A 72,089-nucleotide genomic window follows, 5' to 3' on the forward strand; every position below is an offset into this window, starting at 1 on the left:
TTAGAGACAATTATATATAGTAATCAAATGACGTTCATCAAATGTCGTCAATTCTATGATGTTGTACTAATAGTCAATGAGTATATTGACTTAGTAAATTCAAGAGGTGAAAAATGTACTTTTGTCAAGTTAGATCGAAAAAGCTTATGATCGTGTTAATTGGGAGTTTTTATTTGATGTAATGGACAAAATGGGAATGAGTGCGAAATGGATTGGTTTGATTAGATTTTGCCTCTTGACGGGTAAGTTTTCTATCTTTGTTAATGGAAGTTCTCAAGGATTTTTGAGAGCCTAGAGGGATCAGAAAGGGTGACCCACTCTTTTCTTTTTTATTCGTCATTGTTATGGAAACACTCTAAAAAATGATGACTTTCATAAAAAACTCGGGACTCATCCGTAAAGTGTGTTGTGGGTCAAGAAGATATCAGTTTGTCATATCACATTTGTTTTTGGTTGATGACACGCTCTAAATGGTTCATGCTATTTATAAAACTTTAAACACCTTTGAGATATTTTATGGTTATTTAGTGCATATTCCGGTCTTCGAGTTAATCTTAATAAATCAGACATTTTTTTTCAAATTCTGTTTCAAATAGAAAAAAGAAAAAGGTTGACAAATGTGTTGGGGTTCAGAATTGGTGATCTTCCGTCAACATGTCTTTGTATGCCATTATGTGCTAAATTGTGATCCAATGTCTCTTAGGATTTGAATGTCACTAAAATGAAATGTAAATTGTTTAAATGAAAAAGTAAAATAATCTCGGAATGGGGTCAACTAATCCTCATTAATAGTGTGTTGTCATCTATGCTTACATATATGATGTCGTTATTTATTCTCCCCAAGAGTGTGGCGGTGAAAATGGAAAAAATAATGTGTAAATTTTTATGGGTGTCTTCTAACTCATCGTTTTGTCATCTAGTTGTTGGGATAAGGTTAAATGTTTTAAAAATCAAGGAGATATAGATATTCGAGATCTTATTTCTTTTAATAAATCTCTTCTATCAAAATGGTGTAGTAGATTTGCAATGGAGTCGAATTATTTTTAAGTATCGATAATTAAATGTAAGTATGGTAATGATTGGTCTGGTTGTTCACCAAAATGTCTAATTATTCAGCAGGATGTAGCATTTGGAGGGGAATTTATCCAGTGTGAAAAAGTTTTCGTGAGCTGTCTAAATTCATTGTGAGGGATGATTATTCGATTAGATTTTGGAACAATATTTACGAGCTCGATAACTTTTATGTATTTTTTTTGTTATTTCTATGTAATGTTTTGTCGTTATGTTTAAACGATTTTGTTTTCATTTTTAATATATATGGACCTTTTTAATATATATAATCTTACTATTAAATTATAAAATAAATATATCAATTTTATACTATTTCTATGGAATTCAACTATGAAAATCATAAAAAAAAAATGTATAATAAACATTATTATAAATAATATATATAATTTTGGATAAAGATTTGGAGGAAAAAAACGTGGAATTTTTTAGTTATCTGATATGTATAATTTTTTTTTTTTTTTTATTTAGAGATTGGAGAATTAATTTGTGAATTTCATATAGATGTATAATTTGTTAGACAAAATATTTGTGTTATTATTATTATTTTTATATTTTATCATTTTTTAATGTCAAGCTTGTTTTAATTATTATTATTATTTATGAATAATAAATATTAAAATAAGATATAACATTAATATCACAAATCCAAAAATAATAATTAGAAAACTCGAAATTCTCAACAAAGTAAAAGTAATAAAATTAAAATGAGATAAATAAATAAATAAAATGATCTTTTAACACACATATTTCCACCCCCTCCCTCACTCCTCAATCAACTCTAAAATGACTTATTTATCCCTGCCACCTTTATATATTTACATTTCTTATTTTATTTATTTTACTTATTTTATTTTATTTAATTATTAAGTTTTTTTTATTAAATATAATTAATTAATTAATTTTTAATATTTTTTAACTTTATTTATTTAATTAAAAATACAAAATATTATCATTTTTATATTATAATTATTTTAAATATATTAAATATTAAAATGTGTACAAATTTAATAAAATATAAATATTTGATATTTTATTATATTAATTATATATATATTTTTTAAATACTTATAAAAATTAATTTTTTTTATAAATAAAATTATCTAACAAATAAATAAAAATAAATAAGATAAAGTCTTTAATATATTATATAGTAATAATTAGTGATAATGCAGGATATTTTTAAAAATATTTTTTATTAAAATATTTTATATTTAACTTTTTAAAATATTTATTTTATATAAAATTATTATTTTATTTTAATTAATTTATTATAATTTTATTATTAATATATAATATTTAAAATTAATTATATATCTTTTAAATTTTTTATCTTTTAATTTCTTAATATTAAGTATTTTAACCCGATTTAAAAAAAGTACACATGTCATAAAAAAATACATCTAAATAAAAATTTAAAAATATAAATTCTAATAAAAATACACCAAAGTAAATAAAAATATAAAAATAAAAATTCTAATCGATATTTCCTCCAAATTCAGCACCGCCGTTAGGTCATGTACCCGTTATTTCGTACCACAAATTAGCACGTGTTATATAACTAGTTGTGTTATATAACTAGTTGTGTTATATAACTAGTTGCCCATCCTTTAGCTTCGTCAGATGAATGATTACACCACCACATTGGAAAGGGTGGTACAGGATAATGAGGGTGTAAAAAAACTTGCACGAAGTGTTGGCCAACAAGGGCGATAGCTATTTCTCGGCGCTCTAGGTCTGGAACTGGAGGGGACCTTAATGGTAAGTGAGTAAAACAACTACAATTATTCTCACCAAATGTATGTAGTACAAGGTTGTACCTTTATGCGATGACAATTCCTAAAGTCATATAGTCCATCCAATGCCTCTCAGGTGTCGGTTGCTCGAAATATTTTAATAAAACTAATAGATTATTTTCCATTTCCCGATCTGGATAAAGTTGATCATATTGACGCTTATTTTGTTGAATCTCCTCCATAAGATCGTATCGTACTTGAATCCAACATTCTTCACCATACCCGATTAGTGCGGCTATCGCCATAAATCCACAGTGACCGTCAGGTTCAACGTCAACAATATGAGAAATATAAGGCTGCATAACCGTAGGTAATTTCTCAATGTAGGTATCACAGAATGGTGAAACGGGAGGGTGATCATGGGTCGACAGAGTATTGCGAACCCCTAACCCCCTCCCACGTCCTCTCTTTCAAGACGTTGCATTCGTTTGAGTGGCCCTAAAACTTGAAGTGGATATATCAACAAAAGAAGGTATGCGATGTTTGCTCTGCTCATCTTTTCCTGTAGGTCGACCTCTATGTTCTGTATTGTACGAAGGTGTTAGGTTTTGGGCTCATATTTAATTAGAGTTTATATATTGTAATTGGGCTTTAAGCTTTATTGGGCTTTAAGCTTTATTGGGCTTAGGAGTAGTAGTTTAGTCTTTTGGCTTTTGATGTACTCCTATAAATAGAGACATAACCTAGGGTTACTTGGACCATTATTCCATGGAATATCAATAGAATGGACGACTCCCCGAGGATGTAGGCATTGTTGGCCGAACCTCGTTATATCTTGTGTTCTTTATTATTCTTTACCATGTTATCTTTATATCTTCTTTTATCGTGTGTTTAGATTAGATCGTTTCTCAACAAGTGGTATCAGAGCATGTTTTGAGAATGTTTAACCTAATCTATTTATGAAGATATGATAGAAACCCTAACCACCATTGAAGAAGTTGTTGGATATTTGTGCTTTTGTTGAAGATGGTTATTTGAGAAAACGACATTGGTTGGAGAAGAATAGTGAAGATTGATGTGTGGCTCATAACTTTTTGATGGCGCGATATACGTAATAGTGGAGATTGTTATTCTTCTAAGGGCTCTTGAGTGGAGTGGAGGTGAAGATTGATGTGTACGGCTCGTGTATTTCCTAAGGGACGTGAAATTCGTCAAAGTGGAAATTTGTAATTTATTCATCACATCTCAATAAGCGCGGTATTCGCCCAAGGTGGAGATTGTTGGGTTTTGGGCTCATATTTAATTAGAGTTTATATATTGTAATTGGGCTTTAAGCCTTTATTGGGCTTAGGAGTAGTAATTTAGTCTTTTGGCTTTTGATGTACTCCTATAAATAGAGACATTGTAACCTAGGGTTACTTGGACCATTATTCCATGGAATATCAATAGAATGGACGACTCCCCGAGGATGTAGGCATTGTTGGCCGTACCTCGTTATATCTTGTGTTCTTTATTATTCTTTACCACTTTATCTTTATATCTTCTTTTATTGCGTGTTTAGATTAGATCGTTTCTCAACAAGTGGTATCAGAGCATGTTTTGAGAATGTTTAACCTAATCTATTTGTGAAGATATGATAGAAACCCTAACCACCATTGAAGAAGTTGTTGAATATTTGTGCTTTTGTTGAAGATGGTTATTTGAGAAAACGACATTGGTTGGAGAGAAGAAAAAGGAAAAATTATATATCTCCATATATATCTCCATATATATCTCTATATATTCCATATATATAGATATTATATTATGATATAATATAATATATAGAGAGGAGCCAAGAATCTTTGAAGCGGTCAACAACTAAGACTTTTTCAACTAAGACTTTTTATTTAAGTCTGATTTCATAAAATAGGTTTAAGACCTATTTGATTCCAATTTTCACAAGTAAGCCTTGTTTGATTTTAATCAAATTCTCAAAGTTTTGTATACTTTGATCTTGGATTTATATTGAGGCTTGTTTGACTTGAATTTCTCAAATATGGAGATTTGTGTTTATCTTCTAAGAGATTTGATATTCGTCAATATGGAGATTGAAAATTGAAGTTGAAAAAGAAGGTGGAGTACTTATTCGATGTTGCAGATTATAGAAGACAATTGATGCAACATGTAAAGGGTTTTCTGATTAAAGCAGGTGGCTTTAATGTTTGTTTGCAAGAGTGTATTTTTGATATGTGTGTTTAAGGGTCGGATTTGGATTTGCATCAACCTTATGAGTATGTTTTGATTGGCAATCCCGGTAAGTGTTGGTGCGAAGTTGTCAAGTGGGTGTTGATGTCTCAAAGGTTCTACCAAGAATGATAATTTCTAAGGTATGAGTTGAGGGTGCACTAATCATATATATGGTTTGTTAGATTCTTTCTATGCAGGATTTTGCTAGAAGAATGTGGAGAACAAACGATACATCTTCATGCTTATTGAAAATTAGTTGGAGGTTTTATTATAACCGATTGTTGTCTTGGCATACATGGGTGACATTATTTCACTATGGCGAGGGCTTTAACTTGAAGAAATTCTCGGCTGAAATAAGTTTGGAGAGATTTTTCTTTGGAAACCGGTTATTGAAGAAGTCAAATTAAAAGAGGGGTAGAGAGAAAAACTAGTAGTAGATTTTCGTCTACAGCCGCACGGGGTTCATCAAACTGACGATGGGAGATTCAAACAGAGTCCGATTGCGCTGAGATTTTGTCGAGAGGGTTGGTAACTCATTCCTCTACATTTTCAACGGTCGGATCAAGGTTTGGACGTCTCGAAGTTTGTTTTTCTGGGGCTTAAAGTGTCTGCCTAATTTTAATTTTATTTGACTTATTTGGGACCAAAAAGTTTGTATCTTTTTGGTTATGACCTTATCTTATTGGAAGAGCTAATCAAGATGAAGACTGTGGTGAGATTATGTGCTTTTACACTTGACAAAAACATGATCGAGTATGGAAAGTTGTTATTTATATGGTGTTTACCGATGATAACATTGTCGACATGTTAACAGTGCAATCCTTTAGGCCAAATTGCAAGATTACATTGAGTTGGTGGGTGATTAAGGATTGAAACAATTCCAGTTAACACATATTATCAATGAAAGACCAGGAAGAGGAAGACTAATGAAAGACACTTATAAGTTGAGGTGGAGACATCTTGAAAGCAACTCTCAAACGACCGAGAAGAAATCATTGCATTATCTTCTAATGTGAGAAGATAAATAAAATCTTGAGTGAGATTCCTAGTCATGAAAAAGGGGCTAGATGGGAGACTCGGTTAATTCGAAGGTGATGATTTTGTTACTTCTTTTGTTCTATCTTAATTGTCTATACATTGTGGATCATATATTAGATGAATGGGATGATTGAGACTTTGAATAGGGATTCCTAGTCATGAAAAAGGGGCTAGATGAGAGGTTCGATCAATTCAAATGGAATGATATTCGATTTCTTTCAGAGAAACTATAGATGATCATTTGAAGCATTGGTGAAGACAATTGAAGAGAGATAGTGAATCTTGAAATAATATTCTTGGATTGCTAGGCATTTTTGGATTCAAGAAACTAGCAGATTGCAAGCTAATTTGGTCAAGGAGAAGTATGAGGTTCAAGTTGATTGAGTATGCAACGTTTAAGGCAAGATGGGTGACAAATACTTTGTCAAATCTTGAGCTAAAGAAAAGAGATGTCGTGATAACCTAATTTATTTGTTATGAAGTAGACGATACAGGTTCGTCTTGGGTCTTCTCGTTTTTTATCAATATCTTATTTTGAGGAGTAGATGATGAAAGTTCGTTTTGGATGTCCTCAGTTTTGATAGATATCTGATTTTGAAAAAGTAGACGATGAAAGTTCGTCTTGGGTCTATTCAGTATTTTGGTTTCAGTCGATTGTTGGACTTGAAAAATAAGACACTCAGTTTGTGGCAAACAAAGGTAAAGATTATTTTGACATAATAAAGAATTGTTAATTCTAGTTTCCGCATATGTCAACGGGTATGAACAAAGATTGGGAAGAGTTGTTGAATGTATCTAGTCGCTGAAGTAGCGTAGTTGCCAAATTTACTTGTTGTTATAAACTCTATGATTTTATCTTCTAAGGGCATTTAAACGGAAGTGGAGGTATAATGATTTATCTCGTGAATGGCTCGAATAGTGAAGATTGATGTGTGGCTCATAACTTTTTGATGGCGCGATATACCTAATGGTGGAGATTGTTATTTTTCTAAGGGCTCTTGAGTGGAGTGGAGGTGAAGATTGATGGGTACGGCTCGTGTATTTCCTAAGGGACGTGAAATTCGTCAAGGTGGAGATTTGTAATTTATTCATCACATCTCAATAAGCGCGGTATTCGCCCAAGGTGGAGATTGTTAGGTTTTGGGCTCATATTTAATTAGAGTTTATATATTGTAATTGGGCTTTAAGCTTTATTGGGCTTAGGAGTAGTAGTTTAGTCTTTTGGCTTTTGATGTACTCCTATAAATAGAGACATAACCTAGGGTTACTTGGACCATTATTCCATGGAATATCAATAGAATGGACGACTCCCCGAGGATGTAGGCATTGTTGGCCGAACCTCGTTATATCTTGTGTTCTTTATTATTCTTTATCATGTTATCTTTATATCTTCTTTTATCGTGTGTTTAGATTAGATCGTTTCTCAACAGAAGGGGCTCGAACTGTACTTTGAGATGGATCCGCAATATTAAAAAACCGATCTATCATTTGCTCTCGCATTTGTGGATCCATCCCATATAATATCTCAATAACTTTAGATGTCCTGTTAGCTCGTGCTCTGTCGTCATGGTATTCATGACCGTTCATAGACAACCTCCTCCAATGAGCGTTGATACTCTGTATTGGAATTGGAATGGAAAGGAACCGATAATGTGCAAGATCATGCTTGCAAGGCAATCCGTATATTATTTTAATTGAACAGTTGCATTTGCCAGCTAGTTGGTGAGATGCTTCCTCGGCGCATTTCAGCTCAGCATTAATAAACTCCATTGCCTGTAGTGAAATTCGACACCTTACTTGATAAAAAAATGTTGTCATGTAAATGTGTATGGCGTGGAATGTTGAGAGATCTCTCGAACGACTTTTGAATTTCCCCAAACTGATTTGTTAACATCTTATGTATTTTTATAAAAGATGTTTCCAGGGATGACATGGTATCTCCCAAATACATTTTAAGTCTCGCATGTGCCCCTTCCGCCCTGCAATAGAAAAATGCATTGTGTTTTAATAATGGTTGGAATTTAAATAGTACAATATTTAAAGTTAAAAAGTAAATATACCTTTGACTTGAATTACTCCCGAGGTGCATACATGTATCAATCCATGCTGAAACAAATCGCTCTTTGTAAGAGTGTAACCATGTCTCCCAAAGGTAATTTAGGGCACCCTGGAATCGTCTGTACTCCTCGCGCATGACTTTCCACTTATGATGGTAAGACCACTGTGTGGATGAATTAATGAGCGAGTGTCATGACGCATTAAACTTGTTCCACGTTAGACCAAGCATAGGCCTACATTTTTTCATTACGCACTGGTTTATGTGCCAAATACAGAGGATGTGACGTGCCGTAGGAAAACATATTTCAATGGCATTAATAAGCGCCATATCTCGATCGGAAACAAACACTGATGGCAACGATGTCCCCTTTTCAAGCATCCACTTTTTTAAGGTACCTAATGCCCATGTTAGTTGTTCTTCCCTCTCATTGCTTAGATATGCGAGCATAAGCGAGTAAGTTCTCATTGTGGATGTGATACCCACAACCTCCAATAGTAGTGACCGATACTCATTGGTCTTATATGTGGCATCAATGATCAACACGGATGGACAGTTGACAAAAAGTAACAGACTTTTAGGGTGAACCCAAATAATATCCGTAATTTCATTGGTGTCTGAATTTGTACGGTAATCATGAAGGTAATTTTTTTAATTAACTGCTCCAAGACATACTGGACTTGATTTAGGCCGGCCCGTTTGGCGGATTTATTTGTGAAAATGGCATTGTAAATGGTTTTGATCCCTGTAGTGTTTGACGGGTCTCTTTGTTTCAATATATTAAGAACTTCACGAGATGCGGTGCTATTGGCCATGTCGAGCACAAACTGTAGCTCCATTGGTTTTAACCTAGACGGGTACTCATGACCATACATAGATTCTGCTAATTGATGGTTATGGAAACCACATACAACCCTTAAATGCCACATCACACCTTCTGGAGGTATTGGTACACCTCTAGCTCGAATGAGCATTCACATTTTTTTGTCCCTGTATTCCTTTTAAAGGATTGCCCATCAACAAAATACTGTGGTCTCGAATGGGCATTCACATTTTTTTGTCCCTGTATTCCTTTTAAAGGATTGCCCATCAACAAGCAGTTTGTATTTTCCTCCTCTTTCACACATTAAATAATGACACTTTGGTAACTTACGAATCACTACCACAATACCATTTTCCAAAACCGCTCTTTTCGCACAATTTATCATATCTTCTTTAATCTTTTCCAAAAATAAATAAGAAATATGCATAAAACAACGATAATAACTAACCTGGTCTGTGGTAAATTCGGGTGTATAATTATCTGAAAATGGATTGAAATTGTGGTTATTCATGTTAAAAGTATATTTGATTCTTTGATTTATCAACAAAAACAAATTTTGTTATTTAGATTTGATTTTGTTAATTTAGGGCAGTGGTGAAGCGACTTATTATTAAAAATATTATGTTTGACTAATTATTAATATATAATATTATTAAGACTTATTATTAAAATTATTATGTTTGAATAATTATTAATATATAATATTATTAAATAAAATATTATGATTATATTAATTATTATTTAATAGATAATTTTATTTATAAAATTATTAATAATTATTAATATTATGTTTGACTAATTATTAATATATAATATTATCAATTAAAATTAAAAATAATTATTAATATATAATATTATTAACTAAAATTAAAAATGTTATGTTTGAGTAATTATTAATATATAATATTATTAATTAAAATATTATGATTAGAATAATTATTAATTATTATTTGATAAATAATTTTTGTAAGTATTTTAATATATATATATATATATAATCAATATAATAAAATATTAAATATTTATATTTTATTAAATTATTATACAATTCAATATTTAATATATTTTAAATAATTATAATATAAAAATAATAATATTTTGAATTTTGAATTAAATAAATAAAGTTAAAAAAATATTAAAAATTAATTAATTATATTTAATAAAAACATTCAATAATTAAATAAAATAAAATAAATAAAATAAGAAATATATAAATATATAAAGATGGTAGAGATAAATAAGATATTTTGAAATTAATTAAGTAGTTAGGTGGGGGTGAGAATATGAGAAGGGGGTAGAAAAAGTAATTTGCTTTATTTTTTCAATCTTAAGCTAGAAATGACTCACAAATAATAATTTGATCTGAGCCCAAATAGGTGTGACCCAAATGTTGAGTCCATCTGCATCATCTTTCTTTTGGGTTCATTTTCAAAAGATTGTTTATTGAACTTGGATTAAAATAAAACTAAAATGTAAAAAATTAAAGCAAAACACATTTATAGTCACGTTTAAGTGAAAGTCTTGAATATTAGTTATATTTTATTATTATTATTATTATTATTATTATTATTATTTATATATATAATTAATTATTTTGAATCCAACTAATTTTAAAAAATATATATATATTTAAATTTTAAATATTAATAAATAAATAAATAACATTAAAAAAAAATTATATTTACAAAATTAATTATATTAATTAACTAATTTAAATAAATAATATAAAAAATAATTTATAAATATAAATGTATTTTTTAATGTAAAATAATATAAAATAATAAAATCAAAATTATTTAAAAACTATAGGAAATTTAAATTTTAAAAAATTTATATATTCAATTAAGATTTTGTTACTTCTATCCATCATGTGCACTTTTACAATTTTGATAAAAAAAAAATAAAGAATTTTTATAAAAATCAAAATATTTGCTAAAAAATGGTTTCTTTAATTTGAGTCTTTCTTCTATCATCTCATTTTTATTTAGTTTTCAGTTTTGTATGAAATGAGATTAATAATAAACAATACATAGTACAAATTTGACAATTGGTCTAAATAAATACTTATAAATTTAATTTAGATATCTAATAATAATTCAAATGATAAAAAAACTCAATAAACACCATTAACTTTTTTTTTATTTCATTAAGATTTACAATTACATTAATCAATCATACACACACAAAAACTTTTTTTTATAACAAAGAGTGTTTCTGATCATTTGAGTCCAGAGAAACACTGATCAATAATTGTCTTTAGCGGTATCCAAATGTTGATGGTCTTGGAGCATTCTCCTGCAATTCAAAGGAAAAGAAAGGATCAGCAAACAAGCCAGATAAGTAAGTCTGATCATGTTAATTTGTTTGATGTTTCAATTTGATCTACCTTAACAAAAGAAACCACGACAGTGATGTCATCAAGCTTGCCCCCAGAATAACGAAAACCAGCATTTTGGGCAGCTGTTGAGAATAGGGTTGATCTCATCTTATCATCTCCACTCTGTCTTGCAAACAGTCCATCACTGCCAACAATTATAACATCTCCCGGGATAACAGAAAACACCTGATGAAAATTCAAAATTATAGTTATTAACTTGTGATCTTGTTGCAATAGAGAAACAATTTCAGCAACCCATTAGCATCTCTTTCAATTTCTTGAACCAAAATCAAAGTAATTACAAAAACCCAAAACAGAGAAGAAGAAGAAGAGAGAACTAACCCAAAAGATCACAGGTAGGAAGATCATGTTTAGCAGGTATGGTTGGATCGACTTCTCTTGTTTGGAGGATAAAATCATTAAGCTTGGCGGATTTATCAAACAAACCCTTAGTTCTATATACTCCATCATAATCATAAACTTCATTATGAATCTTGTCATGAATTCCATGGCAACTGATTCATTGAAATTTTTAATAGAATGAAAACTATAGAACATATGGGAAGGTGACGCAGCCGCAAGGGGGAAAATGATAATTATAGAACATGGGTGTCTCTCGTTTTATACATGAATAATTAGGGCAACATAAGTAACAACGTTTTCATTGGGCCTGTCTTTTGGGCTTATTAGGGCAACGTCACTGTCGGGCAGCATCACTGTCTTAATTTTATCCTATTTAACCTTTAAAATTTTATTATTATCTTTAAATGTTATTTATATTATATGAAAATGAATTATTATTAATGTGTAAATCTTTATATAAATTAATAATAATTAACTGTTTATTAAAAAATTAACATTGAATTATTTTGTGATGTGACGCGGTCAATTTTATTAACTATTTTTTACAAATTAATTAAATTTAATTAAAAATTAATTAATTAAATAATTAATTATATAAACATAACTTTACATGATAGGAGTATTTCAAACACGTTTATCATGTATATAATATAGATATATAATTCTAAATTAAAAATAATAATAATAAGGAATCAAATTTAACCAACAATTCAAATAAATTTTAAATTACAGTTTTTTTAAAACAGATAAATAAATAAAAATATTAATAAATTTATAATAAAAAATTATTTATATTTTAACTTAAAATTTTATATTAAAAAAATAATTTATAATTAATATAAAATATTTAATTTTTATTCATATATAAAATCTTATTATTAAATTATAAAAATATATCAATTTATAATAATTTATAAAATACAATTGTTAAAATCACCAAAATTATTTTATTTACAAATAATATATATATATATATATTTTAAATTTTCGAGAATTAATTTATCAATTTTTAAGATATCTTAAGTAATTTCTTAGACAAAATATTTGTATTTTATTATTATTATTATTTTATTTTGTGATATTTTTTAATGTCTTGTCATGTATTTTTATCATTTTTGCAAAATTATGTATATTGTCATGTAATTAATTTTTGCAACTGATTCTTTGGGAAAAGAAGACGGTGCCGTAAATAGAGAAAAATTATAATTAGGGCGAAATACTGTTGGGCCTCTATCTTTTGGGCCTATCCCTTAATTAGGGTTAAAAATAATGAATTTTTATTTTTTAAATTTTATTTAAATATTAAATAAATTAAAAAATAATAAAAATAAATAACATTCTAGAAATTATATTTATAAAATTAATTAATTATATTTATTTATTTATTTGAATAAATAATAACACTTTTTATATAAATATAATATATTTTGTAATTAGGACGAAAACACTGTTAAGATTTCTTTGATTTGTCTTATTATAAATGAATAATCAAGACAACATCACTAACAAAGTGTTGTTTTGCCCGTGTGAGACAAAATATTGTATTATTATTATTATTATTATTATTATTATTATTATTATTATTATTATTATTATTATTATTATTATTATTATGTTTTGTGATATTTTTTTTAATGTAATACGTGCTTTTTATCATTTTTGTATTGCACATGAAATATTATAAATATATAATTTTTTTAAATAAAATATTTAAAAAATATGTCAACTCACATATTTATTTTCATGATAAATAATAAATATTTAAAATAAGATATAACATTAATATCAAACATCAAAAATATTAATTTGAAGACTCTAAATTCTAAACAGAGTAAAACAAATAAAATTTAAAATAAAATAAATAAATAAATAAATAAAAGATGATTTTGTAACTTATATATATATATATATTATATTTTTTTTATCTTATCCTTCATTCTTCAAACTTTATATTAATTATATTAATATATATATATATATATATATATATATATATATATATATATATATATATAAAAGGAATATTATTTTAAATTATTCACACCACAATTGCTAAACAAACTAGAACAATAGTTAAAAAAACTCACTAAAAGTTTATTTGAGTCAAATTACTTTTAATATTTGAAAGTAATAACAATAATATAATATATAACATGTACAACTTACAAGACATGTTTTATTTACTAAAAGTTTATTTGAGTCAAATTATTTTTAATATTTGAAAGTAATAATAATAATATAATATATAACATATACAACTTACAAGACATGCTTTATTTAATAAACAATTAAAAATATCCCAATTCAAAAGAGTTTAGAATTTTTTTTAAAAAGCACTTTTTTTTATTAGATTTTTTTCTTCAAGAATATTCCATATTGAGGAATTAAAGTTTGAAACTACTCTTATATATAATATTCATAAATTACATTACTCAATTAACATAAAAAAATTATATTAAAACCGGATATGCATCATGATAAAAATTAATATAACATATGAAAAAAAACTTTTACTCATAAATATAAAATCAATGTGTCATTTGGTCATGACTATTGAGCCAACGTATCATTTATTGTACATATAATAAAATTTGAATATATTTATTTTAAAATTTTTAATTTATACTTGATAATGAATTAGAAATAATATTTTTATTTTATTTTTAAATATAATTATTTTAAATTTTTTATTTTTAAAATAAAATATTTACATAATCTTTATGAATATGAACATACCTTTTTAAATTCAGTTTTTATCAGATAAAACTTGAGATTTATTTATCTTTTATTTCTTTAAAAAAAATATTAACAACTCCAATTTTTACTTTTATCTTAATTCTTTTTCAAAAGAGATCATAGACATTTCAAACTTGTGAACAAGTTTTTTTTCCTTTCATTAGTAAGTTAGAAATGGCTTGCATATAATTTTATCTGACTCCAAAATGTTTAGCCATCTCAATCTTCAATCTTTTGGTCCATTCTCAAGAAAGGATTGAACTTGAATTAGAGTTAGACTTTGAAGTATTAAAGGAAAAGCTCACTTTTGCATTAGTGACTAAGACCAGGTATACACAACAGTTTAAGGTTTATTGTGAAACTCAAAATCATAAAATTAAAAAATTTACATCACTACTAAAGTTTGATTTTAAGTTACTATATGTATTAACTTATCATTTAATCAACTAAATTATTTATTATTGTTAAAAATAATTCAAATTTATTATATTATTTAATAAAACACAATATAGTTACTAAACTACGAAATATATGAATATTTATTAATTTGCATAAGACTATCTCCAACTCACACGAATAATGGATTTTGCCTGTTTTTTTTCTCCAACCGTTCTAAGAAAAACAAACAAAAAATAGTTTATGTCATTCTCTCCTTCAGCCAAACCCATATATATATATAGATGCTGCATTTTTTTTTTTAAAAAATGGCCCTTAAAATATATATATATATATATATATAAAATATATATATATATATATATTTTATATATATATATATATATATATATATATATATATATATATATATATTTTAATAACTTTCAATTTCTTTATAAATAAATTAATCTTTCAACTTATATTTTTATTTTAAAAAGTTAAATTATTTTTATAATATATAATTAAATCATTAAATTTATTATACTTGAAATTTAATTTAATTTATTTTATATTTTATAATTTATTTTATATTTTTAACTTATATTTTATAATAGAGAAACTTAGGCTCAAACACTAAAACTAGGAGTGAGTCGGTATAGTATACCTTAATATTTTATCAATATTTTATACCTTATCAAAAATTTTGGTATGCAAAAAATGAATACGTTTACCTTACTTTAATTTCGATATATAAAAATTCATATCTTTACCTTACCTTGATTTCGGTATACCTTAATTTTGGTACGGTATCAGTATTATACATTTGATACCTAAAAAACATATTAACTTACAAAAAAATCAATCTCATCGGTAAGGTAAAGATTGCATATATTGAATAATATTTCAGCATAATTATATTTTGATATTATTCAAAAATTATATTTCTATAATTAAATTAATATCAAATATATTTAATTATTTCCTTATAAGTATTATATATATATATATATATATATATTTTAATTTATAAATACTATTTCGGTATATCTCAATATACCAAAATTTTAAAAATCTCATACCTTTACTTTATCAATAATTTCGGTATCGGTATCATACCTTACATTTTTTCGGTATACCTTAAAAATCGATATTTTTGATATATTGTGGTACGGTATTTTCGATATACCTTTAATATTGGTAATTTTTCACACCCCTAATTAAAACGCATGAACTTAGGCTCTAAATCACCCTTGGACTAACCTTTAGGTTTTTTTTACCAATATTTGTGTTACTCAAGTCAACATTCTCATTTTCGCTTCATCTACCAATGTTCGCGCCCACATATAATAATTACTTTTAAAGGGATCCGAACTTTGATTTTAAGTATGAAATGTTAACATTTTAACCGCTAGATAACTTATGATTGTTAAAATAATTTTATAATTTTATGTATGTATATATATTTTGTAAGTTACATTATGAATAACTATATATTATATAAAATTTTCATACTCATACCAAATAAATATAATAAAAATTATTATATCTCTTATCATAATATTAAGTTAGTGTATAAATTAAAATTTTGTACTTGTTATATTTTTAAATTATATCACTCATTATTTTTTTTTTGAGAAAACGATAGTGTCATTTCATTAGAAAGACCAAAAAAAGGGGGAAAAACCTACATGAGTTCATGAATTAGAGCAAAACAAATATTTACTCTATATTTTAAAAAACTGGAATAACAAACCAAATGAATAAACACAAATAAAACATTTAAATAAATGAATTACAACTTTTCAAACAAACAATAATAAGTTTATAATCTCGCCTTGAAGTTGTTAGATTGAGTGACTTCATCATAATCAATAACCCAATTTCGACATAAACACCAATTTTGCTCCCTTTTGGGAATTCGTCTACAAGTACGAACAAAGGAATTGCAATCAAACTTAATGCTCTTCCAAACTTCATCAACACCACATCTTACCCTCGTGAAGATTCTGGAGTTTTTTTCCATCCAAACATGATAAACTATAGAAGAAAAATCATATTTAAACATATTTGAATGAAATAGATTACCTTTAGCTTTCAAAATGGTCACCTCCTTGATAACAATCCAATCCGAGTGGAAGAAAGCTAACTTCATAGCTTTTATAAACCGCCTCCATAACTCGAATGTAAAGGGAAAACCACCAAATAAATGATCCATCGTCTCTTCATTGCCATCACAAAGTAGGCATTTAGAGTCCAAAATATCCATAAAATGCTTGAGACGATCCCTAGTTGAAAGTCTCTACCTAAATAACAACCACAACATGAATTGCTGCCTCAGAATGATTTTGGAGGACCATACAATATGAGACCAACCCACATCGTTCACTCCCAATCTAGGTTAGAATTGAGCTTTCCAAACCCGTGAGTAGATAGTGTCATTATAGTTCATCATTTGTATGAAGTTGAGAATCCTTACACCTTCCAGAATACGCCTTAGAAGTGCATTCCATTCTCCATCCCGAATATCATGAACCGAGGAATTAAGACAGTCCCTTCGTATACGCGCCCCAACAAATTCTACCTTAAGAACGATAAACATATTTTCAAACCATGGGTCATGCCAAAACAAGGTTCCCTGTCCATTCCTTAATCGGATATCAAACAAAGGTATAACGCTCTCCTTAAACTTGAGAATCTTCTTAAGAGACCAGGATATTTCCAGTTTAATCTTGGAAGTCCAAACTCTCACTTCATTCTTCATAAACCTTGAGTGTACCCACATTAACCACAATGAATCCTGTTTATTTTCTAACGCCAAAAGATGCCTTAATGTGAGAGACTTATTCCATTCGAGGCAATTTTTCAATCCGATTCCACCTCCTCTTTCGGGTTACACACATCAACCCACTTCACTTTTTTCTCACATTGTCCTTGATTTCCCCAAATAAAATTTGTCATAAGACAATCAAGATCCTTCATAACCTTCTTCAGGAGAATGATTTGTTGTCTCTAATATCCAATGATTCCCATTATAACCTTCATAACAAGCTCGATCCGACCCGCATATGATAATTATTTTGTTGTCCAACCATTCATCGAGTTTTTCACTTTCTCAATAAGCGGCCTACAATGTGAAATATGTAGATGCTTAGCCAATGTAATAAACCAGTAAAGTGCCCTCTTGAATCCCCATAATGTTAAATATACTCGCTTTTGTTTCCTCCTTCACATTATCGTAGAAAGCCAAACTTTTTCCTTCATTAATCCAAATTTATAAGACTAAAGAAAATTGTTAATGATTCCTCAATAGTGTTAATAGAGTTCACATTCGTGTGTGCCATAAAGAAAAGATCACCCGCAAAGTAAATATGTGTGATATCTTCCTCCCTACATCGTGGATGGTGGATGTATGAAAGATCGGAACATTTTTAAAATGCTCTCAAAGATCCCCATGATGAGAACAAAAAGGTAAGGAGAGAGATGATCTCCTTGTCTTACCCCATTTTCTCCTTTGTAAGCACTCAGAAAATCATGAATAATAGGCTATTTAATTGAGTTAAAGGCTTTCTAAATATCAACTTTAAAGGCCACCTGAGGAGAGATGAATTTCTTACCGTAGCTCTTTAAAAGCCCCTATATAAGAAGAATATTATGCGATATATTTCTACCCGATATAAAAGAAGATTGACCTAAACTAACTAGATTATGCATGACTATTTTAATTCGTTTAGAAATAATTTTTGAAATGATTTTTTAAATCACGTTACAACACGAAATAAGTCTAAAATCACAAATTTCCTTGGGTACAAAGCACTTCAGGATTAGATTGAGAACCGTAACATTCCATTGATTAAGCATCCTCCTATTCTGAAAAAACTCGATAACACCTTCGGTAACCTCATGCCCGGTCACACCCCAATTTTCCTTGAAAAACCTTACATTGAACCCATCAGTACCCGAACTCTTGTCCCCACTCATATCGAACAACGCCTCCTTAATTTCCTCCTTACTGACAACCTCAATCATCCGACGACTTTCCTCCATGGTAACTTTCTTAGTTAAAATCTGATGAAGAAGATGAATATGACTTGTGACTTCCCTTTTAGTTCCAATGAGATATCTATAGAACTGAATAGCCTCCTCATGCACTAGTTGTTGCTCTTGAACAATCACCCCACTTGTCTTGATTCTATGAACATGGCTTCTCAAGTTCCTTACAGAACACTTCTTGTAGAAAAATGAGTTATTGTTGTCTTCGAAAGATAACCAATTTTGTCTTGACTTCTGTTTTGCATAGCTCTCCTCATTAGAACTAATAGCAGGAAAATTAATCATCGTCTCTTTTCCTCTTGAAACAGCCTTTGTGAAACTTCATCACTGAGTATCCTTTTCTGTAAGTCCTCAAGAATCATTCTGGACTCAGAAACTCTAGTCTAGAATCTAGATATTGCTAAACTTTCTATTATCAAAACTCTGAAGTCGACTTTTAAGCGTTTTCAATTTATAACAGACTTGAAACATTATTGATCCACGAACTAGTTTAGATCACACCTCCTTCAGAATAACCTTGAATTCATCACTTACCATCTAGGAATTGAAAAACTTAAACGAACTCTTAATTCTCTCCTCCTTATCCCAATACAGCATGATAGAGCAATGATAAGAGATACCATGATTAAGAACATTAATTCGTCTTTTAGGAAACCTCAACACACAATTCTCGTTTATTAACACGTATCATTGTTTCCATGCATAGATGACCAAGTAAATGCATTGCATGAGTTGGTTGGTTCAATACATCCAATGTTTTTGATACAATCATTAAATTCAATCATAGCTTGTATAGAATTAGCCTCCGGACTTCTTTCATAACCAAATTTGACAACATTGTTGTCACCTAATATGGCCCATGAGTAAGAATCATCAATCCAACAACTTAATCCCTCCACAGCTGCTTTCTAATACTTTTAGAGTTGCTGTCATAAACTGTTATTACACAAATATTAACCAGCTTTCTAATACTTTTAGAGTTGCTGTCATAAACTGTTATTACACAAATATTAACCAATGTAACCTTACATGTAACATCATCATAATGACCTGTTCTCATGAAAACAACATTTTGATATCCACCAAATCGGTATTCCTGTCAACCCAAATTCTTTCGGTGTTTGTATTTGAATTATGAATGAGATCCCAATTTTCATAAAAAACAGAGCAATCTAATCCTATCCACGTTTCTCAATTTGACAATTGTTTTAAGAATTCCAACCATCATGATATTATGTTTTTGTATAATCCTTGACCTCCTTGCATTTTAGAGGATTATTGAGACCTATTAGGTTCCATGTTTTTAATAATCATGAATGTAAATAGGAATTAGGCACTTTGTTGTCTTCATCTCTAAGCCGAGCTCTTTTTTTCTTTCTTTTTTCTTTGCACTTGCTGATTTATGAATAGCAAACCATTTGCCTATTAACAACATGCTTGGATCCTTTCATTCTAAGTGCTGGAGATTGATGTTTTTCGTTTGAAATAATCTGTTTTATGGGATAGTAATTCCCGCCACTAGAAATATCTTCTCCTCATCCTAGTCATCATCTTGAATCTCATATATTATGTGTTTATATATATTAATATTATATATATATATATATTACTTTATATTTATGTTAATTTATTAATAAAAATAAACAAATAATTTATTTAAATATTAATTAATTATCATTTTAAAATTTGTTATATTCATTTAAATTTATTTGTTTCGTTTTTAACTATTTTTTTATATTATATTATTATTATTATTTTATTCTAATCTTATATTAAAAAATATAAAAATATTATTAGTTTTTCATTAGATACTTATCCTTTTAAAATTTATTATATTAATTTTAATATTTTTTTAATGATTAAAATTACACATTTAAAAATACTTAATATATTTTTTAATTATTATTAAATAATATGTCTAAAAGTTACTGTAATTAATATTTTATTTGACAAAAAATAATTAATATTATTTCTACTTAAAATTTATTTATATATACAAAATAATTATTAGAAATTTTTAGATTATGGGAATATATATATATATATATATATATATATATATATATATATATATATATATATATATATATATATATATATATATATATATATATATATATATATATATATATATTTACTAAATCTAAGTGAGTATTTTATTCTAATATTATATTTTAAATATTTCAACCAATAGTTAATGCACTTGATATAATTTATAATTATATTATTACTTTATTTTCTTATAAAAATATAGTGTAAAATATTGATTTAAACAGTTGTTATTGACTTTTTATATTAATTTTATTTTAAATAGTTATAGTTTATGAGTAAAATTATATGATTTTTTTTTATAATGAATAACACAATTATTAAAAATTACTTTAATAATTTTTTTTGATTCAAACACATTCATAAAAAAAAAGAACCCTTACATTTTGGTATGTTATGCAATTCTTTTTTATTAACCGGTAAGATAATAATTTTTTACTCTAATATTTATTTTTATAATTATGTAAATAATTCATATACTTTTAGTAAAAGATCATTTAATTATTATTACATAATAATATTTATATTCAATTAATAATTTTAAATTAAATTATATTTTTCACTAGGTTATATTTATATATATTTATATATAAGCTCTTTTAATTAAATTATTATATCAAGTGACATGATAATTTAAGTTATTCAAATAATAATTTTGATTTAAATATTTTAGAATTCATTTAGATATTTTTGTTATTATGTTATTTTGATCTTGTCTGTACTGGATGATAATGTGCCAAATTTTCATTAATGGAATCAAAACGTACATTTCATGAAATTTGAAATACTTTGGTAGGTGGCAGTCTACATTAAGTTTAGTTCAGTTGCTGTGATAGACTGCCAATTATAGAAGCTTCATACAAGTACCAGATGTGAACATAATACTAGACAATACTGGACTTGAACATCATACAGGTCGGTTTTATATCGAGATCGATATTTTGTCAAGGAGCACGTTCGGTTTTATAACTTTGGTAATACCGAATGCGCCTACGTGGAAATTTCGGTATTTTGGAGCGCTTTCGGTTTTTATAATGTCGGATGCGCCTACGTGGCAATTTCGGTATTTTGGAGCACTTCCGGTTTTTATAATGTCGGATGCACCTACGTGGCAATTTCGGTATATTGGAGCGCTTCCGGTTTCTTACTTCCTAAAATAATAAGATTAATTGCACTTTGTGACATTCAAACCTTGGTCACCCGTGTGACAAACGAGAGTATTTATCACTATACTACGACACCTTGTTCTTATCTTTAAATATATTAATATACGTGATATGACTTAACAAATATATATATATATATATGAGGAGTGATAGAGAGAGGGAATTTGGTAAGGGAATTTGGTGAGGGAATGACGTGGATCACCTTCATTGGTTGGAAAATGTAAAAGTGGAAGGAAAAAGAGAAAAGAGAGAAATTATTTGATTTTTTCAGCGAATAAGATTATGCCACGTCATTCCCTCACCAAATTGCATCACCATATCATTTCTCTCTATATATATATTCATTATCAAAATTATTTAATAAATTATAATCTAACAAATATTATTTATAATAATTAAATAATAAAATTTTGAAAAGAGAAATTATTATATATTTTTATTTTATAATAAAAAATAAAAAATAAAAAATTATTAAATATTTTTTATGTTGATATTTATAATTAAAATTAAAGAGAGATAAATTGTTAAAATGAGGAGTAAAATTAAGTGGCATTATACTGTTTATCTTAAAATAACACACATATCATCATTTTATCTCTTTTAATTTTATAATGTATATATCACTACAAAGTATTTAATAAAAAATATTTTTAATTTTTATTATTAAAAAAATATTTAATAATTTTTCTCTTTTTAATTTTATTATTATTATAAATAATTTTTTATTTATGTATAAAATTGTTAATATTATTATTTTTATTTATATATATAATTTAAAATATTATTGTTTTTATATTTAATTAGAGGACCCATGTAATTTGTAATGAATTTAATTTTTTTAATAAATTAATTAATGAAATATATTTTTAATGATGTAATAAAAAAATTTCAGCTTTTGAAAATTGACTATTATAATAATTTCAAATAAAATAAAGCAAACTAAAAATTAAAAAATGACAAAAAAAAACATTAAAAATATGACACAAATTGCAGATGGAACATCTATTTTCATTATGAATAGTTTAAACTTAATTAAAAAACACACAATATTTATACATTTATATCCTTTTATTCTATTTTCATTATGAATATATTAAACTTAATTAAAAACACACAATATTTATACATTTATATCCTTTGATTTAGTTTGAACTTAATTAAAAAACACACAATATTTATATATTTATATACTTTAATTTAGTCTTGAATATGCAATCTTAAGCTTAAGTACATTCTCAAGAAGTAACCGATGTGTCCAAAAAAACTCATGAACATGGCACGTCTTAGACAGAGCATGAAAACCATCCTCCAAATCTCCCGTCCACGGTTAAGGCAGATGGGCTTACTTCATCAAAATCTCTCCAATCACCCAAATCTGCTAACCCGAAAAAACATCGGCTGTTCTGGTACGGCGACGGGAGAATCTGCAGTGAGTTCTATATAATCCATCCTACTCATAAATCTTGACATGAATTCTATGGCAACTGATTCATTGGAAAAATTGAAGAAAAAGAAATTACAGAGAACATGGGAAGAAGACGAGAAAACTAGGGTCTCTATCTTTATATAAATGATAATTATGGCAACATTCTCATACTCTTGAATTTTAGGATTTTTACAAGCTTATAAAATAATTATATTTAAAATTTAAAAAAAAAAATATTTATTTAAATAAATTAATTAATATAATTGATTTTATAAATATATTATTTACCGTGTTATTTTAATTTATTTGATATATAATAAATCTTTTTATTTTTATTGTAAAACAAAATATAAAATTAATAAACAATATTGTTTTAATTTAAAAAGATAAGGATCCAACTTTTTGATGTTTTTAATAATGTATAATTTTTATCTTTTAATAATTATAATCTTGTTTTAATTTAAAATAGTTTATTAAAAACTAGTACATGACACTATAAAAATAATGAATAAATTTAAAATTTATTATTAGTAAATAACATTATAAAAATTATATTTATAAAATTAATTATCTTAATTAATTTATTAAAATTAAAAAAATTAAAATTTTTAAATATAAAATTATTTTTTTATTGTAAAATAATATAAAATCAAAAATATTGATAAAATTGTAAAATCTTAATATCATAAAATTAAAAGAGCAGGATATTTCATTATTTAAGATTTTTTTTATGTTTCGAGATTCTGTCTATTTTTAAATGATAATTAGGGCAACTGATTATTTGATTATTATAATTAAAATTGTCAAAATTGTTAAATAATTTTAAACTTATAAAATTTAAGAATTTGATTTGAAAAAATAATAGTTATATTATTATTATAAGTAATAATATACGAGTAAACATTTGTATTTAATTATTATTGTTATGACTAATGAATTTATATACATTTAATTATAAACCTACAAATCACCGTACAAAAGTATTTAACATTTTCAATTGCTTCTATTTTTTATTATTTAAAAATTAATATTTAGTAATTTATTTCTCTTTAATATTTTATTATTAAAATATTATAAATAATATTTTTGAATTATTAATATATATAATTTTAATGAGAAAAGAGAAAAACAATATGAGTAAAAAGAATATATATATATATATATATAATTTTAAAAATTATATATTTATATACTTAATTTATTTATTTTTCCTATTATTACTCATTTTAAAATCAAATAAATAAATAAATTATTAATATATATATATATATATATATATATATATATATATATATATAAATATATAAATATATATATAAATATATATATATATATATATATAAATATATATACCGAGAGATACATAATTAAAAAAAAAATAAGAATTTTATATTAAAATTGTTATTCTCTCAAATATATATTTATCAAATATAATATATAGTTTAAAACATATATATTTTATTATTTGATTTATTATTGTCTCTATTAATACTTAATTTTTTTTATAAATAAATAAATTAAATAATAAAAACATATAGAGAAATGATAAATTCAACGTGCATCTAAAGAAATCCAGTAATCCTTAAGTGGGTAAGAGAGAGAAAAAAAAATCCGTATAAATACAATGACCCCTATTGAATCTAGTGCAAATGTTTTTTTCTAAAAAATGCACATTTCTATGAGATTTTGGGACATTTTAACGTCCATAAAATGCAATTTCAGGGGAAATTTCTCAAAAGTTTCAAATTTTGGGTCCCAAAATGTGTAATTTCAGGTTCCGAAATGTCCATTTCGAGACATTTCCACCCCAAATTGGACATTTTGAGTGTATTTTGTATTTCTGGACGTTTTTCTTACTTTCAGTTACACTTATTTTTAATGTTAGAATGACATTTTCCCCCGAATAACAAAATTTTGATTTTTACGCATCATATGCCCACTTAACAAGATTTGGCATTACCAAGTTAGGGAACGAAAATGTGGGTAATAAGAGGAAATACATCAATATTGGTTGTTCCAAGAGTTGCATGAAAGAATCGAGGGTCATCTTTCACATGAGCACCATCTTTTGTCTCCTTAAAGTACATATATTGTCAATCTCCCCTATGGTATAAAAGCAACGAGACAACAAAGGTTATATCCCTAGTCTCCTTGAAATTTGAAATGATTGGGTTCATGTCGATCGGTTATTCAACAAACGCTCACCTAGTTAATGTGTCGAGTGTATTTACGCAATTCGAATAAAAATAGAACCAGCATTTAAAAAAAATTGTGCACATTTATAATTTATTTATAATTTCATGTATCTCTTTATTTTTTCTTTTTTAGAATTTTTTTTTTTAATATTTTTGTTTACCTTAGTCATAAAATTATTATGAGGATAGAAATAAATATGAAACAACCCCGCCCACCCACATAGCCCTAATTCAAAAAATAAATGTTGAATTTATAAATATATATTTTAAAACATTATATTATTTACCAGGAATAATTAAGATTTAAAAAAATATTAGACAAAAGAAATTTTGTTTCATGTAGTTAAATATTGTAAGGAAGACATAATGTTTACACTTTATTACTAAGTTATATTAAGATTTTAACAAAATAAAATAGTAAAATATATTTGATTAAAATGAATAAAATAATTAAATATAAGAAAATGAAGTTAGAAAATATGGATAAAAGAAAAATGGAAGGAGATTACGGAATTATGACTTTGTCAATGTATTTTGTTATTTTGTTATTTCCGAATTAATTTAGAACAAATTGAATAAACATAAAATAACAAAAAAATATAAATAAATAACAATTCGACTTAATACTTAAAACCAACCAAAGTTGAAGAGAACAGAAAAAAAATAGAACATAACCGTAATCAACTTTTAATTATATTTTTATATTTAAATTTTTAAAAAGAATAAAGATTTTAATAATTTAAAATATCCCATTATTAAACCATCTCCAAACACTTGTTATAGTAATCTGGCAAAGATTGTATGAATAATTTTACAGTAAGCTAATAAGGATTGTGTGAATTTTATAATAATTTTATAAGGATTATGTGAATTTTTATAGTAATTTGATAAGAATTGTGTGAAATTTACAGTAATCTAATAAGGATTGTGTGAATTTTACAATAATTTAATAAGGATTATGTGAATTTTACAATAATTTAATAAGGATTATGTGAATTTACAATAATTTAATAAGGATTATGTGAATTTTATAATAATTTGATGAGAATTGTGTGAAATTTATAACAATCTAATAAAGATGATGTGAATTGACTTATTTTGAAAACAAAAGATGATTTCACACCACCATTATTTATTCATTATCTCTATCTCTATCGCTAGTCCAATTTCATTCCTATATAAATCATCATCGTCATTTTCATCGCAAATCAACATAATTTCCATTGTGTTCTTAGGCAGAGCTTTGATCATTCTACTTGTAAACTGGTTTGTGAAATAAAATTGAAAGTAATATATAACTAGGATAGTCAAAGCTTTACTCGAGAATCAGGATAGTGTAACAAAGTTATAATTTAAGAAAATGTAATTGCAATCTTAGAAATATTCATAATAAGTTATTTTGTATTTAAAAAACGTGTATGAATTATTGACAAATTTATATAAACATTTTAGTATGTTACATTTCATCAAAAAGATCATTAATTCAGAGGAAGAAGTAAGATACATTCTAAATTTTAAAATTATATATACATAATAATATTAGGAGTTTATTATAAATCTCGAATAAAACAAACTAATAGAATTAATATTTCTTTAAAATTAGTATTTTTCATCATTCATACACTTTCAATCGTTAAATTTCTCTAAAATCTCATATTAATTTTGTTTCGAGTTCAATACAGATCCAGACATAACTAAAAAACATCAACAAACCTGATTAGTTATTGTAAAGTAAAAAGTTTAAGACAATAAACAAGATGTAGTATGTAGCAAATGATTAACTAAACTAAGTATTATACTGAATTAGATCAATTAGACAATATAAATAATAATAACAAAAAAAATAATAAAAATGTTATTTGATCAATATCTCTCAACTCTTTCCGAGGAAAATATATTTTGTTTATTTCTCTATCAAACGATTAACAGCTACATTTTATTTCCCCTCTTAACTCTCTTCGCCAATTTTTTTTTGTTTATTTCTCTATCCGGCGACTGACAACTTCTTGTCGGCGATTTTCTTCTTCGGCATGACCACTTACTTCTTCAACTGCAAAAATAACATGGCCACATTCAAGGGCGTATCCAGGATTTTTTTCCCTGGGCTATCAAGATTATACGTTTCGAAACTATTACGGGTAATAAGTGAGATTTTTAAACGTATTAATCAAACTACTAAAATAAAATAAATATACAAAATCTAAAAAGTGATGTGAATAAGCAAATGATGTATTCAAAACCGGAAGTTATCCGGTTAACCTGAAGCTATGAACAACTGGTAGACATCCCAAACCGAAATGCAGTATCCAACTGAAAAACCGACGAAGAAACTACTTAAAGAAAGAAAGTCAAGATTATCAAACTAAGTATAATCTACAAATTGGTGCAAACGAACACTTTGAGTATCTGCGGAAGATGATACCAAAGGAACAGACTGTGACATTGCCATATCCATACAAGTCTGATGATGCTCTGAAGGCTGCAGAAGACTGCCTGAAGAAACAGTTACCATTTTGGTACAAGTCAAAGGTGCAGTTCTCCAGATGCAAGTAACTGGCCAACCGACAGTTTCCATAATAAGTAAAAGACAAATGAAGCCGGTCTGCTCCATGCCTTGGAAACTTAAACCGCAATTAATGCAATGCTGAACCTCTGCTCAACCAATCAGATTCAAGGATTACCCTAAAGGTATCCGTTGAAGAAATGTGACCGTTGGCACATTTCACCTATAAAAGAAGGAGCTGAAGAGGAGTAAATGCAGTTCTAGTAGTTCCAAGAAGTTACAAGAGTTACACAATTAAGAGTACCAACAACCCAAGTTACAAGTTGTGTTTATCTCTCTAAGATTAAAAGCTTAAGTGTGCATTTGAAGTGTGATTACAATTTCTGTGAGAATTGTAAGAGTGATTATCGAGCAGTAAGTAAGACTCGATCGTGTATTGTGTTTGTGTATTCCTTAGTGAATATCCTTCTCGCGGTTTGAGAAGAAGGGGTGACGTAGGAGTTTTATCTCTGAACATCCATAAAAATCTGTGTCTTGTTCTTTACTTTATGTCGGTTCTACTTTCTAACCGACTCGTACTATCCTAACCAACCCATATTATGCCAACCGACTCACTAAACCTCAAACCGACTTTCTCCAAACTCTATCTCTATTCATCCTGTGTGTGTTGCTTCAACCTGAAACAAACCACTTCCGCACTTGAACTCGGTTCAAGGGTTTGTGACAATTTGTGTAGTATTGAAACCCGGTGTTAATCTCTAACCAGATTAACGTCAACCGTTGAGTGTTGTCAGAAAGAGTAAACCGGCTAGACCCCGGTCTGCCATCCGCGATCTAGATCCTAACATTTCAAATGTTTCATTGCTGAAAATGACCTTTTTGTAGTGGCAATAGAAACTGGTAAAGTTAAAAACAAGTCGAATTAATCTATCAATCAAATTATAATTTGATGACTTGTTTGTTTCAACTAATCTACGACACAATTCAATGATGGAAGACATATTTTGAAAATTCTCATTACGAGAAACATCAATTTTATAATGTTGGAGTTGAGATATCAAATAATGCATTTCTTGTTCACTAAAGTCTCCTAGATAAATCCCCTCTTCTAGCCTAGTGGCAACAAGAGGTGGATATCCCCTAGGCCTCCATGAGGTCCTGGGTTCGAGCCCGTCAGGCGGCAAGTTCTGCGCCTGGTTAAATGGTTAAGTATATTTGCGGGCTATGTACTTAACCTGCGGGGATTAGTCGCACTCCATAGGAGCAGCGGAACCCATCCTTCTCAAAAAAAAAAGTCTCCTAGATAATACTTTTCAGCCAATTTGTAAATATCTTCAACTTTAAATGCTTTAAAATTATCTTTAGGGTCTAAATCAAAACTAAGTATAATGAGCTCTACTGCTTCATCACTAAATCTGGAATTCGAATTGAAAATATTGAAATGATAGTGTTGCCGAATTGTCAACGAATTTTTTGTTGGCATGAACGTCTTGTTGCACTTTTGTATGAAGCATTTAGATCTGAAATTTTAATGTCATGTTGTGTGCAAACCATTTGTACGAACTCCAAGAGTTGATCAAATTCTTCCTCTCATAAATTGAAAAGTAGTGTTTTAGTAGTTGAAACTAGATCCATGGCACTTATAATATCAATAATTTTTTGTTGCAAAGCTTGACAAAGTATGTTTGTAATTTCCATAATTTTGTGCATCATATAAAGTGTGAAAATAAATTCAAAAGATCTCAAAGCTATTAGACAACCACATGCTTCTCCACGTAGAGAACTAGATGTTCCTTCATCCACAATACTTCCAAGCACATGAATAGTTACACCAAGCATATCAATTAAACTGTAAATAGATTCAAAATGAGAGCTCCATTGAGTAGATCCACTACAATATAAATTACCAATTTGATTCATTCCTTTACCAGTATCACGTTCACCCGAAGTAATCATACGATCAATTTCAATAGTTTGAACCGAATGTAACTCAGAATGCCATTTGGAGGAACAACCAATAAGATTAATAATGGTGGATAATTTTGAAAAGAATAGCCAACATAAATCTTTTTTTTTTTATAGAAACTCCAACTAATGCTCATTGCAACCTATGAGCAAAACAATGTATATAATATGCATATGGACACTCTCGAAGAAATAAAGCTTGAAGTCCATTCCAAGCACCAGACATGTTACTAGCACTGTCGTACCCTTGCCCTCTAATATTAGTGACATTCAAATTATGTCAAGAAAGAACATCTGATATGCTCTTCTTTAATGTTAAAGTAGTAGTAGTTGGAACATTAACAATATCAAAGAAACGCTCTCGTAAGATACCCAAACAATCAACAAATTTCAAAATAATTGACATCTGCTCTTTATTTGAAATATCTTTAGCTTCATCACCTAAAATACAGAACTTCGCATCCCTAATTTCTTCACGGATTTTTTTTCTTACTTTATTTGCAAAAATATGCAAAATTTCTTTCTGGATAATTGGTGAAGTATATGTTGCATTTTTTGGATCTTTTTCTATCACCAATATCAACATTCAATCGACCCATAAGTTTTATCATATCTATAAAACTACCACGATTTTTAGAAGATGAAGATTCATCATGACCTCTAAATGCACAAGCTTGTAAACTAAGACATCGAATACTCTCAATTGTCGTTTTAAGTCGCAGTCGATTTTTCTGAATTTCGTCTAAACTTTGAAAATTCAACATTTATGTCCACTTACTTTCATCAAATTTTCAACACATTTAACTGCATTACTATGTGATGAAGTAGGACCTCCTGAATTAAAAATGAACATTTAACTCCATCGTTAACCCTTTTCCAATTATTAAATCCATCAATAGTGAATGAAGGATTAAGATGTGATTTCTTTTGGAAAAGAAAACAAGGAAAACAAAATATTAAATCCTTTGATGGAGAGTACTCTAACCAAGGAAACTTTTCAAACCACGAGTATTGAGTATTGAAATTTGCGATACTGGATTTGTGATCCATACTTAGTTTTTAGATACTCATCCAACTTAGGTTGATACAGACCCATTCTAATATAAGCTCGCCTAATTTCATCGTGTTGATTAACAAGATGTTGCCATATAAGAATCTGAATTGCGGGATCTCGTTCAAGAGTATTAAGATCAATTTCAACTTTTGGAAAATTTAAAACAAATTGCTCTTCTTTAGTATTAATTGGAAAATTTAAAACATATTGCACTTCTTCAGTATTTGATGGAAAATTTAAAACATGTTGTTCTTCTTTAATATTAGATGTATCATATTGAAGATTTACCTCGTTAGGGTTAGGTAGATGAACTTCCTTTATGTATAAAAAATGAAAATAGTGTTTATCCTTTTTTTCCTTTCTTCATTTTTCTTCATTTTCCATGTCAATCTATTAACAAAAACGTATAATCATAAGAATATATAGAATTTATACAATCTTATAACAAAAATTAATCGAGAGACTAATTGTAAATAAACTAACTAAAAGTTATCCAGAGATTCAAGAGAGACTAACTATAGTTTAAGAGGAATTAAATAAAAGAAATAAAAAAATTAAATTAATTAGATTTTTAATAAGTGAAAGCTAAAATAAAGAAAATATAAAAGTTTAAGTGAGAAAATATATTATAACATAGAATAATGATGGAGAGCAATTATATTGATGACTAAGTCTAATTCAAATATTTATTTATCTTTATTTTTTTTATAATAATGTATCTCTTCTTTCTTTATTTTTATATTTTTCTTTATTTTCTTTTTATCTATTAATTTGTAATTATATATTTATATATTTAAATGAATTAATTTATATATTTTTAAGGGTAATAATTGTAAAAATATAATATAAATATTTCATTTAATAAATAAGAAGTTAAATATGAAAATTATTAATTGTTTTTTAATCTAATTAATAACTTTATTTTGCGGTTAAAAGTTTATTAAATTATTTATGTGTGTATATTAAATTATACATATATATATATATATATATAAATTAAAATTTTCTAAATATTTGAATCTTATTTTTCATTAAAAATTTCTTTTTTTTTTCTATTTTGTTTTCAGATAAGAAGTGTTAAAAATTTAATTAATCTAGCACATAATAATATTATAATTTCTCTTTTATATTACAATGTTTCTTTTTATCCAAGTTATATTAGCTGTTTGAGTTTTATTTATTTTAAATATTAGTAGAATAGTTTGTAATTTGAGTTTAATCATTTTAAACTTTTAATAATTAAGAATTTATTTCATAATTTCAAATTCAATAATGATCTAATTTCATATTAAATGAATATTTATAATAATTTTATAAAAAAAATTAAAGAGACAGATTATTAAATAATAAAAAGTTGAAGAAAAAAAATTATTAAATAATTTAAGTGATATTTATAAAATTAAACAAAGAGAAAAATTGATATGCACAAATTATTTCTAAGTTGAAATTTTCAATTCCATAACATCCATGCCTCGCTATGATTAATAATTTAATATAAATATATATAAATCAATTAATTAATTACTAATTAACTAAAAATAAATTAACTAAAAATAAATTTTGTGTAGAAAAAATAAATTAACTAAAAATTTTAAAAACATAGTCTTGTAAAATCACGGTGTTGTAAAAAAATATATAAACTTATGTAGAATTTGTTTTAACTTATAGTAGATAATTTTTTTTGGATTAAATATAATGTTTTATTTAATAATATATAATTTGATATAATTTTTTTAATAATAATTTTGTTTAAATATTTCCTATTTAATTTTTCTAATATTTTTTTAAATAATTTTTTTATATATAATTGTTATTTTATTTTTAGTTTTTATATTTTAATTAATTTATTATAATTTTATTATTAATATATAATATTTAAAATTAATTATATAAAATATTATATTATTATTGGTTAGTGTAATTTTTATTAAACTTTTATTTATCAATTATATTTTAAGTAATTTATTAATATTATTTAAATTATTGAATTCATTTTTTTTAATAAATTAATTAAAAATTTATTATTATTTTAATTATAAAAGAATAGTATATTATAATTTTAAAAATAAAAATATATATAATATTATAATTATGAGAGTAGAGATAATGGAGGAGAAAGTGGATCTCACATGAATGAGATTTATTCCTCTCAACTTAGAGAGGAATTGATGAATCCTAAGTTTTAGAGAATCAAATCAATATTTAGGAATCAAAACCATTAACCAAAACATCTCATTTTATTCATTTTATTTCCTTTCCTATTTTCCAATGCAAAAATCACCCATCAAACGTCCCTTAATTTTATCAGTAAATCTCCTTGTGAATATTAATAATTTAATGCTATTTTTTAATAAAAAAACTATGTGAAAAGTCATTATCAAGGGCATTTTTATAAATGAGTAATATTTTTTTCCAATTAATTTTGGCACTATTTATAAATTTTTTTAGACAACCTGTAAATTAGTTTACAATGTTAACAAACACAATTGTTAATATTGTAAAAAAAAAAAAATCAAATTTGAGTAAATATCTCTGTTTGGGTGATTATTTATTTTTAATTTACTTAATTGTTTTAAAAAAATTATTGTGGTGTTATTTTGATGAAATAATAATTTAATTATGTACATATTAAAAAAAATTAAAAATTACATAAATAACCCATAGAACATCTATATACAAAGTTCAAAAACACATATATATCAATTCAAAGATATATTTGGATCTTTACAAATGGATAACTGTTTCAGAAAATAAAAATTAATGGAACATAACATATATCCTCCAAGGTCATCCATATCTACTGTACACGGTTAAGGCTGATGGGCTTACTTCATCAAAACCTCTCCAATCACCCAAGTCTGCTAACCCAGAAATGTGTCATTTCCATCTTCAGAATAGGTCCCTCCAAGATTATGCCACCCAAAAGCATTAAGCTTTGAGGATTTCTTAGACAAATCTGTAATGGATGAGATGTTTTCAATAAAATTGGAAAAGTTGGTTGATTTCAGGTTTAGGTTTCAACTTAGGAACAAAACAAGGATGTCAAAGAGAAATCAATGGTGGTTTTGATGCCGGAGACGGTGACGGAGGGATCTGTAGTGAATTTTATATAGTTCATCGTAGACATAAACATCATTATGAATCTTGACATGAATTACATGGCAATTAAATCATTGAAAATTTTGAACATGGGAAGAAGACGCCGCTAAGGGAGAGAAGAATGATAATTAGGGAAAAACACTATGAAGGACGTCTATCATTTTATAAATGAATAATTAGGGCAACATCACTATGCTTGAGTCTCTATCTTCTGGGCGTCTTTGTATAGACGATAATTAAGATAACATCACTAACTAACTAGATTTATTTATTTTCCAATCTACTAAGGGGTTCAATAGGTTCAAAAATCCTACCGAATTTAAATTTACCAAATTTTATTAAATCAAATTTAAATTTTATTTTCGGTTTTGAATTGAATTTAAACGGATTCAAATTTAAATACGGTTTTTATTTGAGTTTAACTTAAAAATAAACCAAAATTAAATTCTTGTTTATTATTTATTTTATTTATATACTATACATTTTATTATATGGTAAATAAGGTAAGTCGTTAGTTCTTTCAAATCTATAAAACTATAATCCTTATAATTTGTTGATAACGAAGAGGTACATGGTTAAAATTCGAAGATAGAAACACCAAAATTTCCATGAATTCTCTAATACGAAAGTAAGAAATAATGTGATTAATTGATCTCGATTGAGGGGAAAGTTCATGATAGTAGTGAACTAGAAATTTTTATGAGTATTGTCAAATTTTATAAGGATTTGTTTAAGGATCCATTTAAGATTAGACCTAAATTGAATAGTATTATTTTTTTATTCAACTATTTTAGGGAAAAAAGATATGTTGGAGGCTCGATTTTTGTTGGAAGAGGTTGAGGAGGACATTAAGAGATGCATAATTGATAAAGCGTCGAGATGCGACGAGTTTACTTTGTTATTTTTAAGAAGGCGTGTCATTTCTTAAGACGTGAATTATGGAAGCATTTGATCATTTTTCATCATTTGATAAGAGTTAGAACTCTATTTTGATATGTCTTATTCATAAAGCTTTAAGGACTATTGATGTGAAGAACTTTAGGCATATTAGTCTCATTTCATCTTTCTATAAGATTGTCGTAAATGTTTGGCTTATAGATTGAGAAAGGTTATAGAGACGATCATATCTAGTAATCCGATGACGTTCATTAAAGGTCATCAAATATTTGATCCAGTATTAATAGCCAATGAGTGCATTGACTCAGCTAATTTAAAATGTGACAAATGTGTTTTTGTATAGTAAGACATCGAAAAAGTTTATGATCATGTCAAATGAGAGATTTTGTTTGATGTAATGGGCAGAATGAGAATGGGTGCGAAATTGATTGGGTAGATTAGATTTTGTCTTTTAACGGATAAGTTTTCTATCATTGTTAATGGTAGTTATCAAGGATTTTGTGAGAGTTCCCGAGGGATTAAACAGAGTGATTCACTCTCTCCTTTCTTGTTCATTATTGTCATGGAAGCTTTCTAAAAAATGATGTCGTTTATAGAAAACTTGGGACTCATCTGTGGAGTGAGTTTTGAGTCAAGAAGATATAATTTTTTTTATATCTCATTTGCTTTTCGTTGATGACACGCTTTGCATAGTTCAGGCTATCTACGGGAATTTTAAACACCTTCAAAATATTTTATGGGTATTTGGTGCTTCTTTCCGTCATCAAGTGAATTAATAAGTTAGACGTCTATTTTTCAAATCATCTTTCGAATAGAAGACGGATGATGTTGGCAAATGTGCTGAGTTCAGAATTGGTGATTTTCCATCAACATACATTGGTATGTCATTGGGTGTTAAATTATGATCCAAGGTCTCTTGGGACCCGATTATCACTTAATGGAATGTAAATTATCTAGACGAAAAAGTAAAATAATCTCAAAAGGGGATCGTTTAATCCTCATTAAGAGTGTGTTGTCATCTATGCCCATATATATGATGTCTTTATTCATTCCTCTCAAGAATGTGATAGTGAAAATGGAGAAAACAATGTGTAAATTTATATAAGGATCCTCTAACTCATAGTTTTGTCATTTAGTTAGTTGAAATAAGGTTAAATGTTTTAAAAATCAAGAAGGTTTGAATATTCGAGATTTTCTTTCCTTTAATAAGGCACTTTTATGAAAGTAGTGTTATAGATTTGCAACGGAACCAAATAGTTTTTAGGCATCGATGATCAAATGAAAGTATAGTTATGATTGGTCTGGTTGGTTCACAAAATGTCTAATTATTCAGTGGGGTCTAGCATTTGAAGGAGAATTTATTTTATGTGAAAAAGTTTTCATGAGAAATCTATATTCATTGTGGGGGATGACTCTTCTACCAGTTTTGGGACGACAATTGATATAGTGTCAAAAGTCTAGCTACGACGTATCTAGAACTTGCTTCCATTGCTATATGTAGAAATTCCACAGTTAATGACATGTTTGATCCTCAATCTAGTAGTTTCGCTAGCCGATTTAGATATAAAAGAAGATTAAACATTATGAAAAGTTCATCTCATAATATAATTTTTACTTTTGATAGAACGCAAACAAGTGTCCCCATCTAAACAAGATGTTATGCGTTGGCAAGACATTGATAGTTTTCATGTAGAAATTGCTACAGGTTATTTTCTAAGATAATTTTATATAATTTTTGTTGGGAGAAACTTTGAGAGTCAAATATTTCCTCTCATATCTCATTCTTTGGATGTAGCGTTATTCACGGTGGAATTCTTACGGATGATATGTGTATGAAAAAATGTTGTATTATGGTTAGTCATTTTCGTATGTGTCACGAGGATGTTAAATCGACAAATCACTTACTTATGAATTGTCGATGGGTGACTAGTATCTGAAGTCTTTTGTGGATCGTATCACTGAAATTCATTGGGTGACACCCGATTCTTTGGTAATTATTGAGAAATTTGAATTGATGTGGTTAATATGGAAGGACTAAATAATTGAGTTATCATCCAAATTATTTTTTGGTGGAATATTTGGTGAGAAAAATTGACGAACTTTCACTAATTGTAATCGTGCAATACATATCATTCATAATGTTATTATAATGATGTTTTTTAAGATTCATTCCAGAAATTCAGTAGAGTTTGTCGAAAAATTAATCGTTTTTTCTGAAGAACTTATAAGTTCAATAACCTATTTAATAACATTTTTTTATTTGTTTTTATTATTTTTTATTTATTCATTATTTATTTTTATTTATTTTCTCTTGATGTCATGTTTTTGTTTATAAATTTGTTAACATTTTCTAATAAAAATACGATTTTTACAATGTAAAGTTAACGTGGAACATTATAAAATTCTGAATATAAATACTTTTTCTTAGGATTTGAATTTCCTATTTTAAAAAGATAAAATATTATAAGAAAGATTTGTAAAAACTTACTTTATGTATTCGTGAATAAAAATTAAGATTTTAATTTTAAATTTACCATCAAAATATATATATATATATATATACATGGGCGGAGACAGGATGAAAATTACCTGGGGCTGACTTCAATTTTTTTCGCAAACAAAATCTTCGGCACCTCAGATTTAAATTTTTATGTTTCGTTTTTTTTTCTATAATTGATACAATAAATTAATTAATTTAAACATATAAAATAAAAGATGTATGAACAATTACTTTATGAAATTATGAAATAAAACAGTACATTCAAAACATTTAACATACACATTATTGAAGTTATTCCCTTCTATTTTTCTTAAAAAAAAATAAATTAAAAAAAATTAAAATACTAAAAAATATTTAAATAAAAAAATTAAAAATATATTTAATTAATCATTTTAACTTTTAAATTAGACTTATCATTCATCAAAATTAGATAATATATACCTTAAAAATAATTTGTGAATTTACACAAAATTTAAAGAGAAAACATACCAATTATTTATTGAATTAACTAAAAAAACTAAATTATTAGATTTTCTTTTATAGTTATTTTTTATTATATATTTATACTTTTAATATTTTTTAACTCAAATCACTTATATTTTAATAATTAAAAAAACAAATAACCTAAATAGCAATGACTTAAAACACATCTATTAATTATTTGACCAATAAATAATATTATAATTAAGTTAGGTAAGAATAAAAAGTCTTTTTTTATTCATATTAAAAAAAATTAACCAAGTATTTCAAAAAATGTTTTTCAACAAAATTACTGTCTTATGAATCATTGTCACTAAATTGCTAATTCAAATAAATTTTGATATGGAGAAAGAAATGGTATTAAAAATAAGAAATTAACTTCTACAAGGATTTATTCGAATATCAGAAAATCATAAAGTGTTAATTTAATTTTTATTTATAAAAATAAAAAGTAAAAATAATTTTATTTATAAAAATAAAAAGCAAAAAGAAGTTTTGCTAGGTGAGACCAGATATATGAAAATCTAACAATAGAGGATAGTAAAAATGGTAATTACTCCCATTTTTATTTTATTTTTAATTTAATTTGGGCTAGACCCACCCTAATTCAAGTATTTTTTTAATTTAGGTAGAGCTGAAGCCCACCCTAGCCCAATCGTGGCTCCACCCATATATATATAATTTTTAATTTGGCATTTCATGATCAAACTATATATACTATGTAATAAAAAATTTCATTGATTATATTTATTACTATGCAATCAATTAAGCTTTCTTATATTTGAATATAATAGAATGACAATACAAAAACAAGACAAATATGGTTTATAAATAGAATGACAATACAGAAACAAGACAAATATGGAAAATATGGTTTATAATGGATTTTTTTAATTGTGTGAACAATAAGGATGTACTTGTTTATTTCTAAATTTATATTATGTTTTTTTTTACACAATTTAATGTCATTTTATTAAAAAAATCAAAGTGGAAAAACAGATTAAGCATATATTAAGCATATAGCATGCAAACATTTCACCATTTAACAAGACGCGGAATTTGTCATCTGACGGGCTCGAAAACAGGACCACGGTGAAACTGAAAATATTCACATTTTGTTGTCGTTAGACTAGAATAAATGATTATATTATGTTTAACATAAATGATTATATATTCAATAAAGAATGAATTTATTTATATTTTAATTTGGAATATATTACATTAATTATTTTAATAATAAATAATCTACTTATTCAAGTAAGTAACTCAAGTATCAAAAGTGATTTAAAAGAAAAAAAAATATTACAAACAATTTTTAACATGAACGTGCTTATATTAACATCTTATAAATAAAAATAATTTATTAAATGCGAATTTTTTTAATTATAAGTTCAAGTCTTTTTTTCTAAAAACAATTATAAGAGGAACTACAATCTATAAAAATAAAGTTAAGCAAAAATTTAAAAAAACAGTCACAATTAAATTTATTTAGTTAAATAAATATATTTATAAAATTTTAAAACATTAAATAAAATAATATAAATAATATTATTTATAAAAGTCTTATAATTATATATATATATATATATATAATTATAAGACTTTTATAAATAATATTATTTATTTTATTTTATTTAATATTGAAAATTTTGTGTATTAATATATAAAACCTATATGTATAACAAATTTTTAAAAGTATTTTATATCCTTATATATTTATTCTTAAATTGATTAAAAAATAATCTATATAATTATCTTTATAATTTAATTAATTTTCATACTACATTTTTATATTTTACCACTGGTGAAAAAGGGGTCAAAACCGAGAGTAAAAACTCTCGGTTTTGACCCTATAACTTTTGGTATAGACACATTAACGAAGGTTTTGGTAACTCTCACCATCCTTCGGTATTGAAATAGATTAAAAACAATTGGGCATTTACCCAGAGATATCGTAGAGTTTTCGGTTTAAATATCCTAGAGTAAAACCGAAAGGTAATTGAAAAACTTTCGGTTTTTCCACAAAGAGGAAAAACCGAGAGTTTTACAAATAACTCTCGGTTTTACACTTTAGGGAAGAACCGAAAGTCTTTTATTAACTTTCGGTTTTTCTTCAAATGGAAAAACCAAGAGATATTAGAAAACTTTCGATTTCTCCACAAAGAGGAAAACCGAAAATTTTCATATAATTCTCGATTTTTCCATTCGAAGAACAAGAAAAAAGGGCATGATTTGAGTAGAGATGTGGCAAGAAACTAAACATTATTATATTTTCATTTACAGAAAAGTTATGAGTAAAATTAGTCTTATCATGATATTTCTTATCATTCTTCTAGGTAAATTCTAATTTTCTCTAAGTTTAATACAAACTTTTCTTATGAATACAAGAAATAAATTGTTTTTTTTTTATTTTAGTTACATGTAATTTTTACAATAGAATTTGATTTATATTGACGTCTAATTAGTAAGCTTAACATAATTCATTAATAACTTTATCATATATGATATTTACAGGACTTCTATTCTCGAAGACATTTGGGATTTAAAAAATCAAATTATTGTCCTAGATGTCAGATTTGTTCCAATATGTTTGTGATGAAATGTGTAAATGTCTTGCAAAAATAATGAGACATGTAACCCGAAAAATTGTTTACCATGTGTGTCTGGTATTCCTATGTGCCTTGAAGGAAGATGTGTGTGTGATGGAAGATTGTAATCTAAAATATTATCTTTCATATGAAAAATAATTAATTAACACAAAATAATTGATTGGTTGTTTTATTTTCTTCTTAGATGTTTTTTATGTTATAATTGCAAATCATAATGGATTATATCGATTAAGATGATTAATTAGATAGATAATAGCAGTTATAACAATTAATCATAATAACCTGTAAATAAAATATAAATATACTTTTCAAGTAACTCAGTGTCAAGAGTGATGTTATAAAAAAGATTAAGATGTCACGGATTCGTTTATTTTTTATAACACTTTAAGTTGAGTCGGTAATATGACTCTTGAGTATGTTAAGATCATTAAAAAAAGTACAATGGATATACATCAATTTGCAACCATGAAGTTAAACAATTGATCACGTTTTTCATCATTTAATAAGAGTTGAAATTCTACTATGATATGTCTTATTCTAAAAAATTCATGGTCTATTGATGTAAAGAACTTTAGACCTATTAGTCTTGTTTCATCTTTTTATAAGATTGTCGCAAAATATTTGGCTAACTGATTGAGAAAGGTATTAGAGAATGTCATATCTAGTAATCAGATGGCGTTATCAAAGGTCGTCAAATATATGATGTTGTATTAATAGCCAATAATGCATTGAATCAGCTAATTTAAGAGGTGACAAATATGCTTTTGTCAAGTAAGACAGCAAAAAAGCTTATTACCACGTTAATTGGGAGTTTTTGTTTGATGTTATGAGCAGAATATGAATGAGTGCGAAATGGATTGAGTGTGTTAGATTTTGTCTCTCGATTGTTAAGTTTTTAGTCATTATTAATAATAGTTCTCAAGGATTTTTTGAGATTTCCCGAGGGATTAGACAAGGTGAACCACTCTCTCATTTCTTGTTCGTTATTGTTATGGAAGCTCTCTAAAAAATGATATCAATCACATAAAATTCGGGACTCATCCGTGGAGTGAGTTGTGGGTCAAGAAGATATCCTTTTTCTATATCACATTTGTTTTTTAATGATGACACGCTCTGCATGGTTCAAGCTACCTACATGAATTTTAAACACCTTCGGGATATTTTATCATTATTTGGTGCATGTTCTGGTCTTTGAGTGAATATTAAATTTTTTTTCTCATATCTTGTTTTGAATAGAAGAAGGATGATATTGGCAAATGTGTTGGAATTTAGAATTGGTGATCTCCCATCAACATACCTTGGTATGCCATTTGGATGTTAAATTACGATCAAAGGTCTCTTGAGACCCGATTATCACTAAAATGTAATGTAAACTTTCTAGATAGAAAAGTAAAATAATCTCGAAAGGGGGTTGATTAATCCTCATTAAGAGTGTGTTGTCATCTTTTCCCATATATATGATGTCGTTATTCATTCTTCCCAAGAGTGTTACGGTAAAAATAAAGAGAATAATGTGTAAATTTCTATGGGGATCCTCTAACTCATTGTTATGTCATTTAGTTAGTTGTAATAAAGTTAAATGTTTTCAAGATCAAGTAGGTTTGGATATTCAAGTTTTTATTTCCTTTAATAAGACTCTTCTATCAAAATGGTGTTATAGATTTGCAACTGAACCGAATAGTCTTTGGGAAACGATGATCAAATGCAAGTATGATTACGATTGGTCTGGTTGGCTCACAAAAATGTGTAATTATCCAACAAGGTATAGCATTTGGAGGGGAATTTATTCTATGTGGAAAATTTTTGTGAGTAACCTAGATTCATTGAGGGGATTGTTTCGATCAGATTTGGGACGATAGTTGGTGTAGTGTCAAAAGTTTAGCTACAACGTATATTGAGCTCGCTTTCATTGTTATATGTATAAGTGTCAAAGTTAAGGACATGTTTGATCCTCGATCTAATGGTTTCGCTAGTCGAATAAAATATAGAAGTAAATTAAACATTAGGGAGAGTTCGTCTCATAATAGAATTTTACTTTTTGTAGGACATAAACAAGTATCCCCGTCTAAACAAGATGTTATGCGTTGGCAAGACATAGATAGTTTTCATGTGGAACATTGTTATTAGTTATTCGCTAAGATGAGTTCATACAATTTTTATTGGGAAAAACTTTTGGAGTCAAAGATTACACCTAAGATCTCGTTTTTTGGATGGAGCGTTATTCACGATGGAATTCTTACGGATGAAATGTGCATGAAAAAAAGTTGTATTATTGTTAGTCATTGCCGTATGTGTCACGAGAAGATCGAATCAACAACTCACTTACTTTTGCATTGTTGAGGGGTGGCTAGTATCTGGAGTCTTTTGTAGAGTATCACTAAGATCATTGGGTGATGTCCGAATCTTTAGATAGTTGTTGGAGAATTTGGATTGATGCGGCTAATATGACAGACCTAAATAATTGGGTTACTATCACAATTATTTTTTGGTGGACTATCTGGTTTGAGAGAAATCGTCGCATTTTCACTGATCGTAGTCGTCCGATGTGTATCATTATGAATGTTATTATTATGATGCTTTCGGAGATTCATTCTGGAAAATCGGTAGAGTCCGTCGAGAAGTTAATCGTTTTTCTCGAGAATTTACGAGCTCGATAACCTATTGACTAACGTTTTTATTTTTTAGTTTTTGTTTTACTTTTCTTTTAATGTCATTCTTTTGTAAAAATACGCCTTTTTCAAAAAAAAATGAAATAAATAATTAAAAGTTATTTATTTGAAAAAGTAAAAACAATTTGTTTTAATTTTAAATATAATTTTTTTAAATGTAAAATGATATAAAATTTAACATATTAAAGATTTGATGTAACATAAAATAACAAGAAATGTAAATAAAAAATCGATTTAACAAAAGTTGAAGAGAACATTCGTTCAATACTATTTAAATATATTTAAGAATTGAAATTGAGAATATTTGGCCAACTTTGAACAAAAACAACTTTATTTTGCAAAATCAACTTAACTCAAACTATGAGACAAATATTATATATATAACTAACCGTTTTGTTTTTGTTTGGGTTGGTTTTTCAAAAAATTGAAAATATTTGAATTTTAGCTTAAATGCAAAAACATTCTTTCATATTTATCTATGAAAATCAAGAAATATCTTTCTATCTATATTAAATCTATTGATAAATGGATATTGATCTATTTTCAAAATTTATAAGTATGAATAAAAGATCTCTAAATATCCATTTTAAAAAATAAATAAATAAAAAGGGCCATTTTAAAAAATAAATGTAGTGACACATTAGGAAAGAGATAAGAGAATTTTCTTTTAAATTTTTCAACGAATTAAATTGCACCAGTAAAAGAGTAATTAGAATTTGATAACTAAACATTCTCTTTTATTCATTAATTATTATTATTATTATTTTATTTTTATTTTTATTTTTGTCTCTCTCACCTATTAATTTATAAATATATATTTATATTTTTTTGTTGTTGATTTTTTAATTTTTTATTATTTTTTAAAATAATAAAAAAAAATTAATAAATCAAATAAAAAATATATATTATATTATATATATATAAGAGAATAAAAAATTAAATATAAAAATGTTTAAGTATTTTTAAATTCAGATAATTATTATTTGATCTATTAATTTTTAAATATATATTTTTTGTAAGTAATAATTAATTAATTAATTTATATATTTTTAAAATGAGTAATAATAATAATAATAATAATAATAATAATAATGAATAAGTCAAATTAATAAAATATTTAAATAATTATTTTAAAAAATATATATATATATATATAAATAAAATAAAATATATTTTTTTCTTAATCATTATTTCTCTTTTTAAATCTTTATTAGTTGTTTTTCTATCTTTTCTTTTTTTAAAATTTTTAAAAGTCTTTTTTTTCTTTCATGCCTAATTTATTATGAGATGTATTAGAAACATAATTAAGCTCAATTTTTCTTTCATGCCTAATTTATTATGAGATGTATTAGAAACATAATTAAGCTCAATCAATTAAACTCAATAAACTAGTTCTTCTCCCATATTATATTAGCATATTAGGTTAATTATTATTTTTAATATTTTATCGGATAATTTGATTTATCTATTTTAATTATTTAAATTGAATCATTTAATAAGTAAAATTAATAATAATATAAATTATTTGCTACAAGACACATATTTTTTTCAGAATTATAAAAATATATATATATATATATATATATATATATAAATATATAAATTTAATATATATATATATAATAATAATAATACATTTATATATAATAAATATATATAATTTTATAACATATTAATAATTTTAAAATATTATTTATAATAATTTAATAATAAAATTTTGAAAAGAGAAATTATTTAAATATTTTTGTTTTATAATAAAAAACTAAAAAAAAATTATTAAATGTTTTTTATGATGATATTTACAATTAAAATTAAAGAGATAAATGTATAGAATGAATAGTAAGTTTACCTTATAAATTAATAATTTTTCTCTTTTCAATTTTTTATTATTATAAATATTTTTTTAAATTATTAATATTAATTTTTTAATTTATATATACATATACATTTTTTAATTTAATATATATCTCTTAAATAGATAAAAGAGAGAAACAAAATTCTAGAGGTTAAAAAGAGAAAATTAAATACATTTTTTAATAATTAATATTTTATTTTTATATCATTTATTTATTTATAATTTAATATATATTTATTAAATATAATATATATTTAAAAAATATACACATATATTTTATTAACTTCATTTATTAACTCTTTTTATAATTACCTATTTTAAAAATACATATAAATTAATTAATTAATTATTAACTTTAAAATATATATATTTAAAAATTAATAAATGAGAAAAATTATTAATAATTTTTATTTCACATATATATTTATATTTTATTATTTGGTTTATTATTTTTATTATTATTATTCTCAAAAATATAATATATATTTCATTATTTAATTTATTAATTCTATATGTTATTTACTCTCAAAATAAGAGAATTATGTTTGCTAATTACCTTTCACATATTTAAAATTAAGTGTGTTTGATTTTTTTTTAAATTAATTAATAATGTAATAACATTTTTTTCAACTTCTGAAAATAGACCAATATAATAATTTCAAACAAAATATAGCAAATTCAAAATTAAAATGACCAAAATAAAATTTAAAAAATGACACAAATAGCCAATCAGAACATCTATTTTCAAAATTCGCAACTGAATGTTCCATTTTTGTTAGAAATTAAAAAACATACAAAATTTATAAATATATATCCTTTGATTTAGTTTTGTATATATTTTCCTAAATAGTTGTATATTCCTAAGAAGCGACGATGACATGTTCAAAAAATCTCATGAACATGTCACGTCTTATACTGAGCATGAAAACCATCCTTCAAATCTACGGTCAACGGTTAAGGCGGATGGGCTTACTTCATCAAAGCCTCTCCAATCACCGACGACGGAAAAGCATCGGTTGTTCTGACAACGACGACGGGAGACGGCAGAATCTGCAGTGAGTTTTATATAATCCATCGTAGATATCAACTTTATTATGAATCTTAACATCAATTCTATGGCAACTGATTCATTGGAAAATTTGGAGAGAAAGAAAACTACAGAGAACATGGGAAGATAACGGTCGCCGCCAATGGAGAGAAAAACATTATGAAAGTTTCAAAGGGCGTCTCTCATTTTATAAATGAATAATTAGGGCAACATCACTAGTTTGGGCCTCTATATTTTGGGCCTCTATCTTTATATAAATTGTAATTAGGTCAACATCTTTCTCAATAATCTAAATTTTAGTATTTCTTACAAGCTTATAAAATAAATTTATATTTATAATTTAAAAAAAATATATTATTTATTTAAATAAATTAATTAATATAATTAATTTTATAAATATATTAATTTTACCGTGTTATTTATTCATTATTAATTTTTAATTAATTTGATATACAATAAATCATTTTATTTTTATTGTAAAACAAAATATAAATTAATAAAACAATATTTCATAATAATAATTATTATTATTTGTTTTAATTTATGAAGATAAGGATCCACTTTTGATATTTTTAATAGTGTATATTTTTTTCTTTTAATAATTATAGTATCGTTTTAATTTAAAATCGTTTATTAAAAATTAATATATATAACAATAACTTTTTTTTAATTTATAAATATATATTTGTTTTTTAAAGTAAAATCGCACAAAATCGTAAAATCCAAATTATTTTAAACTAGTAAAATCATAAATCTTATTATCATAAATTTAAAATTGTAAGAATTTTTTAAAAAAATTTTTTATTTTAAATCAAACTCGTTAACTTTTTTTTGAATAATCTTAGAAGTCAACTCAATATTTTAATTTTTTACTTCCTTCCCAAAACATTGCTTCTCCACCATGTGTATTTTTTCTTACATATTATCTCATTGCTTCTTAGGCCATTTCCAACTAGCCTGAATACGCAAATGTATTAGCAAATTTTGTTCCAATCGTCCAGCAAATGCGTAAAATAGGAATTTACTTTCACTTTAAAAAAAATGCATATATACGTTGGTTGCGATGGTTCATATCACCATTTTTTTATAAATTTTTTAAAAATGGCGCTTAGACTTATTATTATTATTTTTATTTAATAAATTTTAATTTATGTACATATAAATTAATCCTTCAACTTATTTTTTTTTTACTTTTAAGATAAAAAAAATATAATATTTTTTTAAATATATGATTAAATTATTATACTTGAAATTTTATCTAATTTATTTTATATTTTATAATATATTTTATATTTTTACGTTATATTTGATAACTTAAATTTTATAAATTATAAATTTCTAATTATAAATGATACAAATAAACATAGAAAATACATTAAAAAAACAACAATTATCGTTACATAATAAATAGTACAATTAAAAGTACAACATAAATAATACAATAATTAAAATTGCTCTTAAATAATAAAAATGAACGATAGATAATAATTAATAATTTGGTAAATTATTACCACTTTCTCCAAGATTATTGAAATAGTTCGAAAGTATCCGGGATGGAAGGATCTGGTTGACTTTCATTTTGAGTTATTTCTTTCATAATTTGGGTTTGTTGCGCCCAAATAAATGTGTGTACATTTGGATTTTCTATTTTACTCAAATCTTGCCTTAAATTTTTGTTGTCTTCCTTACTTTTTTTTCAACTCATAACGTTTGTTTTGCATATCTAATTGAGTTTGCATATGGTCATTTGCCCTTTTCATTTCTTCATCAATTTTTTTTTGTTTGTTTCTTGTATTTCATTTATGGTGAATGATGTATTAACATCATTTTTCCTTTTCAGTTTTTATTTTTTCGCTTCGTAAGGTCTTTCAGATGGTGAACTAGTGTTTGAATCTTCCAAGTTAAGAGAAAATGAGGAGATATCAGGGGATGCTTGTCCAACAGAATTTGGAGTTGGATTTTCTTACTCGGGAGAGACATAGTTGACAAATTGATTTCTCCTATTACTTGTGGAACAATCTTTAAATTTTTCAAAAATTTTAACAATGTTCCATACATGATCGAACTTCCAACCTAATTTGAACTTAGAATCTTTCGTGAACAACACTTTAGTTTTGAATATCTGTAAAGTTCAAATAATTAAATACAAAATGCATAAGTAATAGTATATCAAATAATATGTTAATACTCACATTATCTTCATTTGAAGCACCGTTTTGATGCATATTCTCAATTTGTTTTATGCATTCATTAAGTCTTCTTGCTTCTTTTTGGATAGTATCTAGTCGGGCTTGCATAGATCTTTTAGTACGAATTTTTCAATGTTCCAGCATTTCTCCATTGAAAGCTTCTTCAATACGAGACCATAATCGGTTACTTGTTTGATTAATTCCAACAATTGGGTCCTCATAAATTTCGATATAAACCTGACATAAGAGGATATCCTCATCTATGTTATAGGTTGCTGATCGGACAAACATTCTTAACAATGGATGAAGGTAAATATGTATTCAATTGAATTCAAATGCTAAGATGTAGTAAATTATATGTTACCCTCCATGTCAATATATAGGTAAAATCCTAACACTTACCATTCTTATTACATTAAATTGGAAATGACCATTCACTCAAATTAATTAGAATGGCCATACAATGAAAAATTTGTCTTATTTCTCTACATAAAATTAATTAAAGAGGAGTGATAGAGTGAGGGAATTTAATGAGGGAATTTGGTGAGGGAATGACGTGGCATCACCTTCATTGGTTGTAAAATGTAAAAGTAGGAGGAAAGAGAGAAAAAAAAGAAATTATTTGATTTTTTCAGCGAATAATATTATGCCACGTCATTCCCTCACCAAATTCTCTCACCAAATTCCCTCACCTAATCATTTCTCTTAATTAAAATGACCATACAATGAAAAACTTGTTTTATTTCTCCACATAAATTAATTGAAATGACCATACAATGAAAATTTTGTTCTATTTCTCCAAATAAAATTAATTGGAATAACCATACAATAAATTTTTTTTTTATTTCTCCACATAAAATTAATTGGAATGAATATACAATGAAAAGCTTGTCATATTTCTCCACATAAATTAATTAAAATGACTATACAATAAAAAAAACTTGTCTTATTTCTCCATATAAATTAATTGATATGACCATATAATGAAAATTTTGTCTTATTCTCCATATAAATTAATTGAAATGACCATATAATGAAAAGCTTGTCCTATTTTTCCACATAAAATTAACTGGAATGACCATACAATGAAAAATTTGTCATATTTCACACCACATAAAATTAATTGGAATGACCATATAATGAAAAGTTTTTCCTATTACAATTACTCTACTATAAATGCATAGCATATCCTCCTGATATTGTTAAATCATTCATAAATTATCACATATATTTTCCACAAATCTCCATAATGAATTTCAACATTAGTGGTTCATCATCATCATCATTTTTTTCTTCTTTAGATGATGATAATATGATGATTCATCAAAGACAACAAAATTTATGTCATCTTCAGAAAAATAACAACATGATCATCCAACAACTTCTTGAACAAAAAAAGTCAACAAGTACTACATCGTGGTTCAGTTCCTAGACATATTGTCATCAATCGTGATCGTGAAAATGCCGATCGTAGATTATACAATGATTATTTTTTAGATAATCCAATGTATAATGAGACCATGTTTCGTTGGAGATATTGAATGTCTCGTTCATTGTTCCTTCGAATTGTTGACGCAGTCAAAGATCATGATCACTACTTTCAACAACAATTGGACAATGCGGGAAGACTTGGATTATCTCCAATACAAAAAATAACGACAGTTTTCCGTATGTTGGCATATGGTGCTCCAGCAGATGTCACAGATGAGTATATTAAAATAGGAGAATCTACTACAATTGAAAGTATGAAAAAAATTTGTCGCGCTGTGGTTGAGATATTTAGCGAATGCTATCTTAGAAGGTCAACACCAAATTATATTTTTAGACTTCTCAATATTGGTCAGCAACATGGATTTCTTGGAATGTTAGGCAGCATTGGAGGTGGAAAAATTGTCCAATTGCGTGGGCGGGGCAATACGCAAGCCGTAATGGAAAGCCTATTATCATTCTCAAAGTTGTCGCAGATTATGATCTTTAGATATGGCATGCATATTTTGGTTTGCAAGGCACCAACATTAATGATATAAACGTGTTACAGTCATCTCATTTATTCTCGAATCTAACTCAAGGTATTTCTCCTCCAACTCTTTTTTTAATTCAAGGAAAAGAATATAACACAGACTATTATTTAGCTGATGGCATATATTCAAAATGGTCTACTCTTGTGCAAACAATTCATGAGCCACGTGGTCGGAAGAAAAAATACTTTGCAATGAAACAAGAAGCTTATAGAAAAGACGTTGAATGTGCATTCAGAGTTCTTCAATCACATTTTTCTATTATAGTAGGATCGATATGGTATTGGAGAAAAGAAGTGTTGTATGATATAATGACTACGTGCGTAATTTTGCATAATATGATTATTGAGGATGAACGTGACCTTAATGAACATATCAAAATTGAAATGGAAACACATTCACTAGAGGTCGAGATGGTGATAGATGAAAATACTCGATTTCAAGATTTCATATCTCGGTAGGGAAAAATAAGTAATAAAGATACACACATTGAACTTCGTAATGCATTAATCAATCATCTGTGGGAAGAGTACACTAATTCTGATATTTGATACATTGTTTATGCTATGTGTACGTGTACCAAGTGTTTTTTATTAATAATGTTTGTTTTAATATAATATGTTTGTTTATTTAAATGTATTATTGAATTATTTTGTTGTTTATGAATTATTGATATATAATTAATTTTATTTTAATTTTATTAAATAAATGGGAAAAGATTAGGGTTAAATATGTAAAGTTGATAAATATATAGATAATATTAATAAGGTTAAGAAATTAGTGTAAGAAATGAATATTCCAAGAGTATATTTTTTTGGGTTTGGAAATGAGTTTTTGAATTGAAGATGAATTACTGTTAAATGTGATGTTTACTGTATTTTAGGTTTAAGAATTGATTTGTGGGTTGGAGATGGTCTTAATTAGGTCTCCCATATTTCCCATATTTCCCCATTTAATAAATAAATTAGCAATTACATTGCCATCCCATTAATTTTTATTATTAATATTCACATATGTATTAATAAAAATAATATAGTAAAAATATCAACTTCAATACATATTAAAAATGGTAGAATATATCATTGCTGTTAAACATTTTAGTCAATTTTATGTTGAATTTTTTATTAAAATTAACATAATTATAAAAAAAAAAATCAAATGGTCACTTTTATATATTTTTTTACCTTATCCATAAAATCTTCATGTGAGGATATATGAAAGCATCCCCACCCACTCACATTGCCCTAATTTAAAAAATAAATGTTGAATTTATAAATATATTTTTTTAAACATTATATTATTTAACCGGAATAATTAAGATTTAAAAAAAATATTAGACAAAAGAAATTTTGTTTCATTTAATTAAATGTAATGAAGACATACTGTTTAAACTTTATTACTAAGATATATTAAGGTTTTAACAAAATAAAATAATAAAATATATTTGATTAAAATGAATAAATTAATTTAATATAAAAAAAATGAAGTTTGAAAAGATCGAAAAAAATGGAAGGAGGTTATGGAATTTTGACCTCGTCAATGTATTTTGTTATTAGCTAATTAATTTAAACAAATTGAATATAATATAAAATAACAAAAAAATATATAAATAAATAACAAACTGACTTAATACTTAAAATCAGCCAAAGTTCCAAAGTTGAAGAGAACAGAAAAAACAAATAGAACTTAACCGTATTCAACTTTTAATTATATTTTTATATTTAATTTATTTTAAAAATAAGTTTTTAATAATTTAAATTATCTCATTATTCAATCTTCAAATAATTGTTACACTGATAAAGATGGCGTGAAATTTTACAGTAATCTATCGAGGATGGTGTGAATTTTACAATAATTTAATAAAAATTATGTGAATTTTACACTTATTTAATAAGGATCGTGTAAAATTTACAGTAATGTAACAAAGACACCATCATTATTTATTCATTATCTCTATCTCTAGTCCAATTTCATTTATCATTTTCGCCGTCTTCATTTCAAATCGACATAACTTCTATTGTGTTTTTAGGCGGAGCTTTGATCATCCTACATATAAACTGTTTTGTGAAATAAAATTGAAAGCAATGTATAAATAGGATAGTCAAATCTTTGCCGAGAATCGATCCGAATATAGTGTAACAAAGTTATAATTTAAGAAAATGTAATTGCAATCTTAGAAATATTCATAATAGAGAGTTTTTTTGTATTTTAAAACGTGTATGAATTATTGACAAATTTATATAACATTTTAGTACGTCACATTTTATCAAAGAGATCATTAATTGGGAAGAAATAATATATTCATCCTAAATTTTAAAATTATATTTACAAAATAATATTAGGAGTTTATTTTAAAGTTAGTCTTTTTTTTATTCATACACCTTTCATCATTGAATTTCTCTCAAATCTCATATTGTTTGTGCTTTAGAATTAATATTCTTTCAATACAATTAAAACTTGATTTCCAACTAACAGTGTCTCACTTAACCGTAAAATTGAGAACAACGTGTCAACGTGGATAAAACAACTGTTTCGAGTTCAATACATACAAATAGAACTTGATCCTGACCTAACTAAAAAAACATCAACAAACTTATTAGTCATTGTAAAGTAAAAAGTTGAAGACAATAAGCAACATGTAACAGATCGATTAACTAAACTAATATAAGTATTATATTCAATTAGAACAATTAGACAATATAAATGACCAAAATATATTTTGTTTATTTATTTTATCAGGTGACTGACGACTGCATTTCATTTATCTCTCTCAACTTTTTTCGACAAAAATATCTTTGATTTATTTTTCTATCCGGCGACTGATTTATCTCTACCGCTACGAAAATAACATAGACATGTTCTTTTTATGGAATTAAAACATTTTTTTAAACTAAAAAAATTAAAAAAACATTGCCTTGTAAAAACTTGGCCATGTTTAAAATAAAAACATAAACGTGTGTAGAACTTTTTTTTAATTAAGTTATTTTTTAGTTAGTTATTTTTTTAAATAGTTTATCATGTTTAGCGTCAATTAACGTAATTTTCAACGTCTTTTCAGTTACAAAATTTAACTTTTTTTATTTTTTCATATTCAGCGCTATTAAACTAACATATTCAGCGTCTTCAAGGCCGACACAAACATTTTGTTCGCATCTCTACTTCGGGCATTATTGCTCTTCTCCTTTATGTCGATGACATAATCATTATTGGAAGCCCAAAAATTCAATGGCAATGGAGGACTTCTCAATTATTGCGATTCCCATATTCGAAAAAATAAGAAAAAATAACTAAAAAACTAGGGTTCCAAACCTTAGCTCGCCTAAATAGGCTCAATAATATCTTTCTTCGTTGTTGTTCATTGGATGAAAGAAGAACTACTTCGTTAGGATTGGGGAATTGCTGTGATTCTTCTTGAATAGCCTGGATTCTGGAGTCGAGAGTCACTTTGAAAGTCTGACCTAAACTCTTCCGAAACCACCAGCCACCCCGACCTAATTCATGATAAGCCCACCAACTTCCTGGCAAGCTCTTTGCAAGAAGAAGGAATAAAAAAAGGCTGATGCTCTTAAGAAATAGGCTGTAGCTATTGAATCTGGTCTTTCGGATAAAACTAAACGTTCAGAGACAATGAACGGTATGTTTAGCGCCAATAAACTGCATTTACAACGCCTTTAGTTAAAGTACTTATTTTTTTTCCAAATTTGTTTTCGTGTCGAGAGCTAATAAACTGCGTATTCACTTTGAAATAAACTGCGTATTCACTTTTTCAATTAAAAAAATTAGATTTAAAAAAAAAAAAAATCATGTGTTCCCCCTCACATTCTTTTTTTATTTAATTATCTTTTTTTTTCTTTTTTTTTCTTATACTTTATTATATACCTTTCACGTTCCCTTTTTTAAATATCTTTTAAGATATTTATCTAACTATTTATATTGATAAATAAATTGTAAAAGATAGCTGATTGGGCATAATTTAGACTTTTAATCTCATTTACATCTACTTAATTTTATATGTAAATCTTATTGTCCATATAATAATTATTTAATAAAAAAATTTTAAATGAAAAAACTAAGTTAAAAGTCATTATCAAGGGCAGAGTAATATTTGTGGGACGATTCATAAATTCATAATGGTTGTACACAACTTTTTTATTATTTTTCTCTCTTTTGTATTTTTTTCAAAATATATTTTCTTTATTTTTTATTTTTCCAAATCAGATACATGTCGTACAAAAGTGTTCATCTCTCTTATAATTTTTCTTAGACAACCTGTCAATTAGTTTTCATTGTTAACCAACATAATTGTTAATATTGTAACAAAATAATCAAATTTGAATAAATATTTTTAATTTACTTAATTGTTTTAAACAAATTATTGTGGTGTTATTTTAATTATGTATATATTAAAAAATAAATAAAAAATGACACAAATAACTCATGGAACATCTATATACAAAGTTCAAAAACACATATACATCAGTTCAAAGATTTATTTGCATCTTTACAAATGGATAACTGTTTCAGAAAATAAAAATTAATGGAACATAACATATATCCTTCAAGGTCATCCAAATATACGGTTAAGGCTGATGGGTTTACTTCATCAAAACCTCTCCAATCACCCAAGTCTGCTAACCCAGAAAAATGTCATTTTCATTTTCAGAACAGGTCCCTCCAAGATTATGCCACCCAAAAGCATTCAGCTGTGAGGATTTCTCAGACAAATCTGTAATGGACGAAATGTTTTCAATAAAATTGGAAAAGTTGGTTGATTTCAGGCTTAGGTTTCAACTTAAGAACAAAACAAGGGTGTCAAGGAGAAATTAGTGGTGGTTTTGATGCGGGAGACGGTGACGGAAGGATCTGTAGTGAATTTTATATAGTCCATCGTAGACATAAATATCATTATGAATTTTGAAAAGAATTACATGGTAACTGATTCATTGAAAATTTTGAACATGGGAAGAAGACGCCGCCAAGGGAGAGAAGAATATTAAAGTATCTTAGGATGTCTATCATTTTATAAATGAATAATTAGGGCAACATCACTAGTTTGAGTCTCTATCTTTTGGGCCTTTGTCTTTGTATATATTGTATATATTATAATTAAGGCAACATCACTAACAAGGTTTATTTGGGCAATGTCGTTTGGATTCTATCTTTTTTATAAAAGATTATCAGAGAACATCACTCACTAACGAAATTTATTTATTTTTCGAAACTATTGAAAGGTTCAATAGGTTCATGAAATCCGACCGAATTCGGATTCACCAAATTTGAATTTTATTTTCGAATTGAATTTCAAACTGATTCGAATTTAAATACAGTTTTTTATTTGATTTTTAACTCGAAAACCAAACCGAAATCGAATTCTTTTTTTATTATTTATTTTAATTATATTTTATTAGATATAATTAAATAACTATATATTTTATTATATGGTAAATTAGGTAAGTCGTTAGTCCTTTCAAATTTATAAAACTCTAATCCTTAAATTTTGTTGATAATGAATAGGTACATGGTTAAAACACTACAACAAAACATACTTTCAGCGACCCTTATATGCCAACCCATATTAAGCGTGGGTAAAAATTAAAAGAAAAAAACTTTTGCCAACCTTTATATCTATACCACCACCTTTATTGTTTTTATATACCAACTTTGTAACTTTGTTAAAATCTTTATAATTTAAATATTCTAAATTTTAATAATTTTTATGTTTTATTTTTAAACTTTTTGTAAATATTTTATTTTAATTTTTTAATTTTTTTAAAATTAAATTTGACTTAAAATTTTGTTAACATTAAAATTTAATTAATATTTTTTATATAAAATAATTTTAAAACTTTTTATAGTATTATTAATATATGTCTTTTATTTAATTATTATTTAAATTTAATTAAATTAAAAGTAAAATATGAGAGAGTTCATTAGTAGTGTATGAAGTGTTAATATGACATTTATCCCACATTGGAGAAAAAGAAGAAGTTTTTGGTATATAAAATATGAGAGAGTTCATTAGTTTCTGAAGTGTTTTTAAGGTTATAATGTATTGGAATATGTGTTTAGGGGTTATGTTCATTAGGTACTTGAGAGATGAAGGGCAAATGTGATAATAGTAGAGATAAAAAATAACAACTAAAATGAAAATAGAAAAAAACAAATTTAAAAAAAATCAGTTTAAAATTAAAATAGACTTTTAGCGACGTTTTTTTATTTTGCCAACGCTTAAATAAGCGTCGTTAAAACTTTTGCCTTTCGGCAACGCTTGTACCGACGCTTAAATAAGCGTGGTAAAAACTTGCGCCCACCCTGCTTCTGGCGACGCAAGAATAAGTGTGGGTAATATTTTTGGCGACGCTTTTAAAGGTTGGGAGAAGTCTTTTTAAGCGTCGCCGAAAGTCATTTTTGTTGTAGTGAAAGTCGGAAATAGAAACACCAAAATTTTCCATTAAAATATCTAACGCGAAAGTAAAGAATAATGTGATTAATTTGATCTCGATCTAGGGGGAAGTTCATAATAGGGTTGCAAATGAGTCGAGCTGAGCTCAAGCTTGTTGAAGCTCGAGCTCGACTCGATTAAGTATTTATGAGCTCGACTCGAACTCGAGCTCGAACGAGCTTATAAAATTGAGCTTGAGTTCGACTCGACAATACTACCTACAAGCTCGACTCGACTCGACTCGAAAACTTGAACAAAAATTGAATTATATATAATAAATATTTTTTTCATATTTTTCAATATTATATATATTATATATAATATATTAATGTTTTTTTGTCTCTTTCAATATTATATACAAGTCAAGCTCAAGTCGAGTTTTGACCAATCAGCTTGCGAGCGGCTCATGAGCGGTTTGACTCATTTGCAGCCCTAGTTCATGATAGTGAACCAGAAATTTCTACAAGTATTGTCAAATTTTATAAGGATTTGTTTAAAGAGCCATTTAAGGTTAGACCTAAATTGAATGATATTATTTTTTTATTCAATTAGTTTAGCGCAAAATGATACGTTGGAGGCTCGGTTTTCGGTTGAATGAGGTTGAGGAGATCATTAAAGGATGTAAAAGTGATAAAGCATCGGGATACGACGAGTTTACTTTGTTTTTTTAAGAAGTTGTGGCATTTTCTTAAGACGTAAATTATGAAAGCATTTGATCACTTTTAACATTTTTCATCATTTGATAAGAGTTGAAAGTCGTATGTCTTATTCATAAAGTTCTAAGGACTATTGATGTGAAAAACTTTAGGCTTATTAGTCTCGTTTCATCTTTCTATAAGATTGTCGTAAAATGTTTGACAAACAGATTGAGAAAGGTATTAAAGACAGTTATATCTAGTAATTAGATGACGTTCATCAAAGGTCATCAAATATTTGATGTAGTATTAATAGCCAATGAGTGTATTGACTCATCTAATTCAAGAGGTGACAAATGTGTGCTTTGTCAAGTTAGACATCGAAAAAGTTTATGATCACGTCAAATGAGAGTTTTTGTTTGATGTAATTGACAAAATGGGAATGAGTGCGAAATTGATTGAGTGAATTAGATTTTTTTCTCAACGACTAAGTTTTCTATCATTGTTAATGGTAGTTCTCAATGATTTTTTGAGAGTTCCCGAGAGATTAGACAAACTTTCTCCTTTCTTGTTCGTTATTGTTATTGAAGCTCTCTCAAAAATGATATCATTCGTAGAAAACTCAGGATTCATCTGTGTATTGAATTGTGGGTCAAGAAGATATATTTTTTCTATATCATATTTTTTTTCGCTGATCACATGTTTGCATGGTTCAAACTACCTAAAATAATTTTAATCACTTTCAAGATATTTTATGGTTATTCGGTGTACATGTTCTGGTCTTCGAGTGAATCTTAATAAGTTAGATATTTTTTCTCATATCCTATTTCAAATAGAAGAAGGATGATGTTGGCAAATGTGTTGGGATTTAGAATTGGTGATCTTCCATCAACATACCTTGACATGCCATTGGGTGATAAATTACGATTCAAGATTTTTTGAGACCCGATTAAAATGAAATGTAAACTTTCTAGATGAAAAAGTAAAATAATCTCAAAAGGGGTCAGTTAATATTCATTAAGAGTGTGTTATCATCTATGCACACATATATGATGTCATTATTCCTTCTTCTCAATAGTGTGGCGTTAAAATGGAGAGAATAGTGTGTAAATTTCTATGGAGATCCTCTAACTTGTCGTTTATTCATTTAGTTAGTTGGGATAAGGTTAAATGTTTTAAAGATCAAAGATTTTGGATATTCGAGATCTTATTTCCTTTAATAAGGATCTTCTATCAAAATAGTGTTATAGATTTGCAACGAAATCGAATAGTCTTTGGGCATCGATGATCAAATACAAGTATGGTTATAATTGGTCTAGTTGGTTCACAAAAATGTCTAGTTATCCAGCGGGGTGTGAAATTTGGAGAGGAATTTATTCTAAGTGGAAAAGTTTTTGTGAGCAATCTAGATTCATTGAAGGGGTGTTTTTTCAATCAGTTTTTGAGACGACTGTTGGTGTAGTATCAAAAGTCTAGCTACAATGTATCCTTAGTTTGCTTCCATTTCTATATGTAGGAGTGCCACAGTTAAGGACATGTTTGATCTTCGATCTAATGGTTTTACTAGTCGAATAAAATATAGAAATAGAATAAACATTAGGGAGAGTTCGTCTCATAATAGAATTTTACTTTTGGTAGGACGTAAACAAGTGTCCCCGTCTAAACAAGATATGCGTTGGCAAGAAATTGATAGTTTTCATGTGGGACATTGTTACTAGTTGTTCGGTAAGATAAGTTCATATAATTTTTGCTGGGAAAAACATTTGTAGTCAAAGATTCTATCTAAGATCTCGTTTTTGGATGGAGCATTATTCACGATGAATTCTTACGAATGATATGTGCATGAAAAAATGTTGTATTATGGTTAGTCATTGTTGTATGTGTCACGACGAGATTGAATCAGCAACTCACCTACTTTAGCATTGTCGAAAGGTGACTAGTATCTGGAATCTTTTGTGAAATATCACTAGGATTCATTAGGTGATGTCTGAGTCTTTGAATAGTTGATAGTTGATGAAAAATTTAGATTGATTCGACTAATATGACAGGTCTAAATAATGTTTGAGAAAAATCGTCGCACTTTCACTGATCGTAGTCGTTCATTGTGTATCATTCATAATATTATTATTATTATGTTTTCTAAGACTCATTCTGGAAAGCCGGTAGAGTTTGTCGGAGAGTTAATCGTTCTTTTTAAGAATTTACAAATGCGATAACTTATTGACTAACGTTTTTTGTTTTTTGTTTTTATTTTTTATTTTTTATTTTTCTTTTAATGTCATGCTTTTGTCGTTGTATTTAACCGATTTTTATCATTTAAAAAAATAGCAATATTTAAAAAATAAATAAAAATTTATTATTTGAAAAAATAAAAACAATTTTTTTAATTTTAAATATAAATACTTTTTTAACAAATATTTTAAATAAATATTTTTAAACTATATATTATATTTAATATATATATATATATAAATAAAATAAAAAATAAATATTTATTTTTTCATACATTATTTCTCTTTTTTAATCTTTATGAGTTGTTTTTCAATTTTTTCTCTTCTTAAAAGTCTTTTCCTTTTAATATGTCTAATTTTCTTATGAAGTGTATTAGAATTTTAATCAAGCTCAATCAATTAAACTGAATAAACTAGTTATTCTCATATTGGGATAATTTGAGTTTATCTATTTCAATGATTTAAATTGAATCATTTCAATAATTGATTTTTTTTCTTCTAGTAGTTTAATAAATATATAATAATAATTATACATTTATACATAAAAATATTTATATATAATTTTAAAACATATTAATAATTTAAAAATATTATTTATAATAATTTAATAATAAAATTTTGAAAAGATAATTTATTAAATATTTTTATTTTATAACTAAAAATTAAAAAATCAAATTTTATTAAATACTTTTTATGGTAACATTACAATTAAAATTAAAATTAAAGAGAGATGGATAGAATGAATAGTGAAATGACTTGATATTCTTAAAAATAACACACATCATCATTTTATCTCTTTTTAATTTTATAATGTATATTTCACTTTTTAGTATTTAATAAAAAAAGTTCTTTAATTTTTATTAATAAAAAACTATTTAATAATTTCTTTCTTTTTAATTTTTTATTATTATAAATAACTTTTTTAATTATTAATATTAATTTTTTTATTCATATATATATATATATATATATAATTTTTAAATTTAATATATACAGTTGTTGTAGTTAATGAACATGTAATACATCCCTAAAGAAATAGACTTTAATTTTTAAATAGATACAAGAGAGAAATATAATTGAGAGTTGAAAAAGAGAAAATTGAATAATTTTTTTATAATTTTATATTTTATATCATTTATTTATTTATAATTTAATATATATTTATTAAATATAATATATATTTAAAAAAATATACACATATATTTTATTTATTTTATTTATTATTTTTTTTATAATTATCTATTTCAAAAATACATATATAAATTAATTAATTAATTATTAACTTTAAAATATATATAGATATTTAAAAATTAGTAATTGAGAAACATAATTAATAATTTTTATTTCACTTTTTTATATATATATATATAATATATATATATATATATATATATATATATATATATATATATATATATATATATATATATATATATATATATAACCCAATTATCATTTGGGACTCCAACTTGAAACGATTTATAATATAGGACTCGAATTATTAAACATATTTATCCATTTAAGACTTTTTACTATGGGTTTAATTAGTCCGTATAACGTAACATTCTTTTATTTTTATTTATAATTAAGTAACATTTTTTATTTTTTTTATTTATTTCATACCTAGTCATAGTTTATTTTTATATTAAAAAGACACTTTCTCTCTTTCTCCAAAACATGTTGTTCTCCTTTTTTTCTCTCCATTTATTCCACCAATTTCTTCTTACATTTTCTTCTTTTCTTCTCCAAAAGTTACATGCATAAGGCAGGTCATAGTCCGACGTCGGAGATCCAAACCTATATATTCTCGGTCGATGGAATGTAAAAACACGGTATTTCAAAATTAGGGAAAATGATCCAAAAATGGATGAAATGGCCATTATTTTCGTTTTGGATGTGTTTTGGAAGGAAAAAAATGATAAAGAAGTATCAACGGTGAAACGGAAAAGTGAAACATAAGAAAGAATACTCATGAAATGAGAAGTTGAATCTAACGACCAAAGTTTAAGAAGAACAAAGTAACTCTTAAAAAATACCTAAAGGGAGTCAGATTCTTACCTTCATTGTTTCAAGATCTGAATACAAATACACTATCTTCAAGTCATTTATAGTAACTTAGAGAATCATTACCAAACTAAATTCATAGAAGAATATCAATGTGTTGTCCAAAATTCCAACAAAGATGAACTTTTCATTGGGAGAAAACTTGACAAAACTGTCTGGATGGTTCTCTTCATGAGTTTTCATACAATGTCGACTTGAAGCATTCCAAATCCGACACAACCCATTGTAACTGCTTGATATAATCAATGTTCCATCCCCTATCAGAATGGGCTGGAAGAACCTTCAAACACTTATTAAACACTTATTCGGCTTCACATCCAATTTAGTAAAAGAGATGAAGGTGGTTCTTTGAATAAGTAGATGGAAGAAGAAATTGGGTCTAATGGAGAACAAACCAGAAGAAGAAAGATACACAGAGTATGGGTTAATTTGATTCAAGCCCCCGGGGCTAGGGCAGCCCACTTTCCAGGGCAGCCCATTAAATAAAATAAATAAGAGATTTCTAGTATTTTATAATTATAAAATGGTTTAGCCTAGTGGTTATGTTGAAAATTTAAGTGTATCCTTTAGTCATGAGTTCCAACTTACCAAATTTAAGTGTATCATTTTTTTAAGTGTATCCATTAGTCAAAATTTACACTTTCTTAGGTTGGGGCAGCTCAAAAGTCGAGATCGGCTCTGTGTATGCATTCCACTCATGAAGTGACATAGAGTATGGGTTAATTTGATGTAGTGTATGTATTCCACTCATAAAGTGACACATATACACAAAAGTGAAGCATCACTTCTCTCATTTGTTGATTTTTTTTCTCTTTGTACATGTGTCATTTTCTTAATGATGAATAAACTACCTGTCTAGGTAGCATTGAATTAACACAGAGTGTGTTTAATATAAAAATAAATTATGTCTAGGTTGCAAGTAAATAAAAATAAAATAGCGAAATAACAATTAAAATAAACGATAAACGGATAAATTTTTAAGTAAAAAACTTAAAATGGATAAATGAGTCTCAAATAGCTCGAAGTTCAAATCTTATAGCAATTGATTTGATACATATAATTATATATTTTATTATTTGATTTAATATTCTTATTATTACTATTCTCAAAAATATAATATATATTTATATATTTTATTATTTAATTTACTCTATATATTATTACTCTCAAAATATTTAAATAAATATATTAATTATATTCTAGTTTTAATTTAAAAAGGTTTATTAAAAACTAATATATAACACTATTATATTCTAGTTTTATTTTTATCTTTTAATAATTATATTCTAGTTTTAATCTTATAGCAATTGATTTGATACATATAATTATATATTTTATTATTTGATTTAATTACTATTCTCAAAAATATAATATATATTTTAAAATATATATTTATATATTTTATTATTTAATTTATTAACTCTATATATTATTACTCTCAAAATATTTAAATAAATATATTAATTAATAAAATATATAGATATATATATTTATTAATTAATAAATAATAAATAAATTAATAATGAAAAAAAGGATTGAATAATTATTAATAGTAAGTAAAAAAAATATTAGAGGGAGATAATTATTACTTTTCATACACAATTGTGATCATATTTCAATAGATGAGTTTGATTGTTTTTAAAATTAATTAATTAAATATATTTTTAACTATGTAATAACATTTTTTCAACTTTTAAAAATAGACCATTGTAATTATTTCAAACAAAATAGAGCAAATTAAAAATTAAAAAATGACAAAAAAAAACATAAAAAAATGACAACTAGCCAATAGAACATCTATTTCAATTATCAATAGTTTAAACATACATTAAAAAAATACACAATATTTATACATTTATATCCTTTGATCTAGTCTTAGTATATCTCCTAAATCCTTTGATTTAATCTTGAATATACTTTGGTATATTCGTAAATCTTTTGATTTAGTCTTGAATATACTCAAGTATATTCATAAGAAAATGACAATTTCATGAAAAAAACTCATGAATGTGTCACATCTTAGACTAAACAGGAAAACTATCCTCAAAACCTTCTGTCCACGGTTGAGGTTGATGGGCTTCCTTCGTCAAAACCTCTCCAATCACCCAAATCAGCTAACCCGGAAAAGCATCGGCTGTTCTGGTACCGGCGACGGGCAACGGCGGAATCGACGGGAAGTTCTATATAAATCATCCTAGGCATAAATTTTACTATGAATCTTGACATGAATTCCATAGCAACTAATTAATTGGAAAATTTGAAGAGAAAGAAAACAACAGAAAACATGGGAAGAAGAACGGGTCGGGGAGAAAGAAAACTACAGAAAACATGTGAAGAGAACGGGACGGGTCGGGTCGGGTCGCCGCCAAGGGAGAGAGAAAACATTATGAAGGTTTCAAAGGGCATCTCTCATTTTATAAATGAATAATTAGGGCAACATCATCACTATAGTGGGCCTCTATCTCTAGCGTTTGGGCCTTGTCTTTATATAAATGATAAATAGGGCAACGTGTTTCTCAATACTTTTAAATTGTAAGATTTGTATGAGTTTAAAAATAATTTTATATTTAAAATTTTATAAAATATTTTTATTAATTTAAATAAATAAATTAATATAATTATTTTTATAAATATATTATTTTTACCGTTTTATTTATTAATTAATTATATATATAATAAATCATTTTATTTTCATTGTAAAGTAAAATATAAAATTAATAAAACAATATTTCATAATAATAATTATTATTTGTTTTAATTTAAGAAGATAAAGATAGCATTTTGGATGTTTTTAATAGTGTATAATTTTTATCTTTTAATAATTATATTCTAGTTTTAATTTAAAATGGTTTATTAAAAATTAATATATAACATAAAAATAATAAACAAATATAAAAATAATTATTAGTAAATAACATTATAAAATTTATATTTATAAATTAATTGTATTAATTTAATTATTAAAATAAATAAAAATATTTTAAAAACTTTTTAAATATAAAATTATTTTTTAAATGTAAAATGATATAAAATCAAAAATATTAATAAAATTATAAAATCTTATTATCATAAAAATGGAAAAAGCAATAGATTTAACTATTTAAGATTTTTCTTTGTATTTTGAGCCTTATCTGATTTTAAAAGATAATTAGTGCAACATCTTAACCAATGTTTTTACTGTAAACTAGTAAAATTTAAATTTTATTGTAAGATTTAATTTAAAAAATATTAATTATATATTATTATTATTAGTAAAGATAATGAAACTAATAATTTATATTTAATTATTATTATTATTATTATTATTATTATTATTATTATTATTATTATTATTATTATTATTACTACGAGGAATGAAATAAGATAGGTAAGAATTTATATTTATTTAATTATAAACTTATGATGTCACCATAAATAAAAACCTTTAATATTTTCAATCTTTTTTATTTTTTATTATTAAAAAAATAATATTTAATAATTTATTTCTCTTTAATCTTTAATTATTAAAATATTATAAATAATATTTTTAAATTATTAATATATATATATATATATTATTATATATATAATTGTTTATAATTTCAAATGTATTATTAAATCATTTTGGTTATTATTCATTTTATTTAAAGTTAGAATATTATGAGACAAATTCTTAATTATCAATATATCTAATTTTACAATATTAATATTTAAGATAAATATAACTTAAATTATGAATTATTAATATTTAACTTAAATAAAAAGAAAAAACACTTTAAAATAAGATAATAGTTAATCCAATATGATAATATAAGAGAATATATAACGTTTTAATTAATTGATTGAGTTTATAATATATTTTATAATAAAATATAATATGAAAAAAAAACTTTGAAAGAGAGAAAAAAAAACAATTCATTGAGAGTTTAAATAATATATATATTATATAATTTTAAAAACTATATATTTATATATTTGATTTATTTATTTTCTCTATTATTATTCATTTTTAAAAAAATTATTAACTTAATATATATATATATATATATATATATATATATATATATATATATATATATTAAGTTAATAATATATATTTAATTTATTTATTTTCTCTATTATTATTCATTTTTAAAAAAATTATTAACTTTTATATATCGAAATGAATAGCTTGCTCTTGTCCTTCCTTCTCTCTGCCATTGGGAATTGGGAATTGTATATATATTATATATATATAATATATATATATATATATATATTATATATATATATATATATATATATATATATATATATAATATATATATATAATTGAGAAATTTTATATTTAATTTTTTATTCTCTTAAATATATTTATCAAATATAATATATATTATAAAATATATATATTTTGTTATTTAATTTAGTATTGTCCCTATTATTATTCTAATTTTTTTATAAATAAATAAGTTAAATAACAAAATATATAAATATATCTATATAAATGATAAACTCAATAAAGTTCATACAATTCAAAACCTATGTTATTTCATTTTTTTCATATCTAGTTATTTAACAATATTGTTCAGAGATCGTTTTGTATGATAACTAATCGTTTGATATTTCAGGAAACCATCTCTTTGAGCACTAAATTTGAACAAATCGTCTCTATTGAACGTAAAAGGTACTTATTGTTGGTGGAAATATTTTTTTTGAGAAAATGCACATTTCGATGAGATTTTAGGACATTTCGACGTCCATAAAATGCAATTTCATGAGAAATGTCCCAAAATTTTAAATTTTAGATCCCGAAATTACACGTTTCGGGAAAAAAATATCCCAAATATCTATTTTGGGACATTTCGAGTATAGTGACATTCTAAATTTTGTTTTTCTGGAAGTTTTTTTTACTTTTAGTTACACTTTTTTTCATAGTGAAAGTCCTAATGTTGGAATGATACTTTCCTTCGAAGAACAATTTTTTGATTTTTACACATCATATGCCCACTTAACTAGATTTGGCATTGCCAAGTTAGGGAGCAAAAATGTAGGTGGTAAGAGGAAATACTTTGGTTGTGCCAAGAGATGTATGAAAGAATCGAGGGCCAAAAATAAGTTTTATCAACCTAGACCAATAATTTAGACAGATTGTAAAACTAAGATTAATGTTGTTGTTCGGAATGAAGGGGAATATGTAATAACAAGTATTTGTCTTGAGCACAATCATACATTAAACCCTAAGAGTATACTCCATATTAGATCTTACGAAGTAATAGACGAAAATTCAAAGAGGAGATTGAATACAAACAATGAAGCTGATATAATTGTGGCCAAAACATTTCAATCCCTTGTAGTGAAAACTGGAGGGTATGAAAACATGTTTGTCGATAAGAGAACATGTAGAAATTAGGTTACAAAAACACAAAGGTTGAGGTTATGGAGTAGGGATGTTGAAGTACTCAATAATTATTTTTTAAGAATGCAAATTAGGAACTCAAACTCTTATACCTTATTGATTTGGACGAGGAATCCCGAATTAGAAACATGTTTTTGGGCAAATGGAAGGTGTAGGGCTCTTTATGGATTTTCACAATGTTATCTCTTTTCATACAACATATTTGACAAATTGCTATGATATGTCTTTTGCTTCGTTTTTCAGGATTAATCATCATGGTCAATCTATTTTACTTGGATGTGGCTTATTGTTAAGTGAAAATTCACATTCTTTCACTTTGTTGTTTAGAACTTGGTTGGAATGTATGGATGATCGACCTCTAAATGCCATAATCACAAACCAATGTCGATCCATGGCGATTGCAATTGAGAAGGTATTTCCTAAATATTATCATTGTTTTTGTTCGTTGCATATAATGAAGAAACTTTCTACAAAACTTGGAAATCATACTAAATACGATCTAATAAAGAAGAAGCTGAAAAACATAGTATACAACTCTATAACTATTCAACAATGCGAAAATAATTTGATTAGAATAATAGAAGATTATCAACTGGAATATATATAATGACTAGAATTCTTTATTTTTGGAAAAATTTAAATGAATACATATTTATGTGAAAGAAAAATTTTGGGTAGGAATGTTCACATCTCAACGGAGTGAAAGTATGAACGTCTTTTTTTATGACTACGTGCAGTCTAGATCATCCCTCAAACAATTAATCGAGCAATATGATAGGGCTCTGTTGAGAAATATAAAGTGAGAAAAGAAATTAGATTTTCAATCGTTTAATTTTTTTGATACCAATTATAAAGTGATTTTGGTTCAATTGGTTCCGTTAACCACCTGCTTTTATTATGTTTTTTTTGTTTGTTAATTAGGTCTCCACGTATTCTCCATTAATAAATAAATTAGCCATTACATTGACATCCCATGCCATCCCATTAATTTTTATTATTAATATTCACATATATGTATTTATAAAAATATATATATAGTAAGAATATAAACTTCTATTTATATTAAAAATGGTAGAATATATCATTACTATTAAAAATTTAGTCAATTTTATGCTGAATTTTTATTAAAATAATTATAAATGAAATGTTATGATTATAAAAAAAAATGTCAAATTGTCACTTTTTGTTGGGATTAATAAAATTTTGGACCTATTTTTTCAAGTCTCACAATTTAAAGTTATTATTGTTAAAATTATATAAAATAATGTTTTGTTTTAAAAATTTTAAACATCGTTAATTTATTTTACTTGTCATTTATAAATAAATTAATTAATTAAAAATTGATATTACTTATTTAATTACCAAATTTCAATTAATTTAGAATTTTGACTAACAATTTTTTAAATGGTAATTAAATCAGTAATATAAATATTTTATTTATTTATTTATTTATAAATGTCATGTAAATAATAAGTTAACGGAGTTTAAAATTATTAAATATTTTTGTATATAATTAATATTAATGAACCCCTAATTGTGAAATTCGAAATAAATATATCTGAAATTTGAATTGACCCGAATAAGAAGTCTATCTATAAAATTTATGTTTAATTTTTATTAAAAATATCTTAAATTAAAAATTATAATTTATAACTAAAAAGGAAAATTTAACTCCATTTTTTACAAAATCATTTTAAATTGAGAGAGAGGCGTTGATTATTAAATATTTCATTTTTTTATTATAAACATCTTAAATTAAAATAGGATCATAATTATTAATGTATAAAATTATACTTTATTAAAAACATCATAAATTAAAGTGGATTCTTACCTTCTTAAACTAAAACAAATAATAATTATTATTATGAAATATTAAGTTATTGTTTTATAATAAAATAATAATAATGTATTATATATCTTGATCATCATCATATGGATAGCATGAGTCTGGTCCTCCCATCCTTACGTGAGCACAATCTTTTGTAAAATCTCCCCTTAGTACGAGAGCAACGACACATTTATAATTTATTTGTTTATTTATTTATAATTTAATGTATCTGTTTCTTTTTGTTTCTATAAAGTTTTATATATATATATATATATATATATATATATATATATATATATATATATATATATATATATATTTATATTTATGTTAGAGCATCTTTATCCATGATCTAATTTTTTTATTATGATCATGAAAAGAGTTCTATAACCAAGATTTTGATCATTGTGTTTATTCATGACTAATAAAATCTTAATTATGAATTAAATAATATTATTTTTATTTTTAAATTAAAAAAATAATAAATAATTTTTAAATATAATAATATTATTTAATTTCTAATTTTTAAATATAATAATATTTAATTTTTAAACAAAAGAGAATAATTAGTAAAAATGGAGAAAATTGTGATTTTTTTTGTGCTCCGAAATATAGCAAGGGTGGTCTCTATTTATAGATCTCGAAAAATTATGAATTTTGATATATATATATATATATATATATTAAAAATTATAAATAATATTAATATCGGGTTTTAAAAATAAGAGATAAAGAAAATTTGGACAATCAATCAGATGCTGATAAATTGCAGCATTTGATTGAATGACTTTGGTTGTGATTTTTATCATAATTTGACAAAAAACCAAGACCCAATGATATAATTTTGGTTTTGGATCAACCATAACCAGCATCATGACCCATTTTTAGGTCATGAATAAGGATGGTCTTAGTCATAAAATCTTCATGTCAGGATAAAAATAAATATGAAAGCAACCCCACCCTCCGACATGGCCCTAATTCAAAAATAAATGTTGAATTTATAAATATATATTTTTTAAAACAGTATATTATTTAATCGGAATAATTAAGATTTAAAAAAATATATATATTAAACAAGAAATTTAGTTTCATGTAGTTAAATGTAATGAAGACATAATATTTACACTTTATTACTATTTGGTTTTTTTAGATTAAATTTAACCGTAATCAACTTTTAATTATATTTTTATATTTAAATTTAAAAAATATTAAGATTTTAATAATTTAAGATATCCCATTATCAAACAATCTCCAAATATTTGTTACAGTAATTTGATATAGATGGTGGTGTGAATTTTACAGTAATCTAATAAGGATTGTGTGAATTAATTTAATAAAGATTATGTGAATTTCACAGTCATCTGATAAGGATTATGTGAAATTTACAGTAATCTAACTAATAAGGATTATGTGAATTCACATATTTTGAAACATTGCCTTTTAAAAACTTGGTCATGTTTTTTAAAATAGAAACATAAATTTGTGTAGAATTTTTTAACTAAATTATTTTTTAATTAGTTTTAAAAAAAATCATTATGTTCATTACCAATTAACTGCATGTTCAGCGTCTTTTTCAGTTACAAATTTTAGTTTTTTTCATGTTCAACGTTATTAAACTACATATATATAGAGCCAATAAAACTAAATGTTCAGCACCGATGAACGGTATATTTAGCGCCAATGAATGCATTAAAGTTCTTAGTTTTTTTAAAAAAAATTATTTTTATGTTGAGAGCTAATGAATTGCATATTCACGATTTTTTAAACTAAAAACTTTAATTATTTTAAAAAAAATCATTTCATCGCTGCTGAACTGCATATTCACTACCAAAAACTTTAAAATTCAACCAAAGTTCAGAGAAAAAGTAAAAAAACAACCAATCAATATTGTTTGAATAGAATGAGCAGACTGCCCAGTCAAACAAATATAGATATTTTTTTTTATTGTTGTCATATGTTTAATTTAAAAAATAATTTTTTCTTCTTTTTTTAGATTTGAAACTCATTACAAAATAAAATTTTACATTCAATCTCCAACCAAAAACCAAAACTAGAACACTTTATATTTAAAATTACAACAAATTTAATAAAATATGAATTGCCCTAGCCTAGGGGCTTAACCTATGAGACACGCCCTAAAATCAATTATGAGTTAAATCGAATATTCATAAATAAACAACTTTGTTTCACGTTTCATACAAATAAATAGAACCTGATCTAGACATAATTATAAATAAAACACTATTTGATTAGCCAGATTATGACAAAAATTAAAAAAAAAATAAGAAAATAAGACCATAAGAAAAAAAATATCATATAAAACATAAGTAACAGTGAATTATAGAGGAAAAAATCAATTAATTTATGGACCTGTCAATTAGTTTCCAATGTTGAACACAATTGTTAATATTGAAAAAAAAAATTGAGTAAAATATCTATATTACTAACACAATTGTTAATATTGTAATAATTTCAAACACAAGAAAGCAAACTAAAAGATTTTAACAAAATTTAGGCTTTGTTTATTGAATTTTAACTAAATTTGAAGTACTTAATTATTTAAATATATAATAAAAAATTGAATTAACCAAATAAAAACATTTAAATTTTTAATTATTTAATATTGAATTAGTTTAATAATATATAAATTAATGTCTGAAAAAAAATATTTAAATTGTTATACCTTATATATTAATTAAATTAGTTAATAAACTCAATATATTGAATTATATAATTTGATATATTAATATTAAATAAAATAATAAAAATAAATACTAATATTTTTTAATTTATATATTAAATTATTAATTTATAATTTCTTATAAATAAATCAGAGAGTTACTATGTATATATTTATAATTTTTATTCTTTTTTTATATTTAGTTTAGATTTGATTTTTTTTAGAGTATGTTCAAAATTAATCTCATAATATTAAAAAT

General features: G+C 25.4%; 2 protein-coding genes across 2 annotated transcripts; both read right to left on the minus strand.

The window, feature by feature from the left end:
• Positions 1–7,466: 7,466 nt before the first annotated feature.
• On the minus strand, positions 7,467–9,101 carry LOC124941614. The gene is made up of 4 exons (XM_047481958.1): positions 8,803–9,101; positions 8,380–8,701; positions 8,132–8,292; positions 7,467–7,863 (listed from the first exon to the last, which is right to left on the minus strand). Exons 1-4 carry the CDS (start codon positions 9,099–9,101, stop codon positions 7,467–7,469), a joined length of 1,179 nt encoding a protein of 392 aa, XP_047337914.1.
• A 1,966-nt stretch (positions 9,102–11,067) lies between these two features.
• On the minus strand, positions 11,068–11,894 carry LOC124941198. The gene is made up of 3 exons (XM_047481483.1): positions 11,670–11,894; positions 11,337–11,513; positions 11,068–11,245 (listed from the first exon to the last, which is right to left on the minus strand). Exons 1-3 carry the CDS (start codon positions 11,883–11,885, stop codon positions 11,207–11,209), a joined length of 432 nt encoding a protein of 143 aa, XP_047337439.1. The 5' UTR covers positions 11,886–11,894; the 3' UTR covers positions 11,068–11,206.
• Between the last annotated feature and the right edge of the window lie 60,195 nt (positions 11,895–72,089).

This window comes from Impatiens glandulifera, chromosome 6, assembly GCF_907164915.1.
Source record: "Impatiens glandulifera chromosome 6, dImpGla2.1, whole genome shotgun sequence".
NCBI classification, from domain to species: Eukaryota; Viridiplantae; Streptophyta; class Magnoliopsida; order Ericales; family Balsaminaceae; genus Impatiens; species Impatiens glandulifera.

Coding starts and splice junctions, on each gene's coding strand:
- LOC124941198 (XM_047481483.1), bottom strand. CDS start 11,885: ATGTTCTATAGTTTTCATTCTATTAAAAATTTCAATGAATCAGTTGCC. Junction 11,514..11,669: donor TCCTACCTGTGATCTTTTGG/GTTAGTTCTCTC, acceptor AATTTTCATCAG/GTGTTTTCTGTTATCCCGGG. Junction 11,246..11,336: donor TCGTGGTTTCTTTTGTTAAG/GTAGATCAAATT, acceptor TTTGAATTGCAG/GAGAATGCTCCAAGACCATC.
- LOC124941614 (XM_047481958.1), bottom strand. CDS start 9,101: ATGCTCATTCGAGCTAGAGGTGTACCAATACCTCCAGAAGGTGTGATG. Junction 8,702..8,802: donor GCCGGCCTAAATCAAGTCCA/GTATGTCTTGGA, acceptor TCACCCTAAAAG/TCTGTTACTTTTTGTCAACT. Junction 8,293..8,379: donor TTTGGCACATAAACCAGTGC/GTAATGAAAAAA, acceptor TCATCCACACAG/TGGTCTTACCATCATAAGTG.